The sequence below is a fragment of the Strix uralensis genome, chromosome Z, assembly GCF_047716275.1.
Source record: "Strix uralensis isolate ZFMK-TIS-50842 chromosome Z, bStrUra1, whole genome shotgun sequence".
Lineage (NCBI taxonomy): Eukaryota > Metazoa > Chordata > Aves > Strigiformes > Strigidae > Strix > Strix uralensis.
The window spans coordinates 73,037,404-73,109,492 of record NC_134012.1 but is presented as its reverse complement, the minus strand read 5'-3'; the positions used below and the strand labels follow the sequence as shown (position 1 = coordinate 73,109,492).

At 39.5% G+C, this 72,089-nt stretch overlaps 1 protein-coding gene across 1 annotated transcript; it reads right to left on the bottom strand.

Annotated features, from left to right (window-relative positions):
• Window positions 1–29,126: 29,126 nt before the first annotated feature.
• MFSD14B (major facilitator superfamily domain containing 14B) lies at window positions 29,127–62,823 on the bottom strand. The gene is made up of 12 exons (XM_074855015.1): window positions 62,535–62,823; window positions 50,495–50,590; window positions 47,023–47,085; window positions 44,612–44,739; window positions 43,637–43,751; window positions 41,704–41,922; window positions 40,430–40,543; window positions 39,808–39,879; window positions 37,699–37,811; window positions 36,738–36,835; window positions 34,755–34,912; window positions 29,127–30,756 (listed from the first exon to the last, which is right to left on the bottom strand). Exons 1-12 carry the CDS (start codon window positions 62,709–62,711, stop codon window positions 30,556–30,558), a joined length of 1,554 nt encoding a protein of 517 aa, XP_074711116.1. The 5' UTR covers window positions 62,712–62,823; the 3' UTR covers window positions 29,127–30,555.
• Between the last annotated feature and the right edge of the window lie 9,266 nt (window positions 62,824–72,089).

Sequence of the window (72,089 nt, the reverse complement as noted above, 5' to 3'; positions counted from 1 at the left end):
CTCACAGATAATAGTGGAAAGATAATAGGAAAAATAATGTTAAAAATAGGCACAATACTTTGGAGACTGGATTTCTGTGGAAATAATCTTACTAAGAAAGTAATGAATCAGCTATTCTCAGAACATCACTATCATTAACATTATATGACTCTTGACCTTTATAAAATAATCTGATGCACTGTACAGAGTAATAAAAAAACTGTTATACTGCACAGAGTACTTAGCTGCAAATGAGAAACAAAATGTCCTTTACAAATGCACAAGCATGAAGGAAATATTATGTAATTTGAGATGGCAAAGATAGAAAATAAATAAAATAGAAGCTACGTAGTCATTTCTGAAGACATCATTAAAAAATTCCAGTAATTTATTAGCTGGTAAGTTTTCTGCCTCAAGCCAAGAAAATTACACTTTCCAATTATCACATTTTCCCATCCAAAACAGAACAAACAAGAGGAAAATTTTAATCTCTTTACCAGGTACAGTAAACTGTTTAACTGCAGAGGAGATGCAAAGGAAAAATTTTAAAGAAGAATTTGTGTTACTAAAATCTACTCAGAAAATGATCAGGTGCAGTCAATCAGACTATGGAAATGACAAGACCATCTGAAAAAATCATATTTCACAGAAATTACAACCACGACATCCTTTAGTACATTTGAAGCGCTTTGCTTACATAACCTCTGCCTACTGTTGAGGTCTTTATCTCACTAAAGCAAATGTGCAAATGGCATGATTCCTGCTAGAAAAGAGTCTTCCGTCAAGTTATATCGTTGCACAATACATTAAAATCCAGCAACCTAGCATTCAACAATTTTTGCATCTGTTTAAATTCTTGTTGCAGTAGGCAAGACAAAAAGGGTTAGAGGTATACACAGAAATTAACTACCTTTTTTGGTTTTATCCTATCATGGGCTGGCCATTCCAAGACAATCCTTACAATAAACTGAATAATTATGATAACGATAAACCCAGCTAATAAAGAAAAGTGTCCAAATCCAAAAATACTGTGGAAAGAGAACCAGTATGGGATCCTTTGAAAATGGCAGCTATAGAGGACATCTCTCTGCAATTTTGATAATTTTTGGATAAACAATTCTCCAGAGTCTTGGACAAATTAAAAAGATCCCCATTAACACAGTTCTATCTTTTTGGTTTTTTAAACATCCTGATGGACATCCACAGAAGACTGGAGAAATACAGTTGGTGTCAAAACAGTAGTAGTCATTTATTATGAATAAATGTAATAGCAATCAACATTATATTGACATAATTCCACTTACTTCGTTGTGCCTATTAGCTCAGCTCTTTGCCAAAACTGAGACTGTCATCTCTGCTAAACTACATCTGGCAAACACTTCAGTATTTCAGTAACCCATCAAAACAAAGTCTTTTAATAACCTCTGTTTTGATTAGCTCCAGTGTCACCATTTCAGAGAAGGCGCTGCCTTAGGAAGATGGCAGAGAAGTCAAAATAGAAATCCAACATACTAACCTATAGTTAGTTATTTTCTTTGCAGCTGCAGTGATCTGAAGAGAAGCCAATTAGAAGGCATGTGTTAGGATATATGTATCAAAGGATGAATAGATTTGCCATTTTCTGATGATATAAAACTCCTCTAGCCTGTAATATCAATTTTTGCCTAGTGCATCACTTTAAGAGTGTAATTTAGCAAGGTGCTGTTTAGGGTTGATCTGTCTGTGGCCTGTTCCATGAGAACAGACTTTTTTTAACTTCAAAAAACATGGAGGATGCATCTTAATTTTAAGTGTTCCTACAGTCTGAGATCGTTAATATAGATCTTCTTAGACACACTCAGAAAAAAATATAAGACAAATCCCAGCATCTGATAAATGGAGAGGATTTTTCCCTCATGTATCCTGTGTCAGAATAATCTTTGTAATTATGATAAATTAAGCCCATTTTTAATATTATAAATAGAATTATATTTCATTAATAAGCAAGGTTTTCTATCACTGCACTAAAAAGCATCCCTCTTTAATGAATGCTTATGAAGGAAAACAAGGGTAGTTTTCACATGACTTGAGCACAGCTTGCTCCTTTTGTTTACCAGTGAGTGCCATCTGAAAATTTATCCAGCATAGAAAGACATCTACTGACTTAACAGTTTCCTGAAGTAAACATTTCATTAACCTTTCTAAAGTGAATGGTTTCTCCCAAGAGAGAAAGAATGTTTCAGTTAAAAGAAAAGAACAGCAAAGCAGGGTACATGATCAAAAGAGCTTTCATATTGAAGACTAGCTGGCAGATATCAATAGTGCAAAAAGTTAAGAGATATAGAACTAGGTAGTTACATACCAAAAACTCCCACCTTTTTGCTAGCATCCCAATCATAGCCAAACTCCACTAGGCAAACAGCTGCCTGGAAGCCACTTTTTATTTTTAGATAAAAGCATGCTACATCTAGGCTACAGTTGTTCTGTTCACATATCCATCCACTCCAAAGATACCCATTTTCTCAAAGCAGGGGATTCTTCATGTGTAGAAGAGCCCTTTAATAGCTGACTTCAGCCACTGTGGCCCAGATTTTCCACTGCATTCACAGTGTGCTCAGCCACTACCTTGGACCAGCAAAGGTATGCTCGACCTATTCCATGCTGAAGCTGACTTCAGGTTATCCCCCTTCACTGCATCTGCCTCTTAAATGCTTCTGTTTAAATGATGTACAGTCACATTTTCTTCTTTTCCTTGAAACATTTTTCTCTCCATCAGGATCTTGTTCTTCTCCTGCTTATTTCTGAAGGTATCAAATGAAAGCATTGACTAGAGAAAAAAAAGTGATCACTGAGAATTGAATGTACACAAACCTATTCACTAAGTGAACAAATGGGAATCAACCTGTTTCCAAAAATCTTAACAGATACAAAAATCTCATAACACTTCATGTAATAACTGTAGATAAAACATTTTCAGTCATGAGCATGATTTCTTTTTCAGAATCCCTTTAGAATTAAAAGCAGGGTTTTATCCCACCTTTTTGTTCCCCACACCAGACTTTTCCAGAATAAAACATAAGACTTTACAGACAAAATACTGCAAGCAATTTTTAAACTCATTTGTCTCAGTGTTTCATTCTCTTACATTTTGCTTCATATTATGAAATAATAGACTCTGACCACTGAGTTTTCTATAAGCATGAGTCTCCATCTACTTGCAGGTAAGAGACCTGGTAGCAATAAAAGAGTACAGTGAATAATGGCAGTTGGATTATCTGGTGCATGAAGACAGAAATGTGCTTTGTGCTGCCATTGGTACACATCCTCATTGCTCTGAACTTTGGATAGCTCCATTGTTTGTCTTCCTTGATTAGATGTTGAAGAGGACACGAAATGATGCCACAGGAAATGAAACATAGTGGATAGGCAGGAAGAGATGCAGTTTTAAGGCATTTGAAGGTGAGGGAAAGATACTTGAAATAAGTGCAATGAAGGCCACGTACACTGGAGTTTCAAATAGCTACTAGTATAGTCCAGGCTATTGGCAGATGAAATTGTTATACAAGCTTCATTTTCAACAGACTGGATGGTTTGACGTAAGTAAAAGGTATTTAAATTCAAAGTTAAAACTAAACACACAGAACTGCAGAAACAAAAGATATCCTATAAGCAAAGGTTATTACTTCAGAAACTATTTCTGTCCACTGTCCCTCCTATTTTCTTGCTAATCTACACTGGAGCCTCAGTGGTGAAATATTCAGAAGTGCCCAGCCCCACTGAAATCCAATTTCTTTTTCTATTTTTAAAATTAAAGGTCTTGAGTCAAACCATGATATATTATGCAATGAATCTGCAACAGGAAGAGCTGTATAACATTGCCAGCTAGTGGTCACTTGAATTCAGAGCACAGTAACTCAATTCTAGCACAGTTTTAGTATTTTTGAAAAGTAATAAAACCTTTTATATTTGTAGTTTAAGAAGATGACAAATAAATCACAAACATATTTCAGTAGCTTAGCTATCAGAACCTAAAAATCTACATGAAGGTAACATTTAGTTCATGAATATGTTAGTCCTGCATTTATGTTTAGTTTTCCAATTCAGGAGCACATGGATATTTTAAGATCATAACACTACTGATTCCCATAATACAAGAAACTGTATTATAGCTTAATTAATGCTGTTTTATTTTACTGTCTGCACCATTTCTGAGCTATGTGTTCTGACACCTGGATAACCATATTATTTTTTTATTATTATTGTTGTTGATAAATAGTATTTATCAATTAAAAGTGAACTCTCACAAAGGCACAGACATCAGCAAAAGAAACATGAAATGGATACTAAAGGGGCAAGAAAAATGCAGGAGCATACATTTATAATAAGGTGTGAATTTGTAATAATTACACTTACAGTATTAATGATGCATCTTTCTGAATTCTCTCTGTAATCTATCTTCAAACAGGCTGTTTTGTGAAGTAGGGTATATAAAGGAACAGGAACACCAAGTAATGTAAAATACATGATAAGAGAGAGTAAAGGAATGGAAAGAATGCATCCTAAAGTAAATGTCATGTCCTGCAAAAACATATACACTTAATTCTCTTTCTATAGATCACTGGATATGCTACCTTTGTAAAAATTAAGTCAGTCAGTATTTGCATGTCAGGATAAAAAGGTCATAGAGCAGAATACACATTTTGGAAGGAGACAGTTCCTACAGATTAACATAAAAAAATTGAATTTGTAGGAAATTATATAAGAAATTACAACTAACAAAATTTTGAAGGCAAGCCTAAGATGCTACAAACAGTTATCACCAAACAGTTTCTATTAAGGCATTGCTGGGATTAATACTGATTTAGTATGCTAAAGGGTATATCTGCGCCACCATCTGCAAGCAGTTTTAAACTTTCTCTGTCCACACTCGGATCAACTGGGATTGGGAGCTACCATCACCTTGCAACAAATCTGTGTTAATTCATCTCACCTTGCAGCCAGATTTTTTTGTGTGGGCTTCATTTCTGAGCTATCTGTGGTTATGAGGCCAGGCTGGCTCAGAGTGGGAACACACCAAGGTCGTACTGGCAGGGAGCACCAACAGGATGAGTCTGGTTTTGCCTGTAAAGGACCGGCAAACGTATCCTAAAACACAATCTGTTTAAGGGCCTTCCAGCCTCAGGACAACATTCTGTAAAGATTTACATACCCATTTAATTGCATTCTGACTTCAGCAGAGCTACTCAGCGTGGATAAATACAAGTGTAGCAGGCATCTTTGCAAACGATTCTGATAGCCAGGGTAAGTACAAGGTGCAAACTGAAATTGAGTCTGAGGACCAAGTCCACAGTTGTCTGGAAAATTGTGCTGCCATTAAAATTCACATGAGTATCCCTAGAGGAACATATCTGTCAATAAAGGCACAGAGCTACTACTGAGGACTGAATATCTGTCCTAACTCAGAATCCCTTAAAATTATCCACTACCTGTGATGTAAGCCCTAATTTAGGGGGTGTCTTTAAAAAGGGGAAACAAGACAGATTTCACCTTTTACCCTGCAAGAGCAATTAAAGCAGGCAAAGAAAAATTTGTTCCCTTCAGGCTTCATCTGCACTACCTACTTCTTTCACGGCAGTTTTGAAACACATCCCCTAATTGTCTCTACTGAAACAAAGAAATTGACTCAACAGTCAGAATCCAATATAACTGTTAAGCAAGTACTGGGGTCACCCTGGGGATTCTCCATCATAAGGGCTCCCAAGAACTAGCAAGGGACATCAGTTTACATACACACAAATCATACATATTCATTAGATTTCCTGGAAAGGGGTGTCTTATGATAATGAGTTCCTGGAATTCATTTATATAGTCCAAGCATGCCTAGTAAAAATAGAGTGAGGGTCTTTGGTGGTTGAGAGAAGAAGTAAGTAGTCTTCTTCACGGTAGTTGACCTTCTTTCCAGAGCATGGCTGTGATGTAAAGTCCAGGTGTCTTCTTCCTAAATCAGCAAGATCATCCTCCCTATAATAGGATCTCTGTGTCTTTTTGTTTGAGTCCCCCTTATCTCAGTTTGCCCATTCTAGGAGTTGCCCAAGTGTCCTTTGAAGACTTTGAGTCTGCTCTCAGTGATTTACATAGGGAGATCTAAGCAGACAAAGGGGTCTAGGGAAACAGTTAAGGAGTCCCTGGGAAACAAAAAACACAAGCAAAGCTTTGAAACAAATGAAGTAAAATACAAGCAAAGCTTTTATGTATCACAGTTTAGTATTAATCAATGATTGTCAGAAATTTATTTGTTTGAGCCCTTTCACTACTTAACAGTGTCTTTGCTCAGAGTGGTTTTCTTGTCATGGAACAGATTTCTTGGGCCTTGTACCAGGTGCCTCTCTCTAAAGAACATCCAGCCAGTCCTTAAACCTTTTTCCTTTAGCTATCTCCAAACCACGTGTGTGACGGACACTTTTGGCCCAGGGGACCAAGCTAGATGTAATTCAGAGTAAATGCCTTGAACCACCACTGTAAACAGAAACAGAAGTCCAGGACCAGACTTCAACCACTGATCCCCTTCTATTGTGCCAAATGATCTCCTAATGTAGATATAGCAAAAGATACTGAGTAAACAACACAAAGCCATGCTTCTGTTACATTGATCATCACTACTAACAGAATGTAAATCTTCAAACACACAAGAACCTTGTTCATTAGCAGATTATTTAATTAGCCTCAGCAGTGTCAGGTACTGTGAAGTGCATATGTAAGCCTCCCAAGGCACAAGCAGATTTGCTGTCAAGCAGTGGAGTTAATAATTCTACTTGGGTCATTGTCATCCCCGCAACTGCCCAGGGATGACTTAGATTTTGCTAACCATCACAGTGCACCATGGAGCTCATCTCAGTTCTCAGATTCTCCTTAAATATTTGCAAAAAGTATCCAGCTGCTGAGAAATGCCTATTTTTAAGTTATGTTTTCATGCACTTGTTTCAGTGCCCCATATGTGTTCTCCTCCAGCCCAAGGATGTTCTGTAGCTTTAGCTTTCCCCCTGGGTCAGACATGGTGGCCTCAGTCTTTCTGTGATCTAGTTGTAAGCCTCATGACTTCCTATGCCATTTTCAATTACAGGAAGTTTATGTTTTTGTTTTCTTGCTAAAAGATGTTGGCAACACTTTTATAACCAACTTGTTAGTTACTAACTTGTGCAGCTACAAGCAGCTTGCAGAGGAGTGCTCTCAGGCTGACGGTCACACCATTTCAGTGCTGTCCATGACTCTACAAAGCCTAGCACATTTGTCACCTCTTGGATCACAATGTGCTCTGCCAGCACTGTCCAACTTTTACAACGTTTTATATAACCCTCTCCACAGCCTTCACTCTCTACAGCATAAAAACTTTTGAGTGCCAAAGGCTCACAGATCCTGGCTCCCAATTTTCAATCCCAATCCCAATACCTGATGAGGGACTCATTTTCCTCCTTCCAACAATAAGTACCATCAATACACATACATTTGCTTTCTTTTTTATTATACTTAGAGTTTTTCTTGATGCAGGCTTCACTTCTGCACAGAGAGCAGCATTCCTAATTTTTCTGTAATGCTGTTGCATGGTTAGCTCATCTGCCTGAGATAATGGAAAGACACTAAAATCAAACTGTTTCAGAACTAGCATTACCACCACAGAAATTATCCTCTTGACAGTCTTCCTGCTTGGTGACACCACTTGCATTTGCAGACACAGAGCAAAGCACTCTCCAGCCACCACCCACTCTACTAAAATGCTGTCAGTCACGGCAGGGCTTTTAAATCACTTGGGTATTTGTGGAAAATTAGTGTAGCAAAATTCAGTGCAAGATGTTACAGAAGAGGAAGGTAATTTCATTTAACAAAATGGTCTCAGATACACTGTTCATGCAGTTGCATACTAAAAAGCACCAAGGCATGTGACTAAGCAGTCTAGCCGGGATCGCTTTGGCATGACATGGAGGACAAGGAACACTGTCTACTCAGAACTTGCATATCTTGATTTCTTTTTGGTTGACTATGACACATTGACGGGGGGATGTGCTTTTTACAGTCCTTCAGTGTGGACACTGCTTGGGATCTTTCACCTCTGTAACTTTTCTCACCCCTTGTAAACCTTGAGTAAAATGCCCAAGACTTGTGGTTCTTTTGTTTTCCTATATAGTATTTTATGGCTCCAGACCTCTCACCTTGTCAGCATTAATATTTCAGGGGTTTTTTTCTTTCTATCAGGTCATATGAATGAAACTATTTGCAGCGTTCTGTAGCAATTAATGCATACCATATCCATGTTTGGCTGGTTCTAAGGCTTTAAGACATTCTTCTGTCCAGTCATACCAATCTTAATATTTTTGGTACAAATCTCTATACATTCTTTAGATTAATTATCTTAGTTTGTTTCCATTTGTTAACACCACAGAGGCATGGCTCCTCCTGTCTGACTACTTTCAATCACAAGTTCATTTAACACAACAGCTGGTTCTCTCCAAAGGTATCCCACTGTTTGCCACGTTTAATTACAAAACAGGAACATGTTCTACTTTCCATCATATGTTTCCATGGCACATACATTTCTACTCACAGAGGGTAATTATTTTTGAAAAAAAAAAGTTTCAGTTTAGTGAAATCCAGACTAATCGGTACACAAAGAGACAGAAGACAACTATTCAAGATTACTAAAACATTTGTGAGATACAAACAGCAGAGCCTATACTGCACTGTGCATGAGTAGGTGAGGATTTTTAGTCATCAACACAAGGACTCTTCACTCCCTCAGCCTGTCCTTTACTGGGGGTTGTCTTATGTAGCATTAGAAACAAAGTTTGCATCCAGTTGGTAAAGCTCTTTGTGGTCCTTTGAGTTGAAGGGTGATGCTGTGAGAGACTGAAATGTCATATGCCTGTCTCAAAGCTTGCTTATGTCTGTGCAAACCTCCAAGAGAAGCTGCTGCGGCCTGTGAATTGGTCTGGGGGATGTCGCCCAGAGAAGCAGGAGTGTATTGAAGGATGCACCCCCCCACTTCTTTGCAGTTGCATTGTCGGACTCTTTAGACAAGCCTCCAAGGGGCAGAGGTGTGCTGAGTTGGCCCCATCCTGTAGCCATTTGTGGCTCTATTGTGTAGGCCAGACCCCATGCATGCATTGCCAGTGAACTGACAAGAGGCAAACGTTCCTGCCCTGAAGCCAGATGCAACAAAACCTGTGGGAACAGAGAAAAAAAAAAACTAAAGGTGAGCAGATATGCTAATCAGCGGATATGCTGAACTTAAAAAGGCAGCAGAAAATTTTGCTCATTGTGCATCTACCATTGAAGCCAGATCCGTGTGCACACACCACCGAAGAACTGAAGACTGAGGACCAACGGGATGCCGCTGGACGGATGGTGGTGACTGTGCTTGCAGCCCTATCCTGCATCCTTACTTTATTACTGTCTTTTCCTTCCGTTCTGTCCTATCTCTACCCTTCTTCACTTTTTTAATAATAAAAACCTGTTTTGGGTATACGGCATTTGACCTCGTTTTTGTCTTAATCTTGCTCTTGACTTGTGGAAAACAGACTCTACAACTCGAAATAGAGTTAGAAAGCAGGTATGTTTACTCCGGCACTGGGGTGCAAGGCGATTTCTCCACAAAGCTTGCACACCCACTGCACATTTTACCAGAAACTTATAGAGTGTGGATATACATATTCATTGGATTACATAACACAAACATACATATGCATGAGTAAGGCTGGGTTAGTTCGAAAGGCTGGTGTCAGCAGTTTATGTTATCTTTGCGTCTGCACATTGCTTCCTGGGGGGTGTCTTCTGGGGTCTTTTGGAGGAAGGCTCGTAGTCTTTCTCACCTTGTCCTTTTCCCTGGAGCATGCACAGATTCTCTTGGCCAATTTCTTGAATAACAGGAGTGTTTTCAGCCGGTTTACTCATTCTATCTTATCTAAGAGAACCAATGGAACTTCTACAGTCCGTCCATATATGGCTATCTTTACTCATTACCGAGACCCAACTAGTTAGAGCACATCTGTTTCCCAAGGACAAAAACATGATATTTTGCTGAACACTGCAGTTCTTGGTAGATTTTCACAGTAAACTGCTTTGTTTTGATGGACACAGTAGTCCTTGGTAAAATTCCAGAGAACAGTCTGGGCAAGCAGGATTCTTAGCAATATTCAAAAATACTACAAGTTGCTATAAGTAAGTAAATAAGTAAATAAGTCTCAAAACAAGTAATCATTTCCCTGTATCACTCTTGGGATCATATCGAAACCTCCCCCAACATTGAATTGGGACAGATGCCAGACGTAGCTTTTTTAGATTGTTCAATAGCCTTTTACCAGAATGCAGGCATTGTATTTTCTAAAAGAGCTGACAAGAAGGTCTCAGACTAACATCCAAGAAGTATGTGTAATGTTTTACCCAAACATTTGAAGGTCAGTGCCATAAGGAACTCAAACAAAGCAGTGGGTTTTGTGGATGGATGTAGTACTTTCTCAGCCATGATTTTCTTCTATGACTAATTCTACTCAGGAATAAAGTGGTACAATCTTTTTACAAAGACACTTACGCCTTGAAGTACTCCTGAGACCATGATGTGAAGGCTAACACTGTTACAACAAAAGTCAAGATTTCCTGATATTTTTACTACACTAGTCTTTCTAGACAGCTGCAACTAGCAATGTCACACACTTCCAGCCCCTGCTGTCAATGGATTAATCATCTGAATCTTGGCTAGTAAAGAAAGGATGCAGTCAAGGCTTAAGTGACCAGGACATACAATGATCTAAATAGCACTGCTGCGACACCCCTTCCTTTAGATCTTTTTTATGCAGGACAAAAAGGACACAAGAAAGGATTAAACTAGCTTTCCTCTGACAAGCAGCATCTGAACACTCCAATTCAAGCATGGTTATTTGCTGCTAAAGACTGTCACGTACCAACTACTAGAAATCTTCTGAATGGTCAGAAAAGAATTGTCATCTCAGGGGGAAAAAATATTGGAGCATGAACAAATAAACAAAAGACATTTTTACAGCACTGGTGTTAAGGAAATTTATCCTACTGGAATCATCTGCAAAATGGACACTAGGGACTGCAGCAGTTGGGCTCTCCCAGCTTTAAAGAACAAGTTACCTGAAGCTGTAAGTTCTCCTCTAAGAGGATGAATAAATACTGGAAAAGCTTGTTACACCCAGGGTATCATGAGAAAATAGGTCTGTGAGATGGGGTTGAATTCTTTTCTTTGAAGGTCAAGTTTTTCAGTTTTCAGAGATTAAGTTTGGTGTGCAGGTTTTCCTACTACATTTGATTCACAGGATTATTTTTTTTAAATCTGAATATATTCTAGATACAACCTTGACCAAAGTCATTGAGCAATGGCATGTCAGAAATATTTCATCTCGAAGCTAGGTCTTACTACAAGTAAAACACTTTTTACCTGAATGATTTTAACAAAACTTACTTTCAACCAGTACTAATCTTTGTTGTATCAACTTCCAGATAAAGCTTGCTTATTGCATGAGATTTTTATGGGGTTTGAAAACTCAGTTGGTTAAGGAGGTCATGCTGCTTTCTTTCCTTCTCTCTCTACAGTAATCCTGTGCTATCTCAAATGCACTTTTATTACACTTACCCTGCACCTTAGATGGGTCAGCATTTCTAGCAATTTTGATAGAAATATAACAACACAAGTTTAAAATCTCAGGCTGAGTTTGGAGTCTCTCCAATGAAGGAAAAATGAACATCCTATTTAAAAATAAAATTTAAAAAAATCATCTCCAAAGACAAACATGGAATCTTTCCTGTTCCAATTTTATAGCCCATTTTCCAAATATAACTATGTTCAACACTGAAGAAAAACAGATAAATTCAGAGATATTTGCCCTGGGCTCCTTCCACAGAGATAAGCTTTTACCTTTATGCATTTCCTAATAAAATAAAAGACCAAGACCTCAACCAGCTGCTTGAGGCACCTGGGCAGAACTTTTTAATATTATTGCTACATGGTAGCTTGATGTTTTATCCCCCCTAGAGATAGGAGAAATAGGACAAATGGGTTGGCTTTATTACCTTCAGTTATTGCCTATAGTCATGAGTTGTTTTCCTTTTGACAGATACTGTAATGTCAAGGTGGTACCAGCCCACTCTTGGTGAGGCTCTACCCTAGGAAGTGCTCACAATATTCTGACAGTCTGACCTTTATCACATTTTTCTTTGCTTTCATCTTCAGGAAGGGCAGCTGTTGTGCTGCTGAGGTATTTCATATACAGATAAATAATTTCAGAATTATTCTGAAACACTAAAAATTGAACTTTTCCCTTGATCGTGCCATATATTATGGTTTTATGTGGTTTGTATTAAAAACAAAAAAATCTCAATTTATTTTGGAATACTTGGCTCCATAATCATTAAGATTTTTCAGTGTTCCATATTTCCCAAGGTATTTGCCCAGACACGCCTTCATGTTTGAAAAATGAAAGCTAATTCGCAGGCAGGGAAAGCTTGCATCTTGAGGAAAAATGGAAACACATTGTTCAAGAACATAAAATCCTTAACCACTCAGTTAAGATTGCAGATTAGCAGCTCTGCCAACACTTTTTTTCCTCTAAGGACTGCACAGAGCTCTGCAACCTCTCCCAGAGGTCAAAATGTGTGCCTGACAAGGATCTACAGAATGCAATTGGCTTTACATGGCGTAGTCTAGCCACTATATTCTTCAAACTTCCTTTTCAGTTTTATTTCTCTCTCAGTGTTAACAAAAATATAAAATGTACACCTTTTGTACACTTCTTTAAATATTGTATTTCAAGAATTCTACTAGCATTTAAGTGCATGTTTAAAACTTTCTGGGATCACTAGCTGCATTGAATTAAAACTCCCAATGCATTTAAGCATGAGCACAAAGTAGATAGGCTGGAGGGCTAGCTGAGCAAGCCTACAAAAGTCTGATGTTGCAGCTTTTTGTAAGCCAGTTACAAGTGTAGCCAATGATTACCAAATACATTCCAGTTATTATGCAAGCATAAAGAAGACATCAAGAAAAAACTGCTTTGGAGCTATAAGCAACATGGAAGGATGCTTAGACCTGTGTGTTTCATTTTTTCTTCGGTACTTAACACTTCAGTCTGTTACTAGAACAATTTTGTCATTTTTCTTCCTTCACCATTTTTCACAGGGATGTCTGAATCACTGCAGTGAGAAAAGACATCAAGTTGTCAAAAGTGGTACCTGCATACCATACAGCAGACACCTCCTGTTGCGTTTAAGATGAGACTAAATTTGGTAAGAGATGAATCCCCTTGCGTTCTAGCTGATTGAAGTGCTAAGGCTTGGACAACAGGCCCAAGCCAGAGTTGACCTATAGATGAATCCTGTACATTTTATAACTGATAACCATTGTGCTAATAGGTATTATACTAAGTTATAGCAAACCAACTATTCTGATGTAAAAGGTGGGAGTACTGAAGCCTGAGCAACAGGCCCTGAACTGAAACTGCTAACTCTGTATGTAGTCATTAGTGAAATATGCATAGAAGATGTAGCTTAAACATCATAAAACATGTCTATCTTGAATGTATCCTTATATTTCTTTATGTGTGAGCAAGATAACGGAGCCACAGAAACAGTTGTCTGGCCTTGTGACCTTGCTCATAAATTAACTAGAAAAGCAGGGAAACTCCCTTAGCTTCTCCCTTAAGCCCTGGCCAGGCTCTGGGGGGAACCTAATGTGAGATGAAAACCAGATGTTTCCGCTTAAAACAAAGGTGCCAGCTATTCTGGCTTACTGATTTTTAGGTATATAAGGCTGGGCCCACTCACAGCGACTTTGGAAGCCTCACCTACGGGTGGACGCACCACGTAGGATTTCCCACTTGCAGGGAAAGGTTCTCCAAATCCTCGCTGTAACCGGGGCTCCCCAGCGACTGCGGATCTGGATGATGGTAAAGTATGCAAGTGGTGATGGATCTTTCTTAATCACTATTCTCTCTCTCTCTCAAGTAGTAATGATGTGATGCATTACCCTGTATTTTCCTATTTCTTTAAGTGCACTATTCTGTCTTTTCTTACTGTATGTTTTCTGTATTATTCTGTTACATTATTTAGTTATTTCTAGTAAAATATGCCTGCTCTTTTCACTCTGGTGTCTGAGTTTAATTGATATCCCTGATCAGCAAAACACTGATCCTCAGAGATTAGAGGGGCCAGGGGCAGCTGGACTTATCTCTTAATAGGTATGCCAATAGGGGCCATGACTATAGGCCTGACACCAGATGCACAAACAGCCCATATGCTGTAGGTCTGGTTGCACTCAACAGAAGCAGTCAGGTTCACAAATAGTATGGTTTATTTTTTATGCAACATTTACAGATTCTTTAAGATTGCCTACGATAAATGCACAAACTGCAGGTTGGCTATATAGCACTGCACACAAAAAGGAAGATGATTGCAATCACACACACAGAGTCGGTGTAGCCAAGGGAATCTCCCCAAAAGGCATCCCTTCGGCGTGGGGGGGGTGGGGGGGTGGGGTGGTGGTGGCAAGAGCACAAACCCGTTGATCTGTCCCTCCGATTTGGTGTCAGATTATCGTCCTCCCCAGTTAGGTACAAACTTGGGGTAGTATTTATCATAGTATGTATGTGTGAGTGGGTGGGACTGTGCTCAAGCCATTATCTCTTGAATAACATCACAGCACTTTCCGTGGTGCGAGGGGTGCACTGTGTTTTGTGGGAGAAGAGGAAGGGTGAGAGACAAGGTGGCAGACTACTGCAAAACAGTCCTTGAGAGGAGATAAGTGAAAGAATGGGACCATGTGGCCTCCACCTCGCTTCGCATTCCTCCTTGGTGCCACAGCAAACACAAATCCCTGGATCTTCATCCCTTCCTGTGTTTGTTCTGGGCACCATGTGTCAAGGAAATGTGTGGGGATTCTAAAGGATTTCCTGCGAGAAAATGGACATGTGAGCAATCCTGCATATGAGCAAGACTGGTAAAGCCTCAGCTTCGGCAAAGACATGACCCGAAAAGAATGAGGAAGATTGCAGGAAGTTAAACAACTTCAGGGTGTGGGTTTGGGCGGAGAAGAAAGTTTGTACAATGTCGATGTGGCAGTTTTCATCCAATCAGAAGAGAGCTTAAGGCACATGTGCAAAGCTGACTGTCCAATCAGAAAGAATTATGTCATGTGATCATATCATGTGATTCTCACCGACATTATAAAAGGCTTGCTTCACTACAATAAAATCGGCATTGCTTGATCACGTTGGTCATGTGCATGTCCTTATCTCCCGCAGAAATGTGTGTTTTGCTGATTTTCCATTGTTTTGCTTTTCCCACACTTCCAACACCAAACACTTCCACCCCATGACAATAGTCACACCCACACACTTGAATGTGGTCTCTAATTAAGGTCTTCAGGACCAGGGACATCGATTGGGTTCTCCTCCTCTAAAGGGATATAGTTAGTTTGCTGAATAATTCTTACATTAACAGTTTTCATTATAGTTGATTTTATACAACTTATTGCTATACAATGACAATTATAAGCATAATGAACATTAACACATATTGTATCAAATTTTGGATCCAACCGGTAATACCAAGTCCAAATGAACTGAAAAATTTTGAAAGCCAGCTGTCATTCATGGACTCTTGTAGCTAGTGGGAGGTGCTTACGGGGTGCAAATTCTGCACTGACCATTTTGTAAGCTATGCTATGATTTTGGCACAGACAGCCCATTTTCAGGGTGATGTAAACTGGCCAATAGTATTTAACCCAACCATGTTGTTTCCAACTAAAACAATTTATTACGTACTGGCAAGACCACAATGCTGATTCATTTGATTTTGAGGCAAAAGAGAATTTCTGATCAAATGGTATATAACCTTGGAGGCTGCCGTCAGACCCAAACCGGGAACAATCACGACTATGGCCGTTTCTTTTAGAGCAGCTTTGCCCTTCACTCCACTGTATGCACCAGGAGGTTTTTATAGGTGGATTCTATTGTAATATGTTGGTTGCTCGTCCCCAAGGCTGCAAATCTGTGGTACTCCATATGATCCAATTACAGGGGAGAGTTATATTGTTCTTTGTATAAAAGGTACAGGGTGTTCTGTCAATGGTAGAAAAATTGAACAGCTTATCAGGTTGCACAGCCACTTGCTCTTTGTCCAAGGAATAAACATTTATTATGTGGATGATACCACTTGTGTTCCACAGTCTTAGCAGACTGTGTATCTGCTGTATCTGCTGTATTCCTGCTGTATCTGTGGGAAGAATACTCATGGGAAGGGGATCTTCCACAGATTTGGGTAGGGGCAAGCAAGCAGTAATACTGGATTCATTGAGGGCAATTGCAAACCCCTTCATCAAGGTTAAAACCAGATTATCCTCTAGGCCATGGATGGTTTGGACAGGTACAGTTCACTTATTCTTATTCCGAGTGTTTTCTTGATTCAGGTGGGGTGCCATCCATATCCATAACACACAAAAGCATGTTAAGCCAAAACATATCTTTCCAATACCGGTTATAAACGTCATGTTTGCTAATCCTAACTACAGACATCATCTAACTAAACACGTGAACGTGGAACTTGCAACTGACATCCTTGTTCACAACTAAAAGTTACATTCCCAAAAACATTTCGTTTACAAGCACATACACAGAATCACACCAAACATAAAAATTAATAATCCTTGTGGACATTCGAGATTAGTATAGTGGAATCCTTCACTCCAGGTGCAGTTGTTCAACATCTGTCTGGGGTACTGGTAATCTGTAAAACAAAAGAAAGAATGGCTCTGCTTCTATCTAACCAGCGCATAGTGGGTTAGAAAGAGGACATTATCCATCTGGTATTGATTCGAAGGATTTTCCCAGAACTGTCCTTTTCTTCCCAAGCATAGAGATTCTTTGGAGTGATTAGTACCATTGTTACCATTCCAATCTGTGGTAGCTTGACTAACACAAGTTGTCCTGCATAGATACCCACAGGATATTCTCCAGGTTTCTTATGCACTTGTGGTGCTATAGCTGTAACACGAAAAGCTTTCATCTTGGGACAGCCATTTCCACTCCATCGATTGTTTAACTGATAGATGGCATTGGAGAGTCATAAATGCCATCCAGTGTCATGTGTTTTAGCAAATCGCTTAACCAGGCCATTTGTTCTCTCAACGATACAGTTAGCCTGGGGATAGTATGGAGTATGAAATACCCAGTGGATACCTTCCTCTTTCACCCATTCTTGTACTGTTGCAGCAGAAAAGTGAGTCCCATTATCACTTTGAATCTATTCTGGAAGGGGTAAGGTACTAAACCATTCTTTCAGACTAAGGACTGTATTTTCTCCAGTGGCAGCAGTAACAGCTGTGGCCATGGTAATTCCTGAGATGACTTCTACTCCCACCAGGATATATTTTTTCCCCCTGAGGGTCATAGAGAGCCTATGTAATCTATTTTCCAGGTGTGCCACAGTGTTTTCCAATCCCGAATGTGTAAGGGAGGTGCTTTACTTGGATGATCTTTGCTGAGCCATAAGCGACAGTGTGAACAGGCAGTTACTGTTTATTCACATAATTTAACAAAAACGGGCCATCCTCAGCCTATACCTTCTCGATATAGATTGGCTCATCCAGTGTGGCCTCGTTTTATGTGTAGCCACTCAAGCAAGTGTTCCCATTCATGATCATCATTCACGATATCCACTTGTCACAACTGGGTAAGGCTATTGACTTGTTGATTAAATCGAGCAGCTATTGACATTGATTGATCACGTCCTTTCACCCATCCAATATGTAATGTTCGCTGTTCTCCTATTTCTAACAATTGTTTCCAGCTGTCAGTTTGCCAGACTGGGACTCTGTTCACTTGCCAATTGTTAACTGCCCAGTGACCTATTCACTCTGTTGCTCCTCTAAATATTGTATATGAGTCAGTATAGATATGGTTGGCACAATGCTGTGCTGCTAGTAGGACTGCCCTGAGTTCTCCTACTTGTGCACTCCCTTTGCCTGTCCCACTTAGCCTGTCTCCTGTAGCCACGTTCAGTGCCACTGCCTTATAAATCCACTCATTATTTCATCTGTAGGATGATGCATCAGTGAACCATACCCCTTTAAGGTTGTTGCCCTCTCTTAATGGAGGTGCCTCCCTAATGGGAGATGGTCTGCTTGGTGGGGTTTGAAATAGCAGATTGCTGTCTATATCTTTTTGGAGTTTAGATACTTTGATGTTACCTTCTGTAATAGGCATGATCTCAATGCTTTCCAAATAAACATACCATTTACAGACGGTTGGCTTCTGGGTAATACCAGCGGGTGGCGCTGTGTCCTTTTGGATTATATCCAGAAGGAGGAAAGGTCGCCGGATAATTACACTTTGTTCCCATTTTATTTGTTCCGTTCGATTCAGGGCTCGTACCAGTGAAAGCAGACCCTTCTCGAGATCTGTATACCTGGTTTCAGTATCACTGAAGGAGCGAGAGCTAAATTCCAACGGTCTCTCTGGTCCTTCTTGTCCTCGTTGCCATAGATTGCAACGGGAACCGTATTCACTGAATCCCCATTCAACGTGGATTGAATCACCTGCATGTACAGGGCCTAATTGCTGGAAAAGCCTTTAATCAGTAAATCTAATGCAATCTCATGTTGTTCAGTTCACTCCCATGATCTGCCCTTTTTGAGTAGGTTGTACAAAGGATGGGCAATAATTGAAAAGCCAGGGGTGTTTACGCCAGTAACCTGAAGTCCCTAAAACTTGTTGTAATTCTTTTTTACTAGCCGGATTCTGTCCATTTTCTACTTTTTCTAAGGTGTCAGGGGAACAGAGGCAGCTCCTTCAATCGACCAGACTCCTAGGAATTTAACCTCTCGTGCTGGCCTTTGACATTTGGATGATGGAATGTGCAGTCCCAAAGCTGTCAATCTTTGCCGTGTATTTTCCATGGCATGCCTAATTTCATCAGGATTTTCCCCTCCTATTAGTATATCATCAATGTATTGATATACTGCTACACTTGGCAAATGAGAAATGTCTGCTAAAATTTTGTGAGCAACGGTGGGGGAATGTTTGTACCCCTGAGGTCTTTTTTCTAGGTCTGCAACCACCCCGTCAATACTGCAGTGTGTAGCTGATGGCAGGGGGTATTGTTTAACATTAGTGATTTTTGATGGGGGCAGAGGTATAGCTATTTCTAACAAATTGATACTTTTAGGTTCACCTAAAAGTACTGATCCATCAGGGAGTTTCCACACTCTGCCATACAATAGGTAGAATCCAAAAATATTACTGCTGGCAGCTCCTACCAGAACTTCAGCTCAGGTCAGTCTTTTTTCCCCGGGAAGCCACAGAGTAATTTTTGCAGTGGGACATTTCTTTATGATGCCATCAATTTCTGTAACAGCTACTTGGCGATGGCAAGGTTTTACATTTAAATATTCTGCAGTTTCTTTATTAATTACTGACACTTGTGCCCTGTGTCAATAAGAAAATCTACACAAATTTTCCTTGGGCCAATGGGGATACTAATAATTGGGTCACGACATTTGTTCGAGAGCCACTGTAAAGCTAAAACCTGCCAGGGAGGGTGGCTCACTGCCCTTCCCGGGAATGCACATTTTTTGCTGGGGAATCTTTTTAATCAAACAAGTCCTACTGGGGAGCTGAAGGTGCAGCTCTGGCAGGCGTGGACCTGCATTCAGTCAGATGGCTAGGTTTATTTCTGATTTTTGTTCTAATATTCAAACCAGGGCTCGGAGGTCAGCTGTATTAATGCCCTTTAAAAGGTAGCGTGGTGCTCCTAAGGTTAGATCTTGTCGCCATAAAGCATTTTGATCTGGATCAAACAGCTTTTTAGATTCTGGCCTCTGTGTGTCAGCCTGAATTTGACGGACTCGCCAGGGACCCTCAGGTGGTTTCCCTGAGGTTGGTCCAATCCACCCCATGTGGCACCCGTAGCTCACCAATTCCTGAACAAATTCACTCCAGGTAGGTATGTGAAGTTGCTCTCTAGGTGGCTGGGCTGCTGCTGCAGCAGCATTCATGGCATAATGAGCATGAATACGATCTTGGACATTTGATACATATATTTTCAGACTGTCTGGAAGGCCACGAATGAGAGGGGTCAATCTGGCCGGATTGGTAGGAGCCAGCATTTGGGATTGACGTAATACATTCCTCTCATACATTGCTTGTATGCATGTTGCCTTTGCACAGAGGGTTCTAGATCTGAAAATCCTGAAGTCGTAATCATGAGAGGATCTCCTCTCTCCTGCGGGTCTATACCTCCAGCCCAATAAGCAGCTCGAGTAGTTATTGAGTAATTATGATCACCTGGAGTGGTATTTAGGAAAACTTCAGGTCCCCAATAACCTTCTGCCCCTTCCTCACTTAACAAGACCCGATCTCTACCCGTGAGGGAAATTCACCACACATACTCTGCTTCCATTTCATCTGAGCATCTAGAATATTTTTCTTGTAATTTAGCTAATTCAGTGGGGGACCAAGGTATGGTACGTGTGGTAGTCTGTGGCTTCACATCTCCATCATTAATTAACTCAGTCTTAATTATTGGCTGAACATTTATGTGCTCTGAAATAAAGTCAGTGTCTTCTCCTAAATCACTGTCATCACACCAATTGTCCCAAGTCTCAGTATCATCACAGCAGGCTACTTTGCAAATGTGTTGGACTGATATGAAATTGGAATATGTTTGATCAAGTAATTTATCGAACCTTTCCTGCAGCCGGTCCTCTCATTTCCCAACTGCGGCCAATAGCTTTTCCAGCAGTTCTGTATTACTTTAAAGTTCATCTACTCGTTTTTCCAGTTTTCCCCGTGTCTCTCTCTCAAAAGACAGTGATGCTTTAAGTACTTTATTTTCTGATTCCATAGACTCATATTCTACATTTGCAATCTGTCGGGGGGGGGAGGGGGGGGTGTGACTTTTTGATTTCCTGTTGTGCGCATGATAAACAAGCCCCCAAGACAGCACAAATAATTGCTTTACCTTTTCCTAATTTTATTTTTTGCTGACTCTTACACTGCAGTATTCGTTCTACTGCTTTATCCTCATCTTTCCAAAATTTCTGGGCTCATTCCACCCCTATGAGGGATGGAGCACACTTATGATCCTGCAGCAGTTTATCCACGGCAATCTTGTCCATGACACTAATTTAATGTTGCATTTAAGGTGAGGCTAAATTTGGTAAGAGATGGATCCCCTTGCGTTCTAGCTGATCCTCAGAGATTAGAGGGGCCGGGGCAGCTGGACTTATCTCTTAATAGGTATGCCAATAGGGGCCATGACTATAGGCCTGACACCAGATGCACAAACAGCCCATATGCTGTAGGTCTGGTTGCACTCAACAGAAGCAGTCAGGTTCACAAATAGTATGGTTTATTTTTTATGCAACATTTGCAGATTCTTTAAGATTGCCTACGATAAATGCACAAACTGCAGGTTGGCTATATAGCACTGCACACAAAAAGGAAGATGATTGCAATCACACACACACACTGTTGGTGTAGCCAAGGGAATATCCCCAAAAGGCATCCCTTCGGCGGGGGGTGGGGGGGGTGGGGGGGGTGGGAAATGGCAAGAGCACAAACCCGTTGATCTGTCCCTCCGATTTGGTGTCAGATTATCGTCCTCCCCAGTTAGGTACAGACTTGGGGTAGTATTTATCATAGTATGTATGTGTGAGTGGGTGGGACTGTGCTCAAGCCATTATCTCTTGAATAACATCACAGCACTTTCCTTGGTGCGAGGGGTGCACTGTGTTTTGTGGGAGAAGAGGAAGGGTGAGAGACAAGGTGGCAGACTACTGCAAAACAGTCCTTGAGGGGAGATAAGTGAAAGAATGGGACCATGTGGCCTCCACCTCGCTTTGCATTCCTCCTTGGTGCCACAGCAAACACAAATCCCTGGATCTTCATCCCTTCCTGTGTTTGTTCTGGGCACCATGTGTCAAGGAAATGTGTGTTTTGCAGATTTTTCATTGTTTTGCTTTTCCCACACTTCCAACACCTAATACCTCCATATACGATTAAGTATCTCTAACAAAAGAAAACTCATCACTTTCAGAAAAGACTGCAGTATTTTTCTGCAAAGCGTAAAAATATGTTTAAAAATACTCTTTATCAAAACTAGGAGGAGGAGAAGGGAAAGAAAATATAGCTGCCTGTAAGACAAAGTCTGCCTGTAAGTCAGATTTACTGGACAAAACAGTACAACCACAGCAAAGTTTTCAAGAGCATCAATACTTCCCACATGTGAAGAAGTCATTTGACATGGCTGGTATTGCTCGCTTGCTGTTCACTGTCAGTTTTTGTTGTATCATCACTAAATAAGGTCCTTCTGAGCAGATTTTTGCCTTCATTAAGATGGAGCAGACCTAGCAGCACAGTTTCCTTTACAGCCTGTTTCTTACACAACTATATTCATACAAAAAGCATTAAGGGATACATAAGGCTGCAATTAAGGGACACTTCAGATACAAGCAAATTTCTGAAATCCATAAGCCTAAATTCTCATTTGGGTATGCAATCAGAAGTGGCCATTGTTTCCTACCAACAGAGTCAAGGGTTATAAAAAATATTCTGACTTCAAAATTGTTAGCACCTTAATTCTGTTGATTGCCTTTACATTACTCAGCTCTGTACTTCTCAGGGATTCAGCAACTGATCCAGCAATTTCTTTCAAATTAAGGAAGGATTTTAACACTTTTGCTTTAAGTTGCTGATGCTGAATATGCAATACATAAGAGAAAGACACCTTTGTATCAACACAAAATAGACAGACTGCCAAGGGCCAGGGAGTAGCAATGTTAGGCCTGGGAGTGTATCTTGAACCTTGCCCAACATCTTCCATCCTCTTCTTGCAAAGCACTTAGAGAACAGAGCAAGACTTCTTCTTTTGAGGCAATGAGAGATGTATAGTCCCTTATTTTCTGCAAACCTTATTCAAAAGAAATTGTCTAGAAAATAAAAAACTGGTTTAATACTGTTCTTTAAACACATGTGATTCAAGTGTTTCCATCTACTCGTGGATCAATCTCCCTCCCACCAAGGTCCCGAAACACAACACAGGAGACAGCATGCAAATAAACAGAGGACTAGAAATCATGCTCGTTTTCCTCAATCATATGAAAAATGAGCTATTTGCTTGTCTTCTTATCCTGGTTTCCAAACATTTTCAGATTGACTGGGAAGTGTCTGAGCTTAGCCAATTAAGCTTGGAAGATCCTATATGCTTTTGGACCACATCAACCGGAAAGTCTGAGCAGGAGATTTTTTTTAACAACTTTTTAGATCAAATTCTCTTCTTGTTAGAAGACATTCTGATACCAGTATGTATAACAGATTGGTTAACACACTTGTTAACACACTAGATCAATGTTTTATTACAATATCCCAGTATGTTATAAACAAAGTACAGTAGCATCATATTTTTGTGATAAATGCGTGTACACAGCAGTGCAAAATCTCCACACAGAGGAAAAGGAAACAAGTATCCTAAGCATAGCATTACAGATCTTTCATCTCTCTTCCCTCTTCCCTTCCCTGCTTTTGTGGGGACAAGATTATGTTGGATTTCACCTGAAAAAAAGAAGAAAGATACGTTGTGCCACAACAACTAGAACTTTGTTTCTCTGGCAGGCAAGCACAGCTCAACACAAGTGAAGACCAGCAGCTGCCCTAAAGAAGCATGCCTGCAACCTCCCTGAGGAAATGTGGCACTGTCTTACTGTTACTGCACATTCTTACACTACAATAAAACATGCTCTGAAGCAGTAGTCTCCCAAATGGGAGGTGAACACTCTGGGGGTGTGCAAGGCAATCCACTGGGTTGCAAGAAGAAAATATTAGAATTTCTGTTTATTTTTATCTAAAAATGTAAGACAGAAATCGAGCTTTACTAATATTTAATGTCTTGACACTGGCACCTTCATTTGGTCTGTATGTCAGAAGTATCCTTGGAGAAGAGTGAGTGTTTCACCACACAGAGAGGGGCTGACAGTGGCACCCTCACTCATTCATTCGCTTTCAGTGTGTTGTGACATATTGCAGTTTACATGTGCCCAGTTAAGGGAATCTATGGATTATATTATCTAGTTGTAACAAAACCCTTATGAAATGACCAAGTGGCTTAAAAAGATTCCTGAAAATAAAACTGCAGATGGAAGGTAGTACTAATAATACAAACAAACAAGAAAGTTGCAGAGCTGACACTTCTGCTCCTAGTAAGAACCCATCATCAATCACTTTGCATGGTAGTATCAACGACAATCTAATCAGACTGACAAAAAAGTTGGCCAAAAAAATCAAGACAACTATTTGAAATACAAATTCACATCCACTATCACTAACAATGAACCCCAGTTTAAGCATATATTGTGCCTTTAGGTTTTAGCTAATAATAGTATGAAGTCATCATCATTAGCAGGGTATTTAAAAACTAACCATCAAGGACATGAAGACAAATCTTTAGAATTTTTTTCAGCAATGTTTAAAGTCATACAATACCCAATCTAGTACTTTACAAAATTTTATAGAAAGCATTGCTGAAGGTTTGAAGAAGCATGTATTTAGACCAAGTTATGGGGTGTGGGAAGTTTCCTATACAGAATGACAGATTCATTCAGGTTGGAAAAGACCCTTGGGATCATCGAGTCCAACCATCAGCCCTACTCTACAAGTTCTCCCCTACACCATATCCCCCCAACATCTCATCTAAACCACCCTTAAACACATCCAGGGATGGTGACTCCACCACCTCCCTGGGCAGCCTATTCCACTGTCTGACCACTCTTTCGGTGAAAAATTTTTTCCTAATGTCCAGTCTGAAACTCCCCAGTCGCAGTTTAAAGCCATTCCCTCTTGTTCTGTCACTAATTACCTGTGAGAAGAGACCAGCATCAACCTCTCTACAATGTCCTTCCAGGTAGCTGTAGAGAGTGATGGGGTCTCCCCTCAGCCTTCTCTTCCTCAAGCTAAACTGTCCCAGCTCCTTCAATTGCTCCTCATAGGATTTATTCTCCAGGCCCTTCACCAGCTTCATTTCTCTCCTCTTCACTTGCTCCAGCACCTTGATATCTCTCTCGTATTGAGGTGCCCAAAACTGGACACAATACTCCAGGTGTGGCCTCACCAGTGCAGAGTACAGGGGGACTATCACCTCCCTACTTCTGCTGGTCACACTATTTCTGATACAAGTCAGGATGCCGTTGGCTTTCTTGGCCACCTGGGCACACTGCCGGCTCATGTTCAGCTGTTTGTCAATTAGAATTCCCAGATCCTTTTCTTCCAGACAGCTCTCCAGCCACACCTCCCCAAGCCTGTAGCGATGCATGGGGTTGTTGTGGCCCAAGTGCAGGACCTGGCACTTGGCCTTGTTGAAGCTCATCCCGTTGACGTTGGCCCCACCGATCCAATCTATCCAAGTCTCTCTGTAGAGCCTCCCTATCCTCATGCAGATCAACACTCCCGCTTAACTTGGTGTCATCTGCAAACTTACTGATGATACACTCTATGTCCTTATCAAGATCATCAATAAAGATGTTAAACAGAAATGGTCCCAACACTGAGCCCTGAGGAACACCACTTGTGACTGGCCACCAGCTGGATTTAACCCCATTGACCACCACTCTCTGGGACCGTCCATCCAGCCAGTGCTTGACCCAGCAGACCGTTCGCTCATCCAGGCCATGAGCAGCCAGTTTTTCTATGAGAATCCTATGGGGAACTGTGTTGAATGCTTTTCAAAAATCCAGGTAGACAATATCCACAGCTTTTCCCTCATCCAATAGTCGGGTCATCTTGTCATAGAAGGAGATCAGGTTTGTCAGGCAGGACCTGCCTTTCATAAACCCATGCTGACTAGGCCTGATCCCCTGGTTGTCTATTATATGACTTTTAATGGCACCCGAGATGACCTGCTCCATGACCTTCCCTGGCACTGAAGTCAGACTGACAGGTCTATACAGTTGGATGAAGTACAAGTGTTCCTAACCTGTCTCAGTTTATGGTATTTGCTAGATTTTTTAAATGATGAAATACATGAACAATTTTTTTGTCAGACACTAAAGAAAAAAGGATTGGAGAAGATATATTCTCAACAGTAAACAGCTTCTTTAATAAAAATTATGTTTTATGGAGAAACTGTACAAGTGTAACCACTGATGGAGTGGTTGCTTTGACTGGAATAAAAAAAGGATCTCAGGATAAGATTATAGTAATAGTGAAATTCATTCACTGGATCACTCATGGGCAAGCTAGTGCAGCAAGTAAGTCAGAGCCAGAAGCGCAAAAAGTGCTAAGAGATGCCATCAATGTGGTTAATTTTATAACAAGACCTTTCAATACCAGAATCTTTATAATACTTTGGAAAGAGATGGGGCGTGACCATGAAAGTCTTTTGTACCGCAAACGTTCACTGGCTATCTCATGGCAAAGTGCTTAAAACAGTTGTCAAACTTAAAAGATGAGTACACATTTTTCTTTCACAGAAAGACAAGCAAGTGTTCCAAATCTGCTGACCTCTTCTGTGATGAAAAAGGCCTGTTAGTGCTACACTACCTAGGCCGATATTTTAGAAAAATAAAAACATTTAATCTGCCTCTTCAAGGTAAAGGTGACATTTTAACGAGAAATGATTTTTCAAAGAAACTCATTATATGGAGAGACCATTTTGAAAACACATTTGGAAATGTTTCCATCACCATGGGGTTTTTTGCAAAAAGCAGTGCAAAGGTGTCACCTATAAAAACTCTCACACCTGTACACTTCAACTTGGAAACCATTTTCTAACCTGTTTAAAAATCCTCCAAATGAAGAGTTTTAGTGGGTTTTCAATCAATTTGTTAAAAAACACAAAAATTAAAGACCTTCCAGCTACCTTGCAAGAAGGCAACTGATTGTTGACATCAGGGAAGATGGAAACTTACTAGCTGAACGTTAACAAACACTTCTGCATAATTGGTGGATGGGATTGAACAATGAACATCATGAACAATGTAAACACAGGCAGAAACACACTTCTTCCATTTGGATCTATATATCTTTGAGAGGCATCTTTTTCGGCAATGACAGCCACTGAAACCAAGTACCAAAATAAACTGAACTTAGAACCAGACCTTTGAATCACTATACCATTGTGTTAAACCAAGATTTTCAAAAAACAGTGAAGCATATTCTACAGCATCTTACTAATTTTCTAGTGAGAGCAAAAGGGTACTTTATACCACTAATAAACTTTTTTGTTTAATCTCTTCCCTTTTTTAATTTTTTTTATAATGTACTCTATTAGTACAGTAGTACATGTATGTGATTTATAAATGGGTGTCTGGGTGCATGCTCAAAATATTTTTTTGCATCTAGCTCTGGGTTTCCCAGCACAAGCCATTGACTTGGTAGTCAACAAGTCAACTGGTCCAGAGGAGGGCCACAAAAATCAGGGGGCTGGAACACCTCTTCCATGAAGAAAGACTGAGAGAGCTGGGGTTGTTGAACCTGGAAAAGGCTCTGGAGAGACCCCTTCAGTATACAAAGGGGGCTTATAAGAAAGACAAAGGAAGGTCTTTTACCAGCGTCTGTAGCAACAGGACAAGGGGCAACAGTTTTATACTGAGAAGTGTAAATTTAGATTAGACACAAGGAAGAACTTTTTTATGATGATGGTGGTGAGGCACTGGAACAGAGAAGCTGTGGCTACCGCCTCCCTGGAAGTATTGAAGGCCAGTTTGGATGGGCCTTTGAGCAACCTGATGTAGTGGAAGGTGTCCCTTAAAGGATCCTTAAACTATTCTATGATTCTACTTTAAAAATTCAAAATTTGATCCATTGCTGGAACAGTATTAGCAGTAATAAATTTGACACCTGCTACTTTTAACACTAACATACTGTATGATTTCTTAAGTTCCATATCAAGTTTAAAACATTCTACACTGGGATCATGCAAAACCAACCTGACTGCCATCTGACCTGAAGCAAAAATAAAATATTGTCCTGATCCAATGTTGGGGGAGGGTTCAATATGATCCCAAGAGCGAGATTAAGACACAAATGAGGTCAAATGCCATACACCCAAAACAGTTTTTATTATTAAAACTGAAGAGGAGTAGCGATAGGACAGAATGGAAGGAAAAGGCAGAAATAAAGCAAGGATGCGGGATAGGGCTGCAAGAATAGTCACCACCATGGATCCAGCGGCGTCCCGTTGGTCCTCAGTCTTCAGTTCTTCGGTGGTGGGTGCACAGGGATCTGGCTTCCATGGCGGTGAACACGGAGAAAAGTTTTCTGTTGCCTTTTAAATTCATCGTTATCAGCTGATTAGCATATCTGCCAACCTGTAGTTTTTCCACTGGTCCCACAGGTTTTTGCTGACTTCATGCTTCTGGAGCAATAACCCAGCTTCTAGGGCAGAAACACTCACCTCTTGTCAGTTCACTAGCAATGCATGCATGGTGTCTGGCCTACACAATAGAGCCACAAATGGCTACAGGATGGAGCCACACTTGGTTTCGCTCTGTCCATGTCTGCCCCTTGGAGACTTATCTAAGGAGTCTGACAATGCAACTGCAAGGGAGTGGGGGGTGCATCCTTCAATACACTCCTTCTTCCTTGGGTGACATTCCTTAGACTAATCCAAAGGCCGCAGCAGCTTGTCCTTGAGGTTTGCAGATACAAGCAAGCTTTGAGACAGTCACCTACATTTCAATCTCTCACAAATATCCAGCACAAAAGCCCAGGCTTGAATTTTAGGTAATTTAAAGTAAAAGAAACACTTAAGCTTCATCAGAAAAAGCATCTTAATCCCGTAACACTGTTCAGATCAAGAATTGTTTTTTAAACTGGCTCCCTTCCACTTAATTCTGTAGTACTCTTCATATCACCAATGCCTTTTTTTGGTTTTTGTTTTTAAACTGACTCCTTTCTGCTCTTTCCACTTCTCTATCCCAGTGGACACCTTGTCAGACACCAAAGGGACTTCTGAGCAAAGCATGCTTTTCACCATGCTTGACAACACAGACACAACAGAACAGTACAGCAGGAATTCAGGTACTGTAATCCAGCAGTAGGATTAAACCACTTCTGTTCTGAAGCAGGAAAGACACAGTAGTGAACTTGGAAGAACACACACTTACACAGGAAACCTAAAAAGCTTAAGATGTAGATTTATTATGCATTAGGAAGCTTATTAACTTAAAAACCAAACCGCATAGTACAAAAGGTTTGTAATCTCTGCTCAATGTGGAAGAAGTTTCAAAATATATATTTTTAAAATTTGTTCAGTCAATACACAATTCTTTTAAAAAACTGTATATCTGTCAGTACCCTCATTACATTTATAAATACATGATTTACACAGCACCCCATCTGGAAAAATTAAAACTCCTTACAAATATCTACATATATTGCATACATATAAAAAATTCATAAGAGTACTTCATTAAAGTTGGGTTTAATGGTCCATTTACATTGCAGCAAAATACATATAAATCTGTGTATTTTTCATAAAATGTCTCTAAAAACTAGTACATTTGTAGCCATAATTCCTTTAAAGTATCTTTTAGAAAGAAAATTTGATATGATGTATCCATGAGATTCAGCAGGTAAGAGTGATATGAAGGCTAAATATGATTAATAACTGAACACTAAGTAGCAGTTAAGGCAGGGGTGAAAAGAATTAATAGGAAAGATTATTTCATATGGCAGATAAAGTGACAAAATGCAATAAATACATGTATTTCTTGATGTAAACTGCTCTGGCACCCACTGTTTTTGCTGCCTCAGAAGTCAGGAGTGTCCATATTTCTGATGTTGCTCATTTTATAACTAAGATTTTATATTTTATCAGCAAAACATTAACGTGACCAGTGCTCTCAGGTGCCATTTGGATTTGCTTTAACTGCTCAGAACTGACCGTTCCAGAACATGGATTTCAGACTTCAATATGACCTTCATTTACCGGTAATGACTGTGACATGTGATTCTACACCCTCAGAAGTCATCTCAGCTTCATCATTGCTTTCTGGTAAATACTGGACTTCTTGTTACTAAATAATACTTGAGAATGTGTCTTCAGGAAATTTAATTACTTCTCTTGATAACCACTATTTCAGATACCAGAACTATATAGCTCAGTCCCTCTCACATCATGAGGCCTACACGTGGCAGACATGCAGACAAAAGGCATAAGAAACAAAAACCAACCTCTAACAGTGGTGGCAGCAAATGTTCTGCTTCAAATCTGATTATTTTGCATACAACTTTGGGAACCGAACATTCAAACTTTTTTAAAAAAATCCATTATGTCTGTATATTCAGATTTCTACTCAATACCAGGATTTGATGTAGCATTTGCAGTCCAGTATTGGGTAGAATCACACCTAGCTGTGACCTGCCATGCTAAACAAACCCTCCTGCAAGTGTGGTATCAACCTGAAGTATTGCACAGCATGTGACCTTCCCTGTACACAGCTACCTTCCTTTCAGAGGCCAGATACTCTGTATGTCCCACCAAGCTTCCAGAGCCACAATTCAGTGCATGAATTTGTTCCACAGTCTCCTCAGAAGTTAGCCTTCATACTCTGCTATCTTGCAGCAATGGTTCAATGTCCTCTTCACTGCTTCGGTCTAGGTTGTTACTCAGAGTACTGCTGATGCTGTTCTGTTTTCTGGTACCGCTGGCTTTGCTGTGCTCAGGAATCAATAACGCAACTAGAAAAGCCAGAAGAACAATGCATGCTCCAACCAGGAAGGGTGGACCAGGAATGATTGCTCTCTGCAGGGAAACAAGCATATCAAAGATTTCATGAAGTTTTAGACATTGAGTTCTGCATTAACAACTACACCATTAAGGCAGGAGATAACGGGAGATGTATTTACAGTGACTATAAAGCTTATGCAAACAAGTTATATGCACTGAAACATGAATTTTCTGCATCTACAATCCCTAAGAATTCCTCGCTCGATCTGCACACTGATCTAAAAAACAGAAACATGCACAAAACTATCAACTGACAATAGGATTACCTAGCAGATGAAACAGATATTGACTGATGTTTCTTTGTAATTTCTTTTTCTTTAGGCAACATACTGTTAAAATCAGCAAGACTCCTCTGAAGATTAATAGGATAAGGTGTCAACATCCAGAAGTACAAATGCTCAATAAATTATCTTAACTTCACTTTTTCCACTTAGTTCCATGGCTGACATACTTTAGCATCAAGTTAGCTCCACAGACAAACATCTCCAAAAACCAGTACATGCATGAAGAAAGTAACAGCAGGCTATGCAATACATACTGTTCTCACTGCAGAGACAGGTTGTTGGCATGTATGATAACTTCATATTTGGACTTATGTTCTCTTGCTTCTAATCAGTGTATTTTAAAATTTAAAATACAGCTTACCCATACATAACCACAATTAAAAACAAGCACCAGAAATGTTATAAAACCAATTTTAAACCATCTAAATTTGATAACAAGGCTCTACAAGCGAAAGTGTCAGCAATCCAGCAATTTTCTTTTTTTTTTTTTAAACAATTGTTCTGTATTTTTGCCAACTAAATAAAAATGAGAAGGTGAAATTTGTCAATCCAGTGTACCTTTTTTTCCCACCAAATACAATGCAGGAAGTTATTCTAATATGAAATGGGAAAGTAGCTGAAATTAAGCATACAGTAACAGGATATTTCCCTTGCTTCAACTCCTGTAACAAGCAGAGGCCTAATATTTCAGCTGATAGTCTCTAAATTTAAAGTATAGAATCACATGAACAGAATTTACATTAACAATATAATTTAAATCTTCAAGTGGTGCTAAGCCTGCAAGTACTTAAAGAATGTAATAAACTCCCATAAATTAATATCCTCATTTGTAGTATAATGGCTGATTTATCTGAGCAGCTTTTGAATATTCCACTACTGCAGTTTCACTGAAGGGAGTAAGAAGCTTTGAAAAGCAGTTCTTGTTCACTGCATTGCCAAGTGTTATTATTACTCTCCAAACACAGCCTCTGACTGCACTGTCTGCTCTAAGCGCTCCATGTAGATAATTACAATGTTGCAACCTCACCCTCTTCATTAGGCTCTCCGGTTTTGAAAATGCTTATTTAAATGGGAATTAAGACAGATATGCTTAACTTTTACTACTTATGCTCTGCAGAGCAGGTACACAATCTTTTCTGAATAGGTGCATCAGATCTTTTTCTTTGACAGAACAGAATCACAAGTGTGACCTGTGGTAACTTCCATGAGTATTAAAAAAAAGCAACACTCAGTAAAATCCTATTCTTAAATCCTCTACAGTAACAGAAATGAATACTTAAAGGCAAGTCAAAAAAAGAAAAAAATTAAGTTCAAGCTATAGACTTTCCTGTCACTATTGTTTGCATATGAAGGTTTACAAAACCATTATACCTATTTGTTTTAGCACTCTGTCCTAAATACCTATATAAATAATCTATATCTGATAACAACTTTAAAATCTATTTCCTGTAGTTGCAGTAACACCCAGTATTACAGTAGTGGAACAAAGGAAGAACTGGTTTTAACTCAACAGCACACTGGGTTTGATCAAGGTTCAGCACAGTAACAGCGCATTCTCAATTGATTTCCTATAGACTTACAGCTTTGACAAGCAGGTGTAGAATACAAACTTAAGCATCAAAAAAAACATTAACAATGCTTGTCACAGACTAACTGTATTCCAGACATCCAGTAACTTTTTATAACAAGGTACGTGACCATTAAAACACTTCTCAGTGAACATTTATTAGCATTTAATAAAATCAAAAGAACATTTTTTCAAACCTCTTATATCTGTAAAGCAACTCCCTAGTTAACAATTTCAAACATGGAACAAAATCAAGAGATAGGTAGCTTGCATTTGGGCCTTGCAAATCCAAGGTACCAGTACTAGTGTTGTAAAACAGGCTTGTAATACATTTGTAAATTGCCGTGCCTAATCTTGGTGCATTCCTTGGTTTTCACTTCCACTCATTTTACTTACATCAATTTTTAAAGCTATATAATATTTAAATTGTGGAGTTCCTTCCTACTGTTAGATTAGACTTGAACATAAGTAGTAGGAAAAAAATTGTATTGTTGTTTTCCTGAATTATAGTTTTACATGTTAGGTGCCTGGTAACTACTAACAGGGAGAGATGTAATTAGAGACATTTAACAAAGCTTATGAGTACATACATAATTAAATATAAGAGCTGTCCCACTGAAATTAGAATAAAAAGCAACCTTAGTTACGCAAATACCAATTTTGCTGTACTGCTAACTAAAAAATGACTACTTATTAAGTAGGTTTTCAAGAAAACAAGGACAGTTCAGTTTACACTTACAGCTTAGAAAAATCATTATTTTATAAGGAAGCTCATACATTAGGCTTCAGTGCAGGAATTTCTTCTACCACAAGCTGTAGAAAATTCCACAACAGAACTTTTGACTCGTTTATAACTTACTGGAACAGTCAGTTCTCCACTGTAATACATCTGGACTACTTCAATAAAAAAACCCACATGGATATTCTTGAAGTAACAGAACATACTGAAATTACATTGTACATACAGAAATTTGTGTACAAGGTCAAAAAGCCAACACACTTCCTGCCCCCAAGAAAAGTTTATTTGATTTGATGCTTTAAAATACAGAGTTCAAGAGCGAAATTTTAACTAGTGGAAGCATGACAAAGCTCTTGAAAACCTGAAATCATGATTATGAAGGTTTTTGCATACTTTACTACAGTTTCCTTTTGGTACAACAAAAAAAACTTGTCTTTGCCTCCTTACTCCAAAACTACTCAGTTCACTTGAGCAAATTATGGAGCACCCCAACATACGCACCACAGTTGAGCAGTATGTTCAAGCACTGGCTACAGTTAATACCTGGAAAGATGCACGGATTGGGGGATGAACAACAAATAGTTGCTTCCACAGTAACAGCTGCCAGTTATTTACATATTCAGCTAATCTGTTTTCTGTATTAATCAGCTTAATAACAAACTAAGAGATCATCATCTCTCTGAAAAGTCCATTCTTAGCATTTTGAAAAAGCAATGAAATTGTAGCTGAAGAGGTCAGAGCAATCAAGCAGGAAAAAAAAAAAAAAAGGGGGGGGGGGGGGGGTCAGTAAGACTCTCCAAACTGTGGTAAGCATATATTTGGTATTTTGGAAGCCAAATAGAAGAGAACAAAGCAGACAAAAATGCAGACCTGAAACAAAGATGGAAGGGATAAAAGAAAGACTGAAGGGAGTTCCAAAGAAACGTTGTATAGTATTGATTTCTCCCCTCCCCCCCCAAGTTTCATACAGGTGAGGAAAGGTGATGAACAGTATTGTTACTGCCACTGAAAATACCTATGTCCACTGTATACTGAATTACTGTATACATGAATAATTAACCTAACGCTGTGAGGTAAAAAGATAAACTTGTTACAATTTACTGAGTCACCAAAAATGACCTTCCTATTGTCAAAATTTCATGTTTCACTGTAATTAAGGATTACAGCCATTTTGAGTAATTTACATCAAAAGAAGTTAACTGGTTCCATCAGAACACTGAAACCAAAGCTACTACTACTGTAAATCTAAATATTTACTATCAAATTTAAATTATGACTTATCTTAATAGTTCAATAAAGCTGACAAGTGAGCATCAAGTAGTTCAACAATTAGATATATCAAGATTTTAAATCAACTAAAAATGACAGATTTTTACCCTTATGAGTTCTGCACTACAAACTTCACATCAAATTTTAAACCTACCTCATCACTGGGATCTTGCACTGCTTTTTTTCCAGAAGTCTGATCAGGTGGCAATTCATTGAGCTCCACATGAAACAGAAAGAAAATAAAGCCATACAGTGCTGGTCCCAGGCCATTGCACAGACCTCTTATTCCAGTTATTATTCCTTGGACCACACCTAATAAAGAAAAAAAAAAAAGAGTAGGATTTTTTTTAAAATCAAGAACTAAACAGTCAAGAGCCAACAGCTCTGACTGTATTCTAATGGCTGTTCCAAAATACCACATTGCATAATTATTTCTACATACTAAGATCTTAAGAAATATATTGAAGACAACTTTACTGGATTAAAATAATCCTCTGCACGACCATAGTTCTGTGACTGTACCTGCATACTACTGGAAGCGATATGAGTTTTGAATATGTGTGACTAAATTTATGTGCAAGTCTAATTTTCTGTATTAGAGTTCTTCCACCCCCACCCAAAGCCTCCAATGAAGAAAGCAGAGGTTAAGTGTGGTACCCGTTCCATTTATTTTCAAGTGAAATTTAGAGTAATATATCTTTGTGTTGAGAGTTGTTATTGCAAAATATGCACAAACTATAACAGATTTCTTCCCCTCACTAGTCTAAAATGAGGATTTATTTAAGTACCAAGTAACTTATTCGGGGCAGTAAATTCACAATACCAGACTGCTTGCAGTTTTAGATTAGATTATTTTTAAAGCTTGATTGATCAAAATTGTATGTGTGTATTTCTGTTTCAACGTCATTAAGTGATTGTGACAACAGTATAAAAAGTTTTTTGATGATCCTACAGATTAAGATTCTACGGAATGCTATTTTTACAGTATTAGTAGTCATCACATCCCCTTCCTTCTTAAGGCAGTAACTTGTAAAATGGAGGGAAAGAAAACGTGCCAAAAAAAGTTGTCCAAGTTTTTTTCCTTCATAGGCTGACATGTAAGCTTAAAGTATTTGTGCCACTAGGTGGCAAAACTTCACTCTAGAAACTATTGTATGCCTGAGCTATTAATAGTAGTTTCCTCTATGTAATATGAAAGATCAAGGACTTCTGCCAACTTAACTAAGCTATTCAATTCATGACATAAATAGAAAACAAGTATTTTAAAACTCTTTTAGATGTCTCTATTAGAAACAAAAATGTGGGAGAGGAGAATGACAAGAAGAGCCATGTAAAATACTGTCTTTTACACACTTCAAATTCAATAAAAATCTTGCTTCTAGAACTGCACCTCCTTTATATTCCCCCTATTAACTGCACTTAACTTCAAGTTGTATAATGTTAAAGCAAGACTGATACTTACGATTTATATGCGCAGGCTTTTTAAAAGAGAATGCTAAATTCAGTTATTATACACTAGTGTTATACTTTGTAATGACTCCCTTCCTCACTTCATTTTAAACAAAGAGTTATTTCTGATTGTTCATTCCCCTTCACTTCAAAACCAATGAATTCTTCTGTCTTCTCAGATAACTATCTACTCAAGCTTTCTTTTCTATTTCTTGAAAATCTGAAGTATTATAGCAAATAGGATCAACTTTTCCACACAGAATAGAGCTTCTTGTAGAGGTTTATTTTAATCTGGTAAAATGTGGGTTTAGTTTCCATTAAAAAGATGGTATTGTTACATTAATCCTCACTATCTACTTAGAGAACATTACTTTTATTGAAAGAGGAAGGGAAAAACATGAAAGTTACCACATCTGGTTTTGTTGCTTTTGTAGTACTTTTACAGCAAGCTAGAAGAGAAGTAGATGGTCAGACAGAAACTATGAATTTTGCAATGCAAATTTTACAAATTGGTATACCTCCTTCCACTGTACACAGATTGGCAGACTTCCACAGCTACTTCCGAAGAAACTCATTACTCATCAACATACTTGAAAAATACACCTAGATAAGTTCTGCTTTCTAAACAGAAGAGTCACCATCCAAGAAAGCAGTCTGATACTGAAAACAAAATTCATTCAATACTCACCTTGTTGATCTGACTCTGCATTTTGTGAAACCAGAGCACTGACTGCTGGGAACGTAATGCTTGACAATGCTGCTACAGCTCCTGCTGCCCACATCATCCTACATTAAATACATAATTTGAATTAAAAATGAGACTGTCCATATAATTACCCCCTAGCCCCCCAAAAAGGGCCACAAGGCTTAATGTCCTTCCAAAAATACTCTTACTAAAATACCTAAAGTCAGGGCCTTCTTCCTGCTCCCCTCCCACAAATTACCCTGAACTTGCTGGAACACTAGCTAGTTCTAAACTAGCTATTACAGCAGAGGAAAAGAGGGGAGAGGGAGTGAAGTGATGCTCAGGCCTTCCCTCTCCAAAGGAACAATTTCAAAGGCTGTCCCAGTGGGGAAGTTCTCAAACTTGTATAACTCACTAGGAAGTGCTCTGATAAAGAAGCAGCATTCACCACTGTCAGTAGGACAAACTTTGTAAAGAAAAAGCTGTTCCAGCTTACAGTTCTAGCTCACCTACAGTATTCCAACAAAAGAAGCTCTATACAGTTTCCAAGACCAAATATAGTTACAGTAAGAGAATGGCATGTTAGAAAAAAAGGTAGAGATCTAGTAACTGACTGATAGAATGGATCTAGTGGAATTACTGGAGAGAACATACTACTTACTAGCTTGTGAGTTTAAGAAAAAGTTTTAAACACATTTGTAGTCATAAAGCTCAGTGGACCAAAATGGTGCAGACTCCTTTTTCAAAAGGGCTGTTAGTCTGTAACTTACACTATACACCTGGAAAATTCTATCATTCCTACATGTGCAAAATACAGATCAAACTTTGGCAGTATAATGCAAATGAGAATGCTTAACTCACAGAACATTTAAATACTCATTACAACAGAACTAAATGGTAGAATCTCTTGGAAAAACATTATCAGTTCCTTAACAGATATGTACCTAAGAAAATGTGTGCTTACCAAGACCGAGATCCAAAACCATACCAAGCCAATTGAAGGATTTGAAAGCCAAGGCCAAGGAGAACTGTATTTTTGTTCCCTATAGACCTCATCAAGATACTGAGAAACACAGTCTGCAAGAGAAATTGGTTCATCCAAAAGTTATTTTAAAAAGCCAGATTGCTAAAATAATTTCTCCTTCTACACAAAGTAATTCAGAAGACCCTTCAACTGCTGAGGAAATTCACACTATTTGTGCTCTTACTTCCCCTGTAATTACATCCAAAATGCAGACTAGTCACATCAACATTTGTACAGACATTCTTAACTGTTAAAGGGTTTCTACTTCCGGACATCAGGAAGTACGAATTCTCCATGGACAGTACATCTCAGTGTCTGTTTCTATTGCAAACAGGCTTTCATTTCCACCTCTACAATTCTGCTTCATTACAGACTAGAGAGTTCCACAATAAATACTGGTACCAAGTTGAGATAGTACAGGCTGGATATGGGCTGTATTAACCAGTATCTACAAATACTAGAAAAAAAAAAGGACTGTTAGCTCAGAAAAGTCATCTCTTTAGGACAGGTGAACTACTATCCCAATCTACAATTAAAACCAACAAGTAAATCCCACTGCTTTTCCAAGTTCACCACATGCACTGAAGTTTGGCCAACGCCAATTCTTAGGCATCTTTAATTACATTTTCTGCTGACTCTTTACACCACTGATACAACCTCTTTATTTGCACACAGAAACTAAAACTAATGCAAGACCACTTTTTTTCATCTGTTAAAAGCGTTACTGCTGAGGGGGAAGGAGATCCCAATTCATATATAACAGCAATACACTCATGGCAACGAGCAGACTATTCCTAAAAGTCCATACGGACAACTTATTTCAGTTAACAGAGCACACATTTTTCTTTAACATGAAAAACTCAGCAATACATCAGTGAAAAGACAGAGAAAAGGAACCAGAAGAATTGCAGAGCAGAGCACAATTCCTCTCTCATGTACATCTCATACTAGTCTTCTTGTTTCTCATTCTTAGACAAAGGTAGTTTGAAAACTAAATAGCAAAAATACTGTCATACTATCTGCATGTGATCAGTTCTTTCTGGAGATATCAAACGTGCCAACGCAAATCAGTATTTATGAAGCAAAGATTATTTCAATAAACTGCACTCTTCAAAGAGTTCAAGAATCAATGCAGTTTCCTCATTTTAAGACTGAATATTATGAACTTGAAGGGCAGCCATTTTAGAGATGTTTAGCAAAAACACTAGTCTGAATAAAGTATGGTTGACAAACGTGAGTGCATGTAACAGCATCAGAACAAACCTCAAAGATTAAAATAATTACTTGAATTGATAATGAAGGACATAACTGACACAAGCAAAACTGGTAAACACTGAAGAATGGGTTGTTTACATCAAAACAGTAAGACCTCCACTCTGCTAAGGATGGCAACAAGGTTACAGCACATTGTATGTGTCATTCCTCCTCCTGTTGTGATAGGCAACAAGACAAACTGCACCCATAAAGATACTTAAGATCACATCATAAAAACTGTTTGATTTCTAAAATGTATAAAGGGCCTGTCCAAAAATCAGCTCACTGTTGCCAATTAAGAGGTATGAAAGCAATATACCAGGGCCTCACAGCTCCTCAGCCTCCAATGCAGCGCCTAAGTAACACTGGACAGACCATGTCACTATCTGCACCATTTATATCCAAGTTTTATAGCATGAGCCAACTGAATAGATGCAAGCAGCATGACTTTTGCTTAAAGTAAGTAACACATTTCCCCTTCAGAAGGCCTTGCATTAAGTAACCAATCTCCTACATCATTTTAATCATTTAAAGCCAGAGTTCAGTAAATTTACTGAGCCAAGCTTAGCAAATTTTAGTCTCACTTCTTATGCCCAGGTCCAGTATTTCTAAGGAAAGCCAATTTAAAGCAAGACATTTATACAGACTATATATGAATGTAACCTTTAGTTAATGCAAGATACACTGGCATTTTAGAGCCATGTAAGAAGTTTATAAACAAGCTTAAGTCAGAAGAGTGTGTCTCGGCATTCAGTTTGTACTGTTTAATAAAACACTAAAAACAATGAAGCTTACCTGAGCTATTATAGACAGAATGCCTACCACAGCTATAAATGCCGCAATGCTAGCAGATCCAAAACCTATAATCTGAAGAGAAACAGAAAATGCATAAAACAAATGACAAACACAATCCAGGACAATCACTAGCAAAGAGTTATCTCCGTCAAAAACAGGGGTCCCTGTTTAATAACCTAAATCCACACAGGAAGTGTCCACTTCCAAGAATAATCCTTAACTCAACTGCTTGCCATAAAACCAACATAAGAAAAAGTAACTGCCTTAAAAAAAGGAGACAAAGGAAGTCATGTAGCTGGAAATCAAAGTTCTCTGTCACCTCCCACAGACACAACAGCTCTTCAACCAGCAAGATCCCACCTCAAGACATACAAGCTGCTGCACTGAATGGGAACAAAGGTCTGCTTAACTTTATGATCATGTGCTTAAACTATGGCAGGGTTTACGCATCAGAAGTCAAGTGTTATTGAGTTCTTGGCTTAGCAAAGTACCCTGCCTTTATTTTTCAAAATTGTATTTTGCCAGAAAGAAGTCTTCTGAGCAAAGTCTTCAACAAGAAATAGGTCTTACAGAATACTTGTTTAAACATCTTTAGTAAGATGTGAAGACACCAGCATTTTACCTGTCGCAAGTATAGAAAAAAGCTAGAATACTGGCCAGCCTCAGGCAGATAGGAGAGAAACACTGTTATGCAGATTGGGAGAACTGCAGAATCTTTCCTAACCTTCTTCAGAGACTGTAAAATGAAACAAAACAAGTATTGGAACATTTATACAAAGTCTAATGAAAGCATAAAGCAAGCAAAAGGTGGATTCGCTTTTTTAAAATCCATTTTTACTCATGCATACACATTGAAAAAATTACCCATGGAAACAGTTAAACTGAAAATTAAGTTAGAAACAACTTCCTGTTATATAAGGTTTGTGGTATCTGATTCTTCTGCAAAGTTTCCATTTGATTTTTGAAGCTACTGTGCAGTGCCAAATTACAAGTACTCATATTCACTGAAAATAGTATTATATAATATTTAGGGAAATGCATAGTATCTTCTTCATAGTATCTTCATATTATCTCCATAATAATCTGTTCTAAAATATGCTAGAGAATAATATAGCCTCATTACAACTGTTTCTCTTCCCAAACTATGTATTTTTCCTTGTACATTTCTTATGCTTGTTCACCCATAATGTGAATCACTTTAAGCAACAAATAAATTGCGGAAAACAAATTCTTTAACTGCAGTCTTTCAACCATGTCACTCCTCTCTCAACATGCACAACCAGTTCCCAGCAGGATGGATCTCACGAAGAACAATCACTCTTTCCTCTGCTAAGATATCAAGGTATAACACAAACACAAATTAGCTGACTACGAGTGAATAAGGGAAAAAGTTACTAGAAAGACTGCATGATGTTTTAACCCTTCCTATATAGGCCTGTAGAAAAATCAGGCTTTACAGACCCATTCTATATTAAAAAGAAATCATATACAACCAAAAGTGGAATTCAAGAATGGGGAGAGATATTGCCAACCAAAGGTACAAAGAACAAAATGAATATGGGAAAGTCTTACAATATCAGGTTTTGGGGTGTGTAGCAGTTTAAGAATTCAGCATTTCTCTTACAATAAAAGAGTAAGTTAGAAAAGTAAAGCATTTTCCCTTTGGATTTCACACTGAACATTTTTTCCAATTCAAGAATCATTTAATCCACAAAGTTTGGTTTGGTTTTGGTTTTTAACTGTAGCTAGATATTTTTGTGCAAGTGCAGAGAAAAGAGATTATGGTATACTGAATAGTCAAGCTACCAATAAGATTAAAGATTTTTCAAGCTTACAAAATGCAATTACTTATTAATTAATCATCCGTTATTTATTACTTATTGAAGTACATCTTACTGCAAAAGGGTCTGCTTGCTCCCATGATATCGAAGTTCCCCATGAAGCAGGTCTCATTTTTTCTGGCAGAGATTCTGGTACAGCTAGCAGGATAAAGCAGATGTCCACCACAGCCACCAACGAGGCCACTAGTATGACAAGGTTGTCTCCGTAGCTGGCAGATAGGTATGCTCCAATGGCAGGACTAGTTACCAAACTTGCTGCAAAGGTGGCAGATACCTACGCACAAGAACAGTTTACAAACTTGTCGAAGTGGTTATTTTGCCACTGCAGAAAAATGAAGTAACTTGCTCAACACCACCATCCCTTCACAGAACTATGGTTTTAAAAAAACACCAGTCAATACTTCAATAAAATTAATTTTCTTTAAAAAAAAAAAAAAATCACTTATGATAGTAAATACGGGTCCAAATAAAGTTTCTCCAACCTCCTCCACGGCCCACCATAAAAGACAGGATTTGCAGTGAAAGCGCAAGTTTGGCTCAAAGGAAACCATTTTTTGTTTTCCAATTTGATTAGATTGCACTGAAAAAGTTGTCAGCATATTTAAATGCCTGCCTCAGTGAACCTGAGCCTCAGCACTGGTTAATACCAGAGTAATACATAATGCCTTTGTTAACAGTTTGCATTTTAAACACGTAGCTACCACTGGATAGCACAGCAAACTAGGAAATCATTAGCTATGACAACAACTTCAACAACAACTGTATTGCTTAATACTACGTTGTAATAACATGCAGCTACTAACAGATCACGTACTGTATTCACATACAGCAGAACATGATGAAAAATCAAGTGCTGTAGGTAAATTTCACTACAAAAATCATCAGAAAAGGTTAGAATAAAGCTAGTTTGTTTGGACCTTTTAATTACTACTCTTTTTCCAGTCCCCAAAGCAAAAATGCTCTGCATAACTATTTTATAGAGTAAGAACACAAACTAGAAATGTAGCTTTATACCAAGCTAGAAAAAAAATCCTAAGGTGTAACAAACAAACTGATTAAAAAGAGATACAGACCTTAACATGAATTTTAGATCAAGATGTTTAACAAAAAAACAGTTTGAATGCAGGCAAATACGTGTTCCAAATATACTTATGGTCCTCTTTATAGGCAGAAGAAATAAAGTGGGAATTCCAGAACTTCTAAACCTGTTCTGTGCTCTGCTACAATACACACAAGTTTGGTTCAAGAGAACCAAGTCCTTTGTTTTCTTAACTGTTAAATCAACATCTGAGGAAACCTTAAGAGCTCGAAGTACAGTACAGTACAGTCAGCCAAAAATCAAGTCCATGAATATCTGTATAATGAAAACAGATGCACAAAGGATGAAAGGATAAATGACGTTCAAAGTCTAAGAGAATCTACCAATGGGCCTCCAAAACCTAAAACAATATAGATATCCAGGAAAGCAAACTAAGCAGGAATTATATTACTGGAAAGGTTAGTTTGTACTAATTGTTTTCCTCTTGCTGATTCAGAAAGGTCATGACCAAGTTACTAAAAATACTGCATTATGCATTTTTGCCCTTCCTGCCTGTTTTGACTATAGAAAAAGCCATTCTGTATTAAAAAGAAATCACATAAACTAAAAGTACAATTTACAGGTCATGGGAAGATATTGCCAGTTTTAAATAACTTGCATTGCCTTTAACAACATGTCTTGTTTTGCCTGCAAAACTTAAAACATGTTTTGTTACACATGTCCTCTGTGTAGGTAAAGTCAAAATTCTTACTCTATTCCAATAAGCACTGAGTCTGTGCATCAGTCAAAAGTCTAGATTTCCCAAACTCTAACACAGTGCCTTGACGCATGGTTCATTCCTTTCTCTATCAACATTGTTACATTAATCAGGAAACAATCTCTGCCTCAAAACACAAATTCAATACAAAAGTCATAATCTGACCTTTTCTTCAAGTTTAGCATATCTTACCAGTCCATAGGCTGTAATTCTTTCATGTTCCTGTGTTACATCAGCTACATAGGCAAATATTACAGAAAAGGTAACAGAAAAGATTCCAGATACCGAAATCATAGCGAAGTACCACCTAATGATTTAAAAGCAACAATTAGAAAGTTAAAGCTAAGACCTCTTGCTTTTCTCTTACTAATCAAGCAAGTTTGTATTTAAGCTATGACAAGTGTTCCTCAAGAACTAACAGAGAGATTTACTGGAAATGACTGATTGTGCAGTCTCACTTCAACACTGGAAAACAGCACTTTAATTATTTACATTCTATTGTTTATTTTACATCAGCCTAAAAGAAGCAGCAGCACCTTCAGGACATTTTCACACTCTCAAAGCTGAAACAAGTTTAAGTTATGAAAAAGGAACTATCTTAGCAGCCAGTTTCTCAACCAGTTAAGAAATAAACTATCATATATAATGCTTCAGAAGGTGAACTCTGAATGCACTGAGTGTACACAAAGTTCTTCTGTAATCCTCCTAAATTTCATAACAAACATAAAAGAAACTGAAACCAAGTCAATGCCAATCAGTTAAGATTTCAAAGCTGCCTAATCAAACAGTTAAAAGATCTCGTTTGCAGCAATTAAACTTTTCAGTAGTCAATAAATTCTAAAGTTCATTTAGCTTTAAAAATGTTTATTACAGCAATGTCAGTCCTCAGGGGAAAAGAAAAATTAACAGCTGAGCTTAAAACGATGACAAACCATTTCAATTACTGTTATACTTGTGTGAATACAGTAACTAAATCACATTCCATAATTTCTACTTTTACACAATTTTAACCCATTTTAAACAGAAAAGCTCCAGAATAATTCAATGACAACTTGAAAGGAAAGTGGCTTTCCTCTTGTCTTATTGTCCCTCTCCTACTTCCCTGAACTACTGTGATTCAATTTCTGCTGTACTGACAAACTTGCTACTACAGTCGGTACCACTTACCATGGACTTATTCTCATTAAGGGAATTGGGGCACAGGTGAAGAAAACTGTAAGAAGAAGAAAAGATTTTCTTCCCCACGCATCTGACAGAGCACCTATCAGTGGAGCACTGAGAAAGGACAAAAAACCCTGTGACAGAATAAAAACAATTAATATGTCTATATTTGTATTTCCAAGTTTAACCACAATATAAAAAAGGGCTAAAACTGTAATTTGATTTGAAATTAAAACACAAAATCATAAGTGAAATTGTACACAATTTCTTCTAGTCTAGTTTTCTGTGATTATGATGTTTTGTTTCGAATCTATTAAACCTGAGAGCATTAAAAAAAAAAGATACATTTTTTCAAGATAATTGGATTCAATATAGAAGTACCACAGATTGCAAAAGCTTCTTAAAAATCTCCAAAATCAACAGTCTACTTTCACAAAGGACATCTTCTTAGCCTCCATCATGAGACTTAGTGCTAGATCCCAAACTCAAATTCCCCTCTAATTTGGACTGTCCTAAGGGAGAGTTTTAGGTAATTGTTTTCTGAAACAAATTAAACAGAACACTTACTGCTTTATACTACATGTTTTCACGTATAGGACATTTGTACGTTGCAAGAACTATAAGGACCATTTGAGCAAGCTTGACAACTTGAGACAGCAGAACACCATAATTATATTCCAGTGGCAAAAGTCTGACTTACAGGAAGTGTTGTCATAGAAAAAATTGACTAAGAATCAAATACTAGATTTTTTCAGCATTTCATAAAGTCCTAGAATCCAGGCCTCAAATATGTTCTGAATTACAGAGAAGAATTAAAATAAGCAAAGCCTTTCACACGTTTGTTAACTGCAAAACCTCCAGAACAGACACATCTTCCTCCTAATTAGTATATTGTTCTCTCATCAATTCAACTCTGCCATAAATCCAAACATTAGTAAATACATGGTTCTGTAAGCACCTCAATACACTGGAATTCTACTTCCGCTGACCTTAGCTGACTTCTGATATACAAATATAGTCACCTTCAAGTTTAACATATGTGTAGACTACTGTACTAAATCACTATTCTGTCAAATCCTAATAAACAACTCTGATTCCAGTGATTTCAATATTTCAATTTCAATTGAGGTTGATTTCAATTGAGAGCAAAAGCTATAAAGCCACACCACCAGATCCTAGGAAAGTTAGATGCCTTACTCAGTTGAAATTAATGTTTTTGCTCCTTCGAGTCAGATTTCAGTAGAACATGAACTAACATGTTTTGCTGTCACACAAAACACTTTTGATGTCTCACAAACAGCATTTAAGATAAAATAATGCACAATGAAGTCCAATCTTGCTCTGGTCTGTGCTCCCCTGTTTATTACACCTGTTAGAGCAATACATGCATTTAGACCATGATATTAATGTGCTTTTCTATAGATATGGTCTGTAGAAAATACATAGGGAACCCTCCATTCACTACTTTTAAGTGATATCCATAGTTACACTGCACTATGAACAGAGTTGAAAGAAAACACCAAGAGGAACATGAAGGTTGTTCTTCTAAAAGAACAATGCAAAATTAACTTCCTTTTTTAGTTTGAGACACCCCAGCTTCCACAGTGCACGGTGCACCATGAAAAATACCAAGACAGCAAGCCCATCCTAAAGAGGTCACATTCTTAGAGCTAAAACCAACTTTTTAGATTTGTTACAGAATACAAAGCTAAATAATTTCTGGGTGCTATAAATTGAGTTAGACAGAAATTACACTAAGTGCTTTGAAGCCTCTCAGTACGACAGTTGGCAAAGAAATTTTCGAGTTTTAGTCATGCTAGAGATATTTTGCAAGGTTTTTTGTGGCAACAATCCAGCATGACCACTGTATGAATGCAGTGGTATGAGCAAGCTACAAACTGCCCTGAATATCTTGACCATCACAGAATGCTCAAAAACTGATAAAAAAAAGACTGGGGCAGAAGGGAATAAACAACCCTGCTGAAAATTAGCTTTTATATCACGTCTTGGACAAAATCACGGTGTTTAAGTGCTTCATTTTTTATCTCAGTGCTATCATCATGGCTGCATTAACCTGCTTTTGATATAAATCATCTAACATTAGGAAGCAGACATTAAAAAGCTAGCTTCCTTCTCAGAAGGATCCTTATTAAGATTACAATAGCTACAAGTGGTACCTATTCAAATGAGAGGAATTTAAACTTCTGAGAAATATTCCACTTGTTTCAAGATGCTGCCATTTGGCAGTAAAATTTGAACTGAGCCCAAAACCACAACCATTAAAATAAAAAAATGGTGTAAGAATTAATCACATTCTCAGTGTTTTCTATGTTCTTACGGAGAATGCAAGAGATACAAATTACAGTACAAGAACACACAGAATATTTAGGTCAGAAGTTTTAAAAAAAAAATCTTACCTTAACACCTTGAATAAGACCATTCATTAAAAATGTATGATGAGAAAATGTTTCATGTAAGACCTGACAGGGAAAAAAAGCGTTATTTGAATCAGGAGAGACAGGACAATGTTGACTCAGAGACTAAATTTGATTTGTAAAACAGGATAGCTCTACTAGGTCTTGTAAAAAAGTATCTTATCCTAGAATTACACTCTTATTTGTCTTCACAAGACAATATTGACAAGGTTTAGTATCAATTTATTGGCATAAATTCCTTTGCTGGCACAGACCACACTGTACTGCAGAGAGTTTGGTTTAGGGTACTTTGCTCAGAAAGGTGATCAATGTAAGCAGAAAGCATCTCCAGGTGGTACAAATCACAGAATTTGAGGCAGATAATTCCTTCAAAAGGTTGACTCAATCACTGTACTGGTTAGAATTGAAAATGATATTCAGTTAACTTACTCTGTCAAGAAATAAACAGCACTATATTCACAACTGCCCCAAAAGACACTATGCAAACTGTTTCTGAATGAATTGCAGATATTCAGTAGTCAGAAACACTTCTGATGAACAAGTAGATGTTTATAAATACTAGCAACAGTTCTGAGTGTTTCATGTATCCTTTAAGTACAGCTATGAATTCATTTAAGGTGCTTTACCAGCAACCTTAATTCAAGGGCAAGCATGTTAATCTACACTAAACAGATTTACCATAAATATGTAAGAGAGTTAAAAGGCCTCACAGGTGCTACTGTGTTGATTTTAAAAGTTATTGCAATGGTCAAAGCATGTATGCACACACTCCAAATTAATTTACGGTTTTAATCTATAGATAAGCGCCAATAACTACAAACATTATTTATATGCATGTTGAGAAAGCCACTAGCCTGAAGAAAAACAATACCTTAGGGTCACTGAAAAGTATCAACATCATTTTTCAAGGATGACTGAGTTTCTCAAATTATGGGTTTAATAAAGGTAGTTGTTCCCATGTTAACTACTGGTCAGATAATTCTGCTTATTTACAACCCCTTTTCCTTCTGGTGTCATCTTCTGTTTAGGTATTTAAAACAATTTTGCAATTTGACCACTGATTTTATGGTATGAATGGAAAAAAAAGTCAGCATTCAAATTAGAGCTCTAAAAGCAGATGTCTTTCAAGTCCAAAAAAAAAGGCAAACAAGCAGGAAGCTCACAGAGTCAAATCTAATCAATCTTTCTGTAAAGTGTTTTCCAATACTTTTCCTGGTAGGCAACCACACCTGACACTGTTTCAAGCTTTCGAGATTAATTTCTGTTACTTTAGAGACAAGAGAAATGCAAGTTGACAAGCTGGAAGAGGCAGCTGTCTTACTCAAGTTCTACTGATAGAAATATTTCCATCTTCAAAAAAAGATTATATTGAAGACAGAATATGCCATTAAGGGATTAATATTGCTTATGATGATTTACTAATATTGGCTTACAAGTCCATAAATAAGAGTAAAGAGCATAAGCTTTGGGCAGTCTGTGAACAAAATGTCCTTTGTGGGCCATATAAAGACTTTAAATCTTTTCTTCTCTAAGTGTAGTGTCATGTAACAAACACTACAGTTTTGCTGGCAGATGCCAAAAGAAGTGAAAAGGTAATCTAAAAAATGAATTTTAAATAATCTCAGCTATCACAAAATACATACAATTTCTTTTGATAATAACACAACATTTTAATCTGATTGAATGTTGACAATGACCTGGAGAATCACGACAGGACCACAAAAAAGTTGAGTGATCATGAGTTTTGATCACATTTCCACTTCTGTCCTTTCTACCAGACAAACTTGCTTGAGCAAGAGTGGGCAGCTGGCAATTCAGGGGCTGAACCTAGCTTACAAGAAAGCTCAACATGACTTCTAGTACTACTGCTGATCAGCAGGCCAAGGTAAATTACCACAAGTACATTACAAGACAGAAGAGTACAAAGTATCAAACCAGATTTGAAATTATTTAAAACAAACAGCATCCTTTCAGTGTGTGCAAAACTGATTAGGAATAAAGATGAACACGCCCAAGAACACAGAAGTCATTTACACCTGTGTAAGGTTAAGTTATATGTAACTCAGTGCTTTAAGTTTTCAGTCCAATGTAACAGCCTCCTAAGTGTTCAAGACCATGTAAGAAAGGAACACAACATTCAAAATACAAGACATTCAAGACCACAGTTGTACTGAATCCACATAACTTCAGTTAAATAACTTAGCTTTACATTAGGGGCATTTCATAACACTCCCATCAGACACAGTACAATGATAAATACTAATTACAAGAGAATTAACATTCCAGCTGCATGTGACTAACAGTAAAAAAGTCATACAGAACTATTTCAATTGGAGTACACTTTTGAGGAACTACTGAAGAACCCACCTAACATATAGTTTTATTAAAGTGGGCTTTTTTTGAAGACTGTAAGAATTACTATTTGCACATTACCTCTTTAAATAAGAAGTGTCAAGCTTGAGCAACCAGAAGTTGAGCATTTTGGTTAAAAAAACAAGGAAAGGAAAATAAACTAAACCAAGAAAGACCATCCAGCAAGCTTCTCCATATTTTCATTATTTTGACACTGGCAAGACATCAGGACAGGATGGTCATTTAGTGAGACACCTACTTTATGGAAATCTGTTAACTGTTTATATGGACTTTTTTATTATTAAGCTACATTAGAAAGGTCGGTGATTGTCTTTAGGAAGGCTAGACAAACACTGTTCAAGAGTTATGTAGGTCATTTTATATGGAGCTTGAGGAAGGGAAATAATTAACTCCAAGGTTTTTCAATCCCACAAAAAACTTGCTCATCATGTATTCAAAGTGCTCTCAGGTATTATCTGATGAAAAACTGGACTAACAGACTTTTGATGACTTCTCTCAGGCAGGCCTGATTTCAATGAATAAGACCCATATCTTCAGATGAAAGGCTTCCTATCCTATTACCAAACACTCAAATTATCTATTAATCTGGAAAATAACTGCATTCCAGAACAGATTATATACTTATAAAATCCATTTCTTACATGAAAGCCTTTAATTTTTACTTCAAGTTACATGCTAGCAAAACAGCCAGCTCACAGTCACGTGCAAAGTTTACTATGGGATGCATAGTTTATTCAATTGTTATGACTGGGAGATGAATCGAACTATTAAGTCCTAAAAAAAGCCAGAATTTTCAGAGAGACCTTCATCAATACACTAAACTGATGTTACTCTAAAAGGCAAATAAAAGTTAAAATATTAGTACAGCATTTTGCTAATTTATTTTTTGCTATCTTTTGGTCTTTCAGTGGTCCAGATCTCAGCTCTAGTATACTATTATTGTGCAGTGCTGAATGTTAAGACTCCTGGAATTCAGTTAATGAGGTAAACAGTGTAAAACAAAATAAAACCCCAATCCCTAGGAATTAGCAAATTAACTTTTGTCGTTACTGCCAAGATGACAGCAGGCAGAGATACTTACCGTTAGCATTGGAGTTGTCAAGAGCCCCCAGGCAAAGAATTCTAGAAATATGACCACCACTACATGGTAAACGCTTGGCCGACCAATACCTTGTTGCTAAGAAAGAAAAACACATGCAGGGTTGTACACATCCAGTTCATTAAATGTGCAAATATCTCTTACAAACATGTTTTGAGCATAACCAGCTTCCAGGATGACCTACTACCAATCCCCTGGGAATAATAAGCCAAACAAGGGTGGAGAACAATTATTACAAAATGACTAAAGAACTCCAGGGAACTTTCTCAAGTTTGTTCCCTCAAACTCTTGCTGAATGAAGAGAGCTATTTGTGCACATTCCTCACATCAGCCTGTACTACTCTCACCTCCAGCTTGCCTTTAGGTTTCCTCCCCTTGAGCACTATTCACAACTCTTCCACAGCAGTGTGACAAACAGGGTAACTCTCCCTACTACATCCACAAGTGACAACGAAACAGATCTATTTTATGAAGCTCACATCACTAGTACAACTGAAATATGACAATGTACATAATCAGAAGAGCATCAGTTTTTGTATTTGAAACTGTCAAAGTATGAGAAAGGAAGGGGCAGCTTATGTTGTCTGTACAACTGCTTTCTGTGGCTGCTGACCAACTGATTTCATGCTTGCATGCACCCATAGACTAGAGACCCAGAAGCTGTTCTGCTGGTCAACAAGTAATCCCAGGAAGAATTAGCAAATGATGGCAGTGCTCATGATGCTGTGAAACTGCTAGCATTCAAGACTCAAGGACTGGATCCCAGACGAAAGATCTGGCATCTTTTTATTTAGACGAACCAGGAAGAACCCTTGGGTAAAGCAGATTTAACCAGAACTGCTGCTTTTTTCTCATTTCTGTGTGCCCCTTGCCATAGTAACTGTTTTACAAAGTTTTTGGGTTCCAAATATACTCTTTCCCTTTCCCCTAACACTTGTCTGTAGAAGATTGTTTTTCAGTGTTTCTAGCCAAGCCAAAGCCATTACGCTCCCACAGGACTGGCAATTCTTAGAAAGGAGCAGTACAGCGCTCTCACTGGTACTCCCATACATACCTGAAATTTACCCAAAATTTAAAAGGACACTTCTCTTGCACATTGAGCAATCTAATAATGCAGGATTCAATTAAAGAGACATCATCTAGTGACAAATATCAACCAGTTTGTGTCATTTCAGCAAGTAGAGAGTAAGGAGAACACAAAACTCAGGCTCTCCCACTGAACCCAAAAAAAAAGAAGACAGCCTACAATGAAGGTAGAGCTGAGATGCGTTTGGTGTTTCTCCCCTGCTCAGTACCTTTCATCTAGATTGGTAGGAATTATATGTTTAGAAAACACTTGTTATTACAAAATTCATTTAAGCTAACTGCCTACAGTAGAGTTTTTAAAGAAATCCCTACTGCCTGGACAGTCTAAGTGCCCAGATCTCTAATAAATTTTTTTTAACCTATCAGAGTTTATCAAAACCTATAGCAGCAAACAAAAAGTAACCCAGAGAGCACTTTTTCTAGGTAATAAGATTCAAACTATTTTCTACATTGCAACTTGCTTCAAAGCTTGAGGATTTAAAGAAAGCAGTTCTTTCTCCTGGGAAATAATATGGTAATACCATAGATCAAACATGGTCTCTGGGAGGCTGATGACTTTCAAGCATTAACATTTCTCTGTAGGTTACCATGCAATTTTTAATCTCTAAATAGCAAAGACTCCAAAGATTACAGGGCAAAAAAATCTTCCTTGTGTAAGAAGTCTGCAAGTACTTCCACATAACGTAATAGGATAACAATTTTAAGAGCCTTTTTTCCCCAAGATGTATGTCAGTCAGACTAGCACTTAACACAGATTACACTGAAGTCTGAAGAACCTTCCACAGTGGTTTCCTCTTGAAAAGGCAGATTTTACAGTAGAGAGTAAGGGACTGCCCAGCCTTTCTCCTGCCTTTATCTCTCCCCTGCCTCTATATCACTAAACATGATTCTGGACCAAAACCCTCTGGTTTGCATTCAGCAAACAGTTCTAATGCCACTAAAAATGAACTTTTGGAGTGTTTTTTTGGGTTTTTTTTTAATAATGCAAATTTGATTTAAGATTTACATGGTTTACCAGAAAGATGATGTACATACATACTCAAAAAGACATACATGTTTTTTTCCTCGGAAGTCATTTAAAAACTTCTGAGAAAGAAAAGTATTTTTGCTGTACTGTGCCTAAATGAGTATTTCCTGGAGGTTAAAACAGTCTGCAAATCGTTTGTGGTAGTACCATGCGGCTTACAGACAGTTGCACCAAACTACTAAAAAAACCAGAAATCTCTACAGCCTTTGGGATTCAAGACATAATGTGGAAAAGTGGAATTTAAATCCTGACAGGAACATGCATCTGTCAAAATTAAGTCAAACATTCCACATCAGATATACTAATAGCTACTGATCTATGATCCACATAGGCTGTAGTTGATGATTTTCAGCTTTCTTTACAGAGCCCTAAATGTCTAGATTAATTCAAGAACACTTGTGCAAATGGCTGTATCAGGAAACTAAAATCATGCAAACAGGAAAATTCACTGACATTGTCAAACGGACCAATGCAGACAGTTACTTCTGGATGTCCATCTTTTCTGTAGGTCCTAAAAACTCTTATCACAAGAGCTTTCAATTTTTAGTCAAGCATCAAGTTATTTTCAAGAAAAGAAAACAGCTTATGATTTATCACACACACAGCCTGGACCACTGATAAAAACGCAACAGAATCACAGAGTCGTCTAGGTTGGAAGGGACCTTGAAGATCATCTAGTCCAACCTTTAACCTAGCATTGGCAGTTTCCAACTACACCATATCCCTCAGCGCTATGTTGACCCGACTCTTAAACACCTCCAGGGATGGGGACTCCACCACTACCCTGGGCAGCCCATTCTAACACCTAACAACCCGTTCTGTAAAGAAATGCTTCCTAATATCCAGTCTAAACCTTCCCTGGCGCAACTTGAGGCCATTCCCTCTTGTCTTACAATAACTCTTTACTTATTTTGAAATCAAAGAGCTTTCTAAAAATACTTCACACTTGCTTTTAAGATGAAGCTACCCCAGAATTAATGGGTGTGGCTCATTTATATATTGAGAAAATACTTTGCAACAGAATACAACTGCATGCAATTTACATAAAGTATGAACTTGAGACACATGCAAAAAATGGTTATAAACTTGAAGTACAAAGTGCTTTAGGTTTCTTGAACTAGCCAATATGGGGACAACCTACTGAATTCTTTATGGTTTAAAAAGATTTAAATAGAATTTCAGAAATAGCGCAGATCTGGTCAACATACAAGTTGCTTTCATCATCCCTTGCGCCCAAATTTTAAAGTGTTAATGTTAAAAATTAAGTGCCCTCAGGAAAGTCTTAAAATCTGTTATGGGCTTATTTTCTACCCACTCAGACCTTCACATGACAGCCCAGTGTGTGGGCTGAGAAACTATGTATGAACATTATGACTGGTTCAAATGCAGCTGCTGGTCAAGCTACTATACTTGCATAAAGAATAATGAGCTAAACATTACGTAATCTCAAATACTTAACAATAACAGTTTACAGCCGTCATTATAAAATCCAAAGTCCTAAAAGTTCTAACAAAAGTTCTACTATTTTTCCAGTTTTACACTTCTGCTCCTTTTATGCTTCCTTTTTGCCCATTCCCAATTCTAAAACCCATTTTTCTTCTGCCTTTATTGGAGGGAGAATAAACCCAAAAGTTAATCTGAAGACAACAGGGAGAACTACTGGGATGCAATACAAACTTTTTTTTTTAAAAGGAGAACACAGCTGTTGAACGTTAATAAACCCATGAGAAGACACCAAGATCATAAATCCAGCTGGCGAGGAATTGCTCATAGAAAGGTGGAAAAAAATTGCAATATAGTATCAGTAAGAATACCTAACCTTAGACATTTTGAAGGACAGCTAGTACTATTCAACATAAAATACTTCACAGCAAAACGCAATTTTATAGCCAGTCCCAGATCTTCAGAGCAAGCTAGAATTGACAGTATTCTTTTATTCACACAACTTTTAGGTAACTATTTATCTGTTAATTCAAATCCGTAATTTAACAACTAAAATTGTTTGAATGGCTGCAAAAGCACCTTAACATCCGATTTCAAACATGCTTAACTGTTTGTTTCTCGTAAGTAATGTGCTAATTTCAGAGCAAAAGCACTTCTCACTGTTCAAATCCTGAAGTCCTCTAGAGCGCTTTTTCAAACTTTTTACATTTCAGTGAGGTCCATATAGACCTGATAGGTAGATTAAAAAAAAGACTCAAATGGATAAATAACAGGATTCTTTTTTCCTCCCAAGAGGGTGAAGCAGCAGAGCCCACTACCCACTGTCCTGGGTTTGAGTGAGTGGCGGTGGTTTCTAGTAGCAGGGGAGGGGGCTACAGCAGTGGCCCCTGTAAAAAGCTTCTCAAAGCTCCCCTGGCTCCAAAGCGGACCCACCTTTGCACTAAGGCCAGGCTAACTAGCGACGGTGGCTGCACATCTGTGATGATGTATTTAGGAAGGGGAACCTGGGAGGACGAGTTGTAGTTGTGAGGAGCTGAGAGGAGAACATCTGTGCAAACACCAAGGTCAGTGGAAGAAAGGAGGAAGGGGAGAGGTGAGCCAGAGCAGAGACTCACCTGTATCGTGTGGTGAGATGGCAGGGCTGCCCCCCATGGGGGTCTACAGCGGAGCAGATGTCAATTTACGGCCTGTGGGGGGCCCCATGACAGAACATGTGACTGTGCCTGAAGACGGCTGGGACCCTGTGGGAAGAAGCCCCCGCTGCTATATTTCAGCACTGGGAAGATTGCAACATGCAGGGGTGACCCATGCCAGAGCAGCTAGGGAAACACTGCAGCCCATGGGAGGGACTCATGTCAGAGTTTGTGGAGAACTGTCTCCTGTGGAATGGGAACATTGCCAAAAGTTCCACCCCCTGCCCCAGTCCAAGGTGGAAGAAGCAGCAGCACTGACCACACACCCCTATTTCCTGCCCCTGTGCTGTTGGGGGAGAGGAGGTAAAGATATCAGGAGCAAAGCTGAGCACAGGAAGAAGGGAGTGGTGGGGGGAAGGTGTTTTTAAGACGTAATGCTTCTCACTGTCCCACTCTGTCTGTTAAGTGCTGTTGTTAGTGTCTGTATTAAATATATGTTCTTTTTTTCTTCCCCTAACGAGTCTGTCTTTTACCTGTGAGTGTAAAGCGTGAGCCACCCCTCCCTGTACTTATCTCGATTCCTGAGCCTTCTGCTTTACTTTCTCCTTCCCAGTGCTGGAGGGGAAGGGGGGAGTGAGTGGCTGCATGATCCTTGGTTGCCCTCTGAGCTCAAACACCCACAGAGCTGGACACCCATTCTTCATCCGAAGAGTTTCAATACCCAACTGGAAAAGCCCTAGGCAACCTGCTCAGGCCTCACAGCTGATCCTGCCCTGAAGAGGAAGATATCTCCCTAAAGTACCTTTCCAGTCAAAAAAATCCCATTATCTCTCAGGTAAGTAACAAACTCAAATTGAACTTCTCAACAGACAATCACAGTAATTGCCTTTCTACCCCCACACCCCCCTCTGTGAAATTCTGTCCCACAGAGCAGTAGAGACTCTCAAGAGAGCCTGCCAGTTGCTTGTTCTACTTCCAACACAGAGACAACTTCGCAAACAGCACTCACTGTCCTTCTATAGTATGTAAACCAACATTCAAGTGCATTAGTATGAAGAGTTTTCTTACTCTTTTAAAAGTGTCTACAGAAACATTTTCCCCCCACAAAAATTAACTGCTACAAGTACATTTTTTACACAACCACCTGCACTGCAGTCCACTATGTAAACTCTCATGTTTTCAAGAAAACAAAGAACAGAATCAGTAAAACACTGAGAAACATGCTTCCATGCACGAAACATTCAGACTCTGCATTTCCTTTCCACATTTATCTTCACTGCTATTTTCTTTGTTTCCCCCCAAAATTCAACCATTTCAAATGCAAAATTTTGCTGGTATGCTTCACTACATCACTATTTAATCATTTTAGCTTATTCTAGCGCAAATATATTACACCACCAATACATCTCACTATGTTATGGATGCTCTTTTCTCCACACATATTACCCAGGTAGCTCCCTAGGCATATTGCATATTTACCTTCTATTGTCTTTAATTTTCAAACAGAACTATTTAGGAACCACCTTAATTCCAACTGTTCCCCACAAATGCCCCATTTGCTGGAACTGGCAAGAATTCACTCAAGTGCAAAAAGCACCCTGAAGACCTTAGCTGCCTGTCACATGAAGCTATCACCAAGTGATTGTGGACGAACCCACATGTATGCAGTGCAAAAATACACTGAACACAAGTAAAAGTTCTTTCCACAGCCTTTAGCATTTTAGGTGTGCTTTGTGAGCTACAATGTAAATCATAACTAATTCATTTTATACATTGCCCAAATCTGTGTTTCAGTTGCAAAAGAAATACCTTAAGCAGACCTGTATCTGGACAGTAAGATCGTGACACGCTCTCTCAAGAAAAAGCTAGGCTAAATCATATTCCACAGGTCTAGAGTACCAGAACCACAACTCATTCAAAATGCAAAAGCCTGTGCAGATTCTGTAAAGAATAATTCTGCCTTAAAAAATTCCTGCAGTTCTCAAAAGAACATGTATGGATAAGGGAGATCAGGTTATTAAGCCTTCTGAAAATTCAAGTACACATACTCAAAGACGCTCACCAAAGGAGCTTAAAGCAGAAAAGTGTACAAACTCTTCACGGGAATTAAAAAATAAAATACAAAAAAGTAGAAAAGAAACAGGATCAATTTAAAAAAAAAAAAAAAAAAAAACAACACACAAAACAATCCTGTTTTCACAGCAGAGAGAAGTTACCAGATGAGTCCCAGTGCTCCATCCAAGGCCTATGTAGTTCAACACATTCATAACTGAGCTGGAAAAAGGGTAAAAGCAAAGTGACAAAGTTCACTGATGACAAAACACAATTCACATTAGAAATGTTCTTCACCATTGCCCTCTTAACTTCAGAAGCTGATGGAATCAGTAAAACAAATCAAATTGCACATTAAAATTAATATAGATAAAATTAACCATGCAAACATGAAAAAACAATTTTAATTCCACATATAGGATGACTACTACTTAGGAATGTGGTCCTGGAGAAAACAGTTCCATGAAAGACAGCAATTTAGCATTTAGCAGTGGTTTACAAAAGTATATGCAAAGATACACCCCGTTAGAGAAAAGATTTTCATTATACTACTGCATAAACATGTGATGTGCCTGCCTTGCCAACCCTCTTCCTCTGGTGTTCTTACCATTTTTATCAGATTTATGTACGGATTCTCCCTCTTGTCTCATGACTGCTTGTTTCGTTCAGAAGCTTTAAGCGATACACATTGTTGAACAGTCTATTTTACAGAAGCACAAGTGAAAGAGGTCCACAGAAGGACAAAGAACATTGCCAAAGGTATGGAGGAATGCTGAAGTAGGTTCCTCCAGGCTGCAGTCAAAACATCTGCAGAAAGATACAGCTGGGAGTTACTGAACTAGGAATGACATGAAGGGTGTGAAAACAATTGTCACTGCCGCCTTATGCTAAAATACAAGAAAATAAGTAAAGCAGGACCCAAGACAGCAAGTTTAAATTGTATGGCACTTCACATAATTTACTCCCAGAGTCTAAAATGTCTTGCCACATCATTTTTTCTGCTGGAAACACATTCCTGTTTAAGTTTAGACTGGACAAGCTTACAAAGCAGAAATCTTCTGAGGAGTGTAAACCATGAAAATATAATTTCTGGTTCAGTCTTTGAGGCTGACACCATCAAGAGTAGGAAGAGCATCCAAGAGAATAACTGCCATACACACTGCCACATGCTGAAAGCTCAGCTTTAGACAGTACTGTATTGTCTAACTACTTCTTACAGAAATAATATATAACAGCATATTATAGTACACCAAATTGCAAGCTGATTTATCCATTGCTGAAGTTTTCCTCCTAAAATGTAGAAGAATGTACGACACTGAGAAATTCCTCTAAAAAGCACAGACTGCTTAGTTAATTCACATGCTTCTCCAGGGGACAGGCAATTAATTACTCAAGCTCATTGCCCAGTGGTTAAGTTTGGATCTTCAGTATTAAAATATCAAGTCTTATTTATATAATTAAGGTTCTATTGCTCTAGCCTAGCATACTTCTCTCTGAACACAAAACCTTCCAGATTGCTAGAACCTGGAGGATCAGTAACAGCAAACTCAGAAAAGCAAAAGTGCCCTCTAAGCATCAGTATAAGCAAAAGTGACTTGTTTTTAAAGACAGCAGCTCATCACTCCTGGTAATGGTTCAGGCTCAGGGTTAATTTAACATGGGAAAATTCAGAATTATATTGGCAACCCTGAGAAGGCAGCACTGTTCATCTCTTAACTATCCTGATTTAACAGGAAAAACAGTGCTCCACAAAGGACTTAATAGCTAAACTGTCAACTAGCAATTCAGTTAAAATCCTACAAGCAAGAAATTTAAGGAACCAGCTTAATGGACTGGAAGGTGCTTCAGTAAAGTCTCGTAACATCTAATCATGCTGCCTCAGTTTCACTATGCTATATTTTTAATGAAGTATTAAAAAGAAAAATGCTAGCAGTAAGGGTAAAAACCTTTGGCAATTCTTTGGGTGTATACCAGTTGTGCTTTGCTGTGTAAAACAGTTTAATGAATAATGGCTGGCAAACTTCCAAGATGAACAGTTTTAACCCTCAGAATGCTTTCATTATGTTTCTAAAAAACACAGCGGTCTTCAGCTTCACCATAGCTGAGGCGTTTTATAGTGTCCAAGAACATGAAACTAATGTATGATTGATTCTCAAAGAGGTACATAGGTTTGTGGACTTCTCCCATTAGAAGCACTTTATTTAGACAGTACGGTACCGTACTTTACTAAAAATCTTCCTTAGCGTGGCATTACTGACAATAAGTTGCATAGAAATGAAGTACGTGGTATGAATCTTCTGAATGTCATGCTAAGTTTTATACTACCCGTGTTCATAATTCAGGTGGAACAAGATTACATAACCAGTAACAAAACATCCACAGCATCATTTACTTCAACTGCTGAAGATCACTGAAATTGGTGTGATACAGCCAACAGAAACTGGTTTAATTCCAGTGGGATTTACCTAAACATACTACTGTTCTTATCAGTTTTGAGCCAGTAACTCAATTCATAGAGTCATTTGTTTAGCATTTGAGTTGTTCAATTCAGTGAAGTCAATGCATTCAACAGGGTGAAGTTAGCTACAGATAAATCAACAACCAGAAGCTTGTTACTCTCAAGCTGGAGGGGTAGAGGTAGAAAGCCTTAGCAACCTGATAGACTTGGTCATACTCTTCCACTTTGTCCTACCAATCTGATGTAACAAAATAATCAGAATAAAAATTAAAGGTAAAACAACCTTCACAGACCAAAGCATCAGCTAACCAAAATTTCATTTCTTCAGCAGCAGTAGCCCAAAAGGCAGGCTTCCACTTTCAAATGCCAAAGATGCACTCCCACTGATATGAATGAGATCTCTGCAATTACATCTAAAGCCATGATCTGGTCTCTGATTTAAGTCTGAATAAGCTCTTTCAATAAAGTCTAGGCAGAGAGAGTTCTAGCAATGTGACAGCCACATGAGAATCACGGGAAGGTGCAGGAACTGCAATAAAGAAGTAGGAAACAGCCTGTTCAGTCAGGAATTGTGAAGGACACCCTAAGCTGATGTAAGTATAATTGTATTACTGCTATACCAATGTATAGAAGATAAGGCTAGAGCCCCATGTCTCTTTCTTATAGGAGCTGTATTATGGGAACACAAAGTCACTTAAGGGCACAACGAGGAGGGAGGGGGCAAAAAAAACACCCAGGAAGCAAAACCTGAGATAATTTCATAAATTAAGAATTTATGTCATTGAGAATCTAAATTTTCAAACTGATAGAATATTTGAAGTACTCAAAAGCATTATTTCAATCCTTAATCCAACTATAACACACATTTCATCTATTAATAAAAAAACAGGTTAGTGCCTTTGTCAATTACAGATTTATTTTCCATTTGAGTTGTACTCTTCTTCAAAGGTAAAGAAATCAAAAGTTCTTTGATTTTTTAAAAATTTCTCTACCCATACCCTCCATTTACTACCATCTGCTCCTCTTCATTTAAATTAATCTGTTTTTCTTCTATATAATGACATACTTTATTTCTTTCACCACATTATCCATACTGATAGAATTGAAAGCTTACATTTTTTAACTAAAAAGTTAACAGGCTTCTTCTAAAGTTACCTTCCTGTTCTGACTTCCAATTGGGTTACTGCATCATATATATCTAGTTCTAAATGGGAGCTGCTGTACACAAACCTAGAACAGCAAATACAGCAGACATCAGTCGCACTTCCTGAAGGAGTCCAATCTGCTTTTTGGAAGACATAACCATTTCTAAAAGAGAACTGAAAGGCTCGTATACAGAAGTGATCTGTTACAAGAAGCGTGAAGCAGTCACTTCAGAATTAATTTACATAACATAACTTCACTAATTAATTCCACAGAACATTTTTTTACATCTTCCCTGGGTTAATCACACTCTAGAAGTACCTTAACACCTGCATCAGATAAGAGTAAGGGACAAAGAACCTACTGATATCAAGCAGATGTTTTCAAGATTATTTTTTTACATTTTTAAGCTCCAGGCATGATATCACATTAATGCTACACTATTAACACTCAGTTAAACATATTAGAAGTTCATTCACTTCACATTAACATAAAACAGTAAACTATCCTCTCTCTAACAGCAGATGATGCTTATCTGTGGGAGGGTTCGTGACACATGTAGCAGATGTCAGCTCCCTGACACAAACTCAACATTATAAAACGTCTTGCATAAGCAATGCTTTCAGCATATCCAATTTTGTGAGTAAACTATTATTAAATACATTATTCACCCGAACATGAATATAGGCTAAGACAATATTAATAGCTAGTAAGTCAGGTTACAAATACAACTTACATGATTTCAACTTGCCAAAAGAGATTTATCGTGGCAAGACTTCTAGCGTTGTATCTGTACCCCTTCAAAAACAGTCAATGACAATGTTACTTTGAGCACTCCCCTCGTTTCCTCTACTCCCATCTTATGTTCCGGGCTCACCACCAACAAAATAGGGTTGGTTATATCGTCTCATCTGGAACGATCCTGCCTGAAACAAGTCACCAATCCCCACCTACTGATGAAAGCTCAGGGAGTGTCATCTCAGATTTGTTTTTAAGCCACCTTGCAAGCATGCACGTACAAAGGGAAAGGCTTAAGCCACTCAAAAGTAGTTTCTGCTGGGAAGTAATTACACACCACTGCCACACTTACAACTTTCCCAGAGATGCTTTCAAGTGAGCACATAGACCACTTCACAGCTCCTTTTATTCACACAAAGACGTCTTAATGATTAACATAGTGGGAAGAAACGAAACAGAAAGAGCAGTAAAACTATTAAAACTGCACGATAACGGTTTCAGTTCACCAAGAGGCACCGCCCAGAACTCCAAAGGAAAACTAAGCTTTACGTCCAAGCACCTCGGATTTATATATTTTAAAACAAAAACTTATTTACAACCACCTGCTTACAGATGTCGCCTCTGCCCGGGATGAACGAGTAACGAATGTCCCGGGCTGGCAGAGACGAGGCAGCGCGCGCGCGGCGGGAAGACCAGAGCCGGTCCGGCCCGGCCCGAGGTGCCGCCAGCTCTAGTTAGCGGAAGCCCGGCACCCCGCCGCACCCCAACTTCCAGAAAGCTCTAGGGCCGCGGGGGCACCCGCGGGACGCTGTGCGGGGCGCGGAGGCAGAGCGGGCACCGGCCGCCATGGGCCGCCCGGCCCGGCCCGGCCCGGCCCTCACCGCGCCCGCACGCCCCCGCCCCCCGCCGAGATCAGCGCTCCCAGCTCCGCCCCGCGCTCACCGTGCTGCCGCCGCTGGACTTGGGGCCGACCCTCTTCACCAGCATGGTGCAGCCACCACGCCTGGCGCCGCCGCCCTCACTCGGCGGCGGCGGCGACACTACCGCCGCCGCTTCCTCCTCCTCCTCCTCCTCCTTCTCCGGAGCCGGGGCTGGCGGCGGCTCCGGCTCGGGGCTCATCTCGCTCCTACCATCCTCCCGGAGAGGCCGGGACAGGGGAGCAGCGGGTGCGAAGCGGGCTGGGGGCGGCGGCGGCCCGCGCCTACAGCGGCCTCCTCCTCCTCCGCCGCCGCCGCCGCCGCCGCCGCCGCGCTGCCTGGGCGGGGCGCCGCCGCCGGGCCCGCGTGACCGCGCGACCCCACCCTGCCCCCTCGCGGAGCTGCGCCCCGGCGGCCGGGAGCCGCGCGCCCGTCTCTGCGGCGGGTGGGGACGGAAGTGCCCGCGGCGGGGCCGTTAGCGGCCGAGGCCCAGCCGGCCGCCCTGCCCGCCGAGGTGCGCCCGGTGACGGCTCCCAGTCTCCCTCGGGAAACTGAACGTTCCACACTAGCGTCGTGCGTGGCTTCGTTAAAGCTTGCTGGGCCCCTCAGCCCTCCGTCGTCGGGCAGGTGTAATTGAGAGCTCAGTTCCACGGAAGTACTGTAGAACTGCTTACTTTTCAGTTCACCAAATGTGTGCAAATGGAGTATTTTGAGATAATGTAGTGTGGAAGTAAAGATTGTGACTACTAACAGACCATGAAAAAATCAGTACAGCAGCCCAGCGGCGCATCCAGAGTAAGCTGTGCACCAGAGAGCTCAAAGCGGCTGCGCGCGGCTAACGCTTTCACCCTGCAAGTGCCTCTTCCACTTCGACGTGTTACTGGGGTCAAGCCACTGTCTTCCCTGATACCTCAGTTGTTCCCTAAGTAACAAGCTGTTCACAGGATCAGAACTTTCCCAGTTTGCTATAATGATAAACACTAATTTTGAATGCCATTTTTTGTTTGCTGTGTATGTATTTTGTCAGTGTATAACAACCAAAATACTTGCTAAATACAGCATATTGTGAAATTTATCTTCTATAGTATGTTATACAACAATTTAATAGACGTTCTCTTTTAGCAAAGTAGCATCTGTTAACCTGAAAGCATTTCTCTATATGACTTTCTTTTGAAGCTCTGTTTTGTTTAAATTAAATATCAGCATTTTAAGAGGAATGTTGGATACTGTGAACTAAGATACACAAGATTCTATTTATTACATAGGGATTAGTAAATCAACACATATTCTTTAAAATTACTTTTCCTAGCCAGCCCAAGCCAATTATATGTAGAATGTCATGCTTCCTTTCCACTTTTTTGTCCTGGTAGCCTAGAAACCTTACAAAACCTTTAATTTCTTCAAAAGTAGTCACCACTATGAAATATAGTAATATATTTTTGCTCCTTTGAAGACTTGACTGTTTCTCAGCTGACTTGAAAATTAAGATACTTCATCCCTTACAGTTTTAGGTGTTTGGGGTTTTTCTTTTAATGAACAGGCTTCAAAATACCAAGATTTTTTTAAATTTAAACAGATTCATCCGTTAGAAAGGTATGAATTTATAAGCTTAATATATCAGCTTTTGTCAGTAGACAGGTTTCTGACTACCACATCAGGTTCATGTAAAAAGTATTGCTTGAAGTCATTGTATTTTCAAAATTTCAGTGTTAAAATGTTTACATATAGCACTATAGGTATTTAATCCAATTCATATACAGAGCAGTAGAAAGTCTTCTGTCAACTTTTATGGCTATGGATTCAGGCTCAATAGACAGCTACTAGTAATTTTATGTCTTTATGCCCTTCTGCCATACAGACTTTGAAGTTGGAAAGATTTTGTTCACATGCTGAGCTAGGAATATAATATTTATTAAGAACTCGTTAACGAAATAACTGGAAACAAAATGAAGGAATAAGTACTCAGTTTATGAATAGCCATTACTAGGACATTTCCTCTCATTTCTGTGCTTTATGCTTTTTAGAATATTCCTAAGCAATATGTTTAAACTATCTGGAGGGGTATTAATAATGAAGATACAAAGTTTATTACAAAATGCTCTTCAGCATGATCAAAAAAATAAAGAGCTATAAAAGAATATAATGAACTTTAGTGAATGCTAAAATGTCAGCTGAAAGTGTTGATGAATGAAGATAGGTCATCTATAGGAAAATAATTCTAATTAGTCAATGGGTTTATAGGCACTGAATTAGCTATTTCTACTCAGGAAAGGTACTAGAAACTGTATAAATAGTTTTCTGAATGCTCAGATGTGGTTAAAAAGGAAAACAGTAATTCTGAAACTATTAGAAAATAAGTACATGAGAAAAAAGTTGAAAATACTATGTCAACATATCATGAATCCATGAAGTCTCTATGCTGTTCTCATCCCCATGTCAAAAAGGAAGTAATTAACAACAACAAAAAAAAAAAGTAGAACATGGAGACCAGGATGAGCAGTCATGGAATGTCTTGAGTATGTGAGAGGTAACTGAGGGAACAGAACTATACGATAGCAATTAACACAATCCTGTTATCATTACTTGCTGTTCTCTTATAATGCAAGAAGAGGAGGCATTAAATGGAATGATCAGGTAACAAGTTTAAAACAGAAGCAAGTGTTTTTCCAGGCAAATTGTCATTAAATCATGGAACTTGTTTCCACGGGATATTTTGGCTCAAAAGTACAAGCGGTTTAAAAGGCAATTACACAAATCTGTGGAATAAAACTCCATTAAGCAACAGAAAGTCCCCAAGCTGCTGGGTGCACAAAGGTTAGTGAGTTTGTTGGAAGAGCCCTCTGCCATTGCTCATATTTTCCACTCTTTCTGTAAGTACGCACTAATGTCTCAGAAGCGGGATAGGTGGAAATTTGGTGTAGCTCTGCATATCTGCTCTTTTATTTTAAGGCTCAAGTCTTGGCAGCCTTTAGATTCAGTGTCTTTGAAACAGAAACCACTTATCTCTCAATAGGTGGGCTAATTATCGCTGGAGAGGGCTGTCCTGGACAACCCACTCCAATAGTCGAGATACCCTTGGACTAAATTGAGGTGACATAACACCAAACAGTCAATGGAAAAAGTATTAATGGCTGAAGCTTATTTAAACAGTAGCCAGTTAAACCTTTTTAAAGCTAATTAGATCTCAAAGCTCTGTAAACAGTTTTCAACTGTGGATATTAAACCCTATTATTTTATAAAGGGCTGAATAGCCTGTAACATATAAAAGAGGGAGACAGAGAGAAAGATAGAAAAATAGATGTAGAGGAGAGATCTGGATCACCACCCTGGTTGCCTCTTACTCCTCCTCTAGGTTGCCCTTCTTAAATAGTTATCAGAGAGACACAGCCACTGTTGCTAATTGGCACAGCCTTGGCCAGAGGCAGGGAGCTTTGAGAAGCCTCTTATAGGGGCCACAGATGTAGCCCCTTATCCTGTTATAAAACCCACCCCACAGCCACACACAAGCAAACCCAGTACTAGATTCTTCTGAGTTTCTCTGCTGTACTAGATGGGCTTCTGCAGGTATGCTGTGCTAATCTGGTGACATTTGGGGGAAAGCATGGGGCTCAAGGCTCAGGTGCTTCAGGTGTTCACCCAGGGTGCACCTCACCAGAGTCTGTATTATGTGGCTTGAGCACTGGGGTGCTGCTGAGGAGGTCCCAGCAGGTTTCTCCTCCTGCTCCCCATCCCTTCCTTCCTTCCTACAGCCCACCTACAAGGGGGTCTAGACATAGGGGCCCATCTTGTCCCCACATCTCTCTGCCCTGCCCCAGCTCCTGCCAAGCCCCAGCTGGAGCCTCTCCCCCTCAGAGCCACAGGTGCTCCCCCTACCCAGGGCCCTTTGTCCAAGTTTGCCTTTTCTTGGTGCCTGGGCAGGAGGTTTCCCCAGCATGTCTTTGTCCAGGGCAGGCAGCCTGCCTAGGGGAGCCTATGTGGGAAGGCAGGGGTGTAGGGCAGCCCTTGGGGCTGGCTGGCCAGCTGGCCCACAGGGATATGGCTGATGTTTTCCAGCTTGCAAGGAGAGCTCTTGGGAGGCCCTTGCCTCCCCTCTCCCACAGCCTTCTGGGGCTTCCTTGGCTTTTCCACTTCTAGCACCAGACAAGCTCCAGCACTTTGCATGTCTCTCTTGGCAGGACATGGCATCAGGTACCAAGAAAGCCATGGAGGAGAGCAGCTCTGCTGCAAGGGACAGCAGCACAAGCCAGCCACCCCAGGCAGGGCTGGCAGAGGCAGCGGCAGATCCCCAGTGCCCCATCTGCCTGAGAAATATCAAAAAGACAGCTTGTGTGGCCTACTGCATGCACTGCTTCCGCTTTAACTGCATTGACTGGTGGTCCAAGCAGAAAGATGAATGCCCAGTCTGCAAGCAGCTTTTGAACAAGCTGCTGTACCTGCCACGAGAGGACAAGAAGTATGAGGAATATGTGCTCGGCTTGCTCGCCCACCTGCGCAGGAGGATGGCCTGGGAGAGGGACCAAAAACAGTTCTTGCAGCAGCGCTACAACCTGCACAAGTGTCCCACCGATAGCCATCCCTCAGGTTGAGGAACAGGGACCTCCAGAGACTGACAGTGCACAGAGGCAGGGCAAGCTCTGGGGCCCTCCAACGCCACCTCCCAGCAGGCTCCCATACCCATCACTTCTTAGGAGCCAACCCTGACAAGCACAGGCGAGCACCTGGCTGGCCCTAGTGCAGCTGCAGTCCCACAGCATCTGCCTCTTCCACATCCAATAAACACATTTACGATTTGCAAGTGTTGCATTCAAGATGACAGATTAATTTAGCAAGAGATAAATCCCCTTGCATTCTAGCTGGTCCTCAAAGATTAGAGGGCCTAGGGTGGCGGGACTTATCTTTTAATAGGTATGCCAATTATTGCTGGAGAGGGCTGTCTTGAACAACCCACTCTGATAGTCGAGATACCCTTGGACTAAATTAAGGTGATGTTAACACTGAACAGTCGAATGAAAAATTTATTAATGGCAGAAGCTTATTTTAACAGAAGCCAATTAAACCTTTTTAAAGCTAATTAGACCTCAAAGCTCTGTAAACAGTTTTCAACAGTGGATATTAAACCCTGTTATTCTATAAAGGGCTGAATGGCCTGTAACACATAAAAGATGGAAAGAGAGAGAGAAAGATAGAAAAATAGATGTAGAGGAGAGATCTGGATCATCACCCTGGGTTCCAGCAATGTCTTCTGGCCCAGTTCCTGATCTTGTCAGAGACGGTGGTGGGTGCGCACGGTGCTATGGCTTGCTGTTCTTTAAATAGGTTGGCTTATTTGCATACAAGGTGAGGAAAAGGGTGGGCTTTCCTGGGCTTATTTACATGTGAGGTGAGAAAGAGTGAGTGTTCAGGTGCCAGTTGCCGCCTCTTGATCGCGCCAGTCATGCCTCTTTGAGGACTTACATGTCTCTCAAACACCTGTGCGGCTTATATAACTCTTGATCTTGCGTAGTGAGGGGTGGACATAAGGGGTGTTTTGGGTGGTCGCGAAGCCCCTTCCTCAAATAAACTCTGTGAGTCATCTTGCCTGACAACACGGAACTACCTGCCTTCTGGCACGCCCCCTGCATCCTGTGCCATCGACCCCCCTCCCAGCCACAATGTTTGAGACATTAACTCTTTCAGTCTCTCACATTGCTCTGTGGCTCAAACTTTGTTGGTCGAATCTCATTCCTGTAGAGTTCATCTTCTAGGGCGGCGATCAGTGCATAGCAAATAGAGGGTGAAAGGAGAGAAGAAGCTGAAGAGACCAAACTGTTAATCATATATTGAGCTCTTGCCAAGCCAATCATCAAAAATAAAAATCCACATAACAGTATTAGTCACCTTCCCCATCTGGTGAGTCCCAATAATTTTAGGATTGATCCTGGCCACAAATTTGGACTCTATCTATCAAACCAGTCCTTGGACTGCATGGCATAGAATAGTTCTCCAGTTTGGTCAGCAACTTCCTTCATTTTAGCGTGAGCTTCTTCAGTCTGAGGTAGTGGTGTTGTGAATACACCATTCTTCTTCAGTATGATTCAATTACCACAAATTCCATGTTCTTTTAATAACAACATATCTAAGGCTAACCTGTTTTGCAATGTCATTTTAGAGACCTGTTGTAATTGAGTATTCATTTTCCCAAAAGCATACTGAGTCCAATTACTTAAAACATGTATTTGCCATGTAATATTTTCCAAGACAACTTGGTGTCTTTTAAGGATTACATATGGGGTAAATATATTTTCTAACATCAGAGATATTTTCATTCCCCAGGTATAAAAACTGGGTATTTCATCTCCATGTATAGCCCAATCAAGTCAATCTTGGGGTTTATCACTTTCCTTATGCTTTCTTTTATGAGGTGGGGTAAAGTGAAAAATCCTCTTAGGACACATGGTTGGTATTCCATCTGTGCACTTCAGCCCTGCTTGTTCAAGGACTCTCAAATGCATATATATCTTTACACAGAGCATCCCCAGGCTAGGCCATAGGGAGGGGCATACTGAACAGTTTTACAACTGTATTGATCAGGTAGTGACAAAAGTATGGCATCAGAGTTCTTATCTGTAGTTGCTTCTACTTCAGGAGGGTGCATGAAAGGTATTCCACATGCTTCTAGGATACCACCATTTTTGTTCCTCATTGTCCTATTACAACATGGGTCAGATTTTTTAAATCCCATAGAGGAATATCCCCAACATTACACGTATCTCAAACGAGAATTCTAAGTTCTGTGAGGTACCATGTCTCTGGAGGAGCCCCAGGGCCATGGGTACAATGGATAACTTTTGTGCAATTTTGTCCTTTTGAAAGGATCTAGGTAATCTACTTGCCATGTTTCCCATAGACCCTTGTTATCCCTCAGATGAAGTGGAGGGTCAGGGTCACGGTGATTGAGACATGTCCGACGTTGACCACATGCAGAAATAACAGCACCACATAGCTCCCAGGTCACCAGCTATTCTCAACTCGGTGCTTCTCTAAAACGATCTTTAATTCCCAAGTGGCCACATTTAACATGCAACCACTCTAGTAGGGGTTCCCACTTCTTTACTCTTCCGTCTTCTGTCATTACCATCACTGCTGAGCGAGTTGGGGAATTCACTCAGTTATTAACAAGGTGAGCTGGATTACTTCCTTTCTGATGAGCTGCAACCAACCCCACTAAGATAGGCTTATGCTTAGCAATGTCCAGAATTTCTTCCCATTTATCCTTTTGCCATACTGGCACCCGGTTAACTTCCCACTCATTCTGCTCCTAAAAGGGAAGCCATTCCCTTTAAACGCTGCATAGGTGTGGCAGGTGCACCCGCCCAGTGAAAACAGGGCTTCTTGGCTGCTGAAGTGTAGCAGCTACTGATTGCCTTTGTTCTTGGGGCTTCATGGCAGTTGGGGCCTTTGGCCAATAGGAGCCTCTTTTCACCGCAGATCAGATTTGGCCTGGGTATCAGTGGAGTCCCCGCGGGGAGCCATTTTGACCTTGTCCCCTGGAGCAGCATGCTGCGGTCAAGGACCCTGCCCTAGGGTTGGGATGGCACCCAGGGAAACTCCTTGAGGTGACTTGGGTCGGGACGCTGCCCTGAGCAGGTCCTCAAGGTTGAGAGTCCTCACTTGTTAGGTGAGTGATAGAGCGTTTTGGGTTGCCGTTAAACCCTAGGAAGTTGTTCTGTTCTCTCACAGGCATTCGAACCTCTAATTGAATAGTTGCGGAGGGCTAGTTACAATAAATTTTTAACTTTTGGTGGTTGTTTCTTTATTTGAGAGCCTCCATAACAATAGGAATCCATATAAATGTATAACAGATCCTTGTTTTCCACTTACCATTTTATTGCACTCCATACTGCTATCAGGTCTCCCACCTGTGCACTTTCTTCCCTCTCAGTTACAACTTGGTCTCCCAAATCAACATGCACTGCTACTGATCAATATTTCTGTGCTTTTCCTTCTCTTCTAGAGGATGCATCAGTAAACCATACGTTCTTTAAATTAGTCTCAAACTGGGGAGCAGGCTTAATGGGGGAGGAAGGGGGTTTCTCATCTGTCTTAACATCTGCTGGTTCTTGTATGGGGAGGATTTTAGGTGTTCCCTCCTCAATCTTATGGGTATGACAACAGTGATCTATTTGTGTGTACCATTTTCTCACAGTCTCCTTTTGTGCTATTCCAGCAGGGGGTGGAGTGCTGGTGGTTACCGACTTTAGGAGTTTGAAGTGCCCTCACAGACTAATTGATTGCCATTTTATAATTTTGTCAGCCTCCTGTAAGTCTAGATTGATTATAAATAGACTTTTTTCCCAGGTAGAGTAGCAATTTTCAGCATCTTTGAAACTTTGGGAGTAAAATTCAGTGGGGCAAGTGGGACCTCTGGGTCCACACTGCCACATATGAATTGAAAGCCCATGGGTGGCAAGGTGTCCCGATCCAATATCGGGGAGGGTTCTTAAACGATCAAAAGAGTGAGATTAAGACACAAACAAGGTCAGATGCTGTATAACCTTGTGAACTTTATTTGCTGTAACAATTAGTAATAGTGATAGGATGGAGAGGAAAAGAAGGGGAAAGTCAGAATCCCTAAGCAAGAAAAATGGTAGATATGCAGCTAATTACCACCACCACCAGGGATCCAGCGACGTTCCGTTGGCTCGGGCTCGGTGCAGGTGATGGTGACTCCAAGCTCCGCTGAGGTCCCAGCTCCAAGTAACAGGTGTCGAAGAAGGTGCGCCCCGAGGGAGGAGTACACAGTCCTTTTATTGTCCCAGTCCCCTCGACCTTTTCCAAAGAGTCTGCCCATTTCGTGCCAGCCTGCACGTCTCATCCCGATCATGGGGCTCCTGGTCCCGTGGTCCTCCATGCATGGATGCCCAGGCGCTGGTCATGCTGGCCCGTGTGTCTTCCGCACCCCGATTTAGCTTCAGGTGGATGTCGTGGTTTCGTCGGGGACACTTCATCTCCTTTAGAACGTACTCCTCTGTGGCAACAGGGTGCTGAGGCCAGGAAATGGTGGTGGTGCAACAGCAATGTTGAGACAAGCAAAGTCTAACACAGTTCCTTACACAAGGCCCCACTCAGATTTGGAAAGGGTTGGTCAGGTAGATTGGCCCTAGGGCCTGTTGTACCCCAGCTTCAAAACTCAGCGGTTTTAAGGTTTTGTCATGGATGGGGGTCCAATCCAAAGAGGTCCTCCTTTTTGTTAGATCATATATAGGTCGAGCTATGATAGAAAAATCTGGAATGTGTTTCTTCCAGTATACCAATAGGCCTAAAACATGTTGAAGTTCCTTTTTGTTCCCAGGCACTTTCACCTGTTAGGGTAATTAAAGTTGAAGGGAGGAATACACACTATCACTCACCTCCACCAGATGCCTAAAAATTTTACTTCAGAGGATGGGAGTTGTATCTATTCCGTTGGATTCCTAAATTTTTCAGATGGATAATTATATCCTTTTGAGCCTGTCCCACCACAGAGACATCAGGGCCACCAATCAACACATCATCAATATACTGATGTACTTTAACTCCCTCCATGGGGGGAACTTGGGCA

Bases quoted from the DNA above. Each gene is read 5' to 3' on its own strand.
- MFSD14B (XM_074855015.1), bottom strand. From the start codon at position 62,711: ATGAGCCCCGAGCCGGAGCCGCCGCCAGCCCCGGCTCCGGAGAAGGAG. The intron at 34,913-36,737 runs GTGAGTATTGAA...TTTCTTTATTAG, and splicing joins TGCAGAGTCAGATCAACAAG to GTGTGGTCCAAGGAATAATA. The intron at 30,757-34,754 runs GTAGGTTTAAAA...GTTTCCCTGCAG, and splicing joins TGCAAGATCCCAGTGATGAG to AGAGCAATCATTCCTGGTCC.